The sequence below is a fragment of the Anolis sagrei genome, chromosome 12, assembly GCF_037176765.1.
Source record: "Anolis sagrei isolate rAnoSag1 chromosome 12, rAnoSag1.mat, whole genome shotgun sequence".
Classification (NCBI taxonomy): domain Eukaryota; kingdom Metazoa; phylum Chordata; class Lepidosauria; order Squamata; family Dactyloidae; genus Anolis; species Anolis sagrei.
This window is the reverse complement of record NC_090032.1, coordinates 15,093,185-15,164,436: the sequence shown is the minus strand read 5'-3', so window position 1 is coordinate 15,164,436 and position 71,252 is coordinate 15,093,185. Positions and strand designations below refer to the sequence as shown.

At 47.0% G+C, this 71,252-nt stretch overlaps 1 protein-coding gene across 4 annotated transcripts; it reads left to right on the top strand.

The window, feature by feature from the left end:
• The first annotated feature begins 16,348 nt into the window (after positions 1-16,348).
• Positions 16,349-60,213, top strand: RCOR2 (REST corepressor 2). 4 transcript variants are annotated; one of them, XM_067472474.1, is made up of 13 exons: positions 16,349-16,474; positions 18,860-19,093; positions 35,303-35,359; positions 37,903-37,983; positions 43,014-43,066; positions 45,136-45,297; positions 47,962-48,086; positions 49,497-49,566; positions 51,804-52,019; positions 54,851-54,928; positions 55,089-55,146; positions 57,231-57,472; positions 59,543-60,213. In XM_067472474.1, exons 2-13 carry the CDS (start codon positions 18,976-18,978, stop codon positions 59,906-59,908), a joined length of 1,626 nt encoding a protein of 541 aa, XP_067328575.1. In that variant the 5' UTR covers positions 16,349-16,474; positions 18,860-18,975; the 3' UTR covers positions 59,909-60,213. The 4 variants fall into 4 exon arrangements, with proteins under 4 accessions (XP_067328575.1, XP_067328577.1, XP_067328574.1 ...); XM_067472476.1 differs by lacking the exon at positions 16,349-16,474 and adding an exon at positions 16,997-17,087 and having other exon boundaries at positions 59,549-60,213; XM_067472473.1 differs by lacking the exon at positions 16,349-16,474 and adding an exon at positions 16,997-17,087.
• The last annotated feature ends 11,039 nt before the right edge of the window (positions 60,214-71,252 follow it).

Sequence of the window (71,252 nt, the reverse complement as noted above, 5' to 3'; positions counted from 1 at the left end):
ACCCATACTCAATATGGCCAAATGTGAACACTGGTGGAGTTTGGGGAAAATAAACCTTGACATTTGGGAGTTGTAGTTACTGGGATTTATAGTTCACTTACAATCAGAGCATTCTGAAGCTCACCAACTATAGAATTGGGCCAAACTTCCCACACAGAAACCCCCTGACCAACAGATAATCATAGAATCAAAGAGTTGGAAGAGACCTCATGGACCATCCAGTCCAACCCCATTCTGCCAAGAAGCAGGAATATTGCATTCAAATCACCCCTGACAGATGGCCATCCAGCCTCTGTTTAAAAGCCTCCAAAGAAGGAGCCTCCACCACACCCCGGGGCAGAGAGTTCCACTGCTGAACGGCTCTCACAGTCAGGAAGTTCTTCCTCGTGTTCAGATGGAATCTCCTCTCTTGTAGTTTGGAGCCATTGTTCCATTGCGTCCTAGTCTCCAAGGAAGCAGAAAACAAGCTTTCTCCCTCCTCCCTGTGGCTTCCTCTCACATATTTATACATGGCTATCATATCTCCTCTCAGCCTTCTCTTCTTCAGGCTAAACATGCCCAGCTCCTTAAGCCGCTCCTCATAGGGCTTGTTCTCCAGACCCTTGATCATTTTAGTCGCTCTCCTCTGGACACATTCTAGCTTGTCAATATCTCTCTTGAATTGTGGTGCCCAGAATAATCATGTGTTTTTTGATGGTCTTTGGCCCCTCTGAAACCCCATTGCGACCCCCCAGGGCTCCCAACCTCCAGGTTGAATGGGTGAGCTGGATCGTATGACACGTGCACACCATCCACACACATTTGTGTCTTTCTAGTGAGACAATTCCACAGGGAAATTGGCTTGGATGGGCAGCATGTACTCAAGGCTCCATAGCCTGGGGATATCTCATTCCTCTCCCAGAAAGAGGGAAGGAAGGAAGGAAGGAGGGAGAACTGGCAAGCATTCCGCCTAAATGGCCTCACATGTGGTGAAAGGACTGGGCAGGCCACTTGTTGGTATTGTCTAAATTTAGGAGCCTGATTATAGTTTGGGGTTTTTTGGAACGAGCAGAGGAAAATCCCCACAAAAGAGTAGCGATGGCGCTTTGGAGGAGGAGGGAGTGCGTACATGCTCACTCGAGAGACTGGGAGAAATGCAAGCATGACTGGGAAAGGGACTTGCAGCAACTCCGTCCCCAGAATCATTTTGTCTCTGTCATAATCAGATGTCAAACAGGGATGTGTGATTACCCCAACCGTATTTTCCATCTTCATCGCTATGATACTTCATCTTGTTGATGGGAAGCTTCCCACCGGAGTGGAAATAACAGTAAGTTATTTAATCTCAGCAGACTCAAAGCCAAAACCAAGGTTAGAACAACATCTGTTATAGAACTCCAGTATGCTGATGACAACGTCGTCTGTACACATTCAGAAGACCTACAGGACACTCTAAACACCATCCCAGAAGCATATGAGAAGCTCATATCGAGAAAACCAACGTGCTCTTCCGGCAGTCGCCAGCCATTCCCTCTCCAATGCCAGAAATACAGCTTAATGGTGTAACATTAGAAAATGTCAACAATTTCCGCTTCCTTGGCAGCCATCTCTCCACCAAAGCCAACACCGAAATACAACACCGCCTGAGCTCTGCGAGTGCAGCTTTTCCCCCGAATGAAGGACTAGGACATCCATAGGGAGAACAAGGTGCTTGTTTATAAAGCTATTGTCCTCCCAGCCCTGCTATACGCCTGCGAGACATGGACTGTCTACAGATGTCAACATTGACACTGAAATACAACACTTCCTGAGCTCTGCGAGTGCAGCATTTGTCCGAATAAAGCAGAGAGTGTTTGAGGACCGGGACATCCATAGAGAGACCAAGGGGCTTGTTTTCCTCCCAAACCTGCTATGCGCCTGCAAGACGTGGACTGTCTACAGATGTCAACATTGACACTGAAATACAACACTGCCTGAGGTCTGCGAGTGCAGCTTTTTTCCGATTGTAGCAGAGAGTGCTTGTTTATAAAGCTATTGTCCTCCCAACCCTGCTACACGCCTGCAAGACATGGACTGTCTACAGATGTCAACATTGACACTGACATACAACACCGCCTGAGGTCTGCGAGTGCAGCTTTTTTTCCGAATGAAGCAGAGAGGGTTTGAGGACCGGGACATCCATAGGGAGACCAAGGGGCTTGTTTATAAAGCTATTGTCCTCCCAACCCTGCTATACGCCTGCGAGACATGGACTGTCTACAGATGTCAACATTGACACTGAAGTACAACACTGCCTGAGCTCTGCAAGTGCAGCTTTTTCCCCAAATGAAGCAGAGAGTGTTTGAGGACTGGGACATCTGTAGGGAGACCAAGGTGCTTGTTCATAAAGCTATAAAGCTATTGTCCTCCTAACCCTGCTATACGCTTGCGAGCTGTGGACTGTCTACAGATGTCAACATTGACACTGAAATACAACACTGCCTGAGCTCGGCAAGTGCAGCTTTTTTCCCAACGAAGCAGAGAGTGTTTGAGGACAGGGACATCCATAGGTAGACCAAGGTGCTTGTTTATAAAGCTATTGTCCTCCCAACCCTGCTATATGTCTGCGAAACATGGACTGTCTACAGACATCACATGTAACTCCTGGAACGATTCCATCAGCGCTGCCTCCAGAAAAATCCTGCAAATCTCTTGGGAAGACAAGCAGACAAATGTCAGCATGCTGGAAGAAGCAAAGACCACCAGCATTGAAGCAATGGTCCTCCGCCATCAACTCCGCTGGACCGGCCATGTTGTCTGGATGCCCGACCACCGTCTCCCAAAGCAGTTGCTCTATTCCGAACTCAAGAATGGAAAACGGAATGTTGGTGGAAAAGAGATTGAAAGATGGGCTCAAAACCAACCTTAAAACTGTGGCATAGACACTGAGAACGGGGAAGCCCTGGCCCTTGAGCGCTCCAGCTGGAGGTCTGCTGTGACCAGCAGTGCTGTAGAATTTGAAGAGGGACGAATGGAGGGCGAAAGAGAGAAACATGCCAGGAGATCGAAAGACGGGCTCAAAGCCAACCTTACAAACTCTGGCATAGACACCGAGAACTGGGAAGCCCTGGCCCTTGAGCGCTCCAGCTGGAGGTCAGCTGTGACTAGCAGTGATGTAGAATTTGAAGAGGGACGAATGGAGGGCGAAAGAGAGAAATAAGCCAAGAGGAAGGCGTGTGAAGCCAACCCTGACCGGGACCGCTTTCCACCTGGAAACTGATGTCCTCACTGTGGGAGAAGATGCAGATCAAGAATAGGGCTCCACAGTCACCTACGTATCCACCGCCAGGATACTACACTTGGAGGATCATCATCCTCGGACTGCGAGGGATCACCTAAGTAAGTAAGTTTGCAGCTCCTACTGGGCTTGGCCCCATGTACGCCGTCCCGAGTCCCTTTGGGGAGATGGAGGCGGGGTGGAAAAATAAAGTTCTTCTTCTACTACTACTAGAATCATAGAATCATAGAATCATAGAATCAAAGAGTTGGAAGAGACCTCATGGGCCATCCAGTCCAACCCCCTGCCAAGAAGCAGGAATATTGCATTCAAATCACCCCTGACAAATGGCCATCCAGCCTCTGCTTAAAAGCTTCCAAAGAAGGAGCCTCCACCACACTCCGAGGCAGAGAGTTCCACTGCTGAACGGCTCTCACAGTCAGGAAGTTCTTCCTAATGTTCAGATGGAATCTCCTCTCTTGTAGTTTGGAGCCATTGTTCCGCGTCCTAGTCTCCAAGGAAGCAGAAAACAAGCTTGCTCCCTCCTCCCTGTGGCTTCCTCTCACATATTTATACATGGCTATCATATCTCCTCTCAGCCTTCTCTTCTTCAGGCTAAACATGCCCAGTTCCCTAAGCCGCTCCTCATAGGGCTTGTTCTCCAGACCCTTGATCATTTTAGTTGCCCTCCTCTGGACACATTCCAGCTTGTCAATATCTCTCTTGAATTGCGGTGCCCAGAATTGGACACAATATTCCAGATGTGGTCTAACCAAAGCAGAATAGAGCATGGGGAGCATTACTTCCTTAGATCTAGACACTATGCTCCTATTGATGCAGGCCAAAATCCCATTGGCTTTTTTTTGCTGCCACTACTACTACTACTACTGCTGCTACTGCTGCTACTATTGCTACTACTACCAGAATCCTCATCCCACATTGCTGCTCATCCAAATGTTGAGCACAGAAGGGAACGCTCACTAGCGAGGTGCTTTTCTTCCCTTGCCTTGAGTCATCTCCTCCAAGCAGCCATCTTTACAGGCCTGTTGCCGTGTACGTATCTGTCGGGCGTTAGTCTGCGCACATGTCCACATGCACAGACACGCACAGAAAGAGAAAAGGCAAGCAGGCATGCAAGCGAGCGAGCAGGTGTCTTGGTAAGACAATGCCATGGCTTTGCCCAGCTCCAGCGAGAGGGCAGGAGTGTGGGTGGGACCGAAAAGCAAAATGGGGAAGACGAACCACGTTAAGATGCTGTTCTCTCTCCGGCACGCGGACTTTGGGGGATAATCGCCTGCTCTGGATAGAGAAGGCTTCCCTCTACAACTGGAACTCCTGCAGAGGAGGAAGTAGTGCTGCTACTTTGTGTACATCTGAGAGGAGGGAGGGGATAATTCCATGAATGAACAGGAGAAGAAAAGGATTTCAAACAGTGTTTCTCAACTTTCCGAATGCCGCGACCCCTTAATACACTTCCTTATGTTGTGGTTTTTTTTATCGTGTCATCAGCAACCATACCATTGTATTACATTTCTAACAGAACAAAACAAACAAACAGATAAGAAAACACAGATTTTGCAAACTTGGTAGTTGATTAAATGTCCTTTGACCAGTATCTGGCCACTTGGAGTGCCTCTGGTGTTGCCGCAAGAAGGTCCTCCATTGTGCATGTGGCAGGGCTCAGGGTGCATTGCAGCAGGTGGTCAGTGGTTTGCTCTTCTCCACACTCGCATGTCGTGGATTCCACTTTGTGGCCCCATTTGTTAAGGTTGGCTCTGCATCTCGTGGTGCCAGAGCGCAGTCTGTTCAGCACCTTCCAAGTCGCCCAGTCTTCTGTGTACCCAGGAGGGAGTCTCTCATCTGGTATCACCCACGGATTGAGGTGCTGGGTTTGAGCCTGCCACTTTTGGACTCTCGCTTGCTGAGGTGTTCCAGCAAGTGTCTCTGTAGATCTTAGAAAACTATGTCCTGATTTAAGTTGTTGACGTGCTGGCTGATACCCAAACAAGGGATGAGCTGGAGATAGAATCATAGAATCATAGAATCAAAGAGTTGGAAGAGACCTCATGGGCCATCCAGTCCAACCTCCTGCCAAGAAGCAGGAATATTACATTCAAAGCACCCCTGACAGATGGCCATCCAGCCTCTGCTTAAAAGCTTCCAAAGAAGGAGCCTCCACCACACTCCGGGGCAGAGAGTTCCACTGCTGAACGGCTCTCACAGTCAGGAAGTTCTTCCTAATGTTCAGATGGAATCTCCTCTCTTGTAGTTTGAAGCCATTGTTCCGCGTCCTAGTCTCCAAGGAAGCAGAAAACAAGCTTGCTCCCTCCTCCCTGTGGCTTCCTCTCACATATTTATACATGGCTATCATATCTCCTCTCAGCCTCTCAGATGTCTCTGCCTTGGTCCTTTCACTATTGGCTGCTACTTACCGGCGGATGTCAGGTGGTGCAATACTAGCTAAGCAGTGTGATTTCTCCAGTGGTGTAGGGCGCAGACACCCCATGATAATGCGGCATGTCTCATTAAGAGCCACATCCACTGTTTTAGTGTGGTGAGATGTGTTCCACACTGGGCATGCATACTCAGCAGCAGAGTAGCATAGCGCAAGGGCAAATGTCTTCACTGTGTCTGGTTGTGATCCCCAGGTTGTGCCAGTCAGCTTTCGTATGATATTGTTTCTAGCACCCACCTTTTGCTTGATATTCAGGCAGTGCTTCTTGTAGGTCAGAGCACGGTCCAGAGTGACTCCCAGGTATTTGGGTGCGCTGCAATGCTCCAGCGCAATTCCTTCCCAGGTCATCCTCAGAGCTCGGGATGCTCGGTGAAAGGCGCATGTCTGTGTTTTGGATGGATTAGGGATCAGCTGCTTTTCCCTGTAATAGGTTGTAAGGGCACCTAGAGCTTCGGAGAGCTTCTCTTCGACCATCTCAAAGCCCCTGCTTGAGCGGTGATGGCACGATCATCAGCATAGATGAAGCTCTCTGTCCCTTCTGGCAGTGGCTGGTCATTTGTGTAGATGTTGAACATGGATGGGGCAAGCACGCTCCCCTGAGGTAGGCCGTTCTTCTGTTTCCGCCATCTGCTTCTCTGGCCCTGGAACTCAACCAAAAAGCTCCTGTTTTGTAGCAGGTTTCCTATGAGGCGGGTGAGGTGGTCGTCCTTTGTGATACTATACATTTTTCTCCGGAGGAGGCGGTGGTTCACAGTCTCATAGGCTGCTGACAGGTCTATGAAGACAGCTCCTGTGATCTGCTGCCTTTCAAAGGCAACCATAACATTATTATGACCCCCAACCATAACATTATTTTCATTTCTACTTCATCTATATAAATAAAAGTGTCATGTTCATTTGTGGGATTAACAGAACTCAAAAACCACTGGGTGAGGGTTGTTGTAGATTTTTTCGGGCTATATGGCCATGGTCTAGAGGCATTCTCTCCTGACGTTTCGCCTGCATCTATGGCAAGCATCCTCAGAGGAAGTGAGGTCTGTTTGAACTAGGAAAAAGGGTTTATATATCTGTGGAATGACCAGGGTGGGACAAAGGACTCTTGTCTGCTGGAGCTAGGTGTGAATGTTTTCACTGACCACCTTGATTAGCATATAATGGCCTGGCAGTGCCTGGAGCAAACTTTTGTTGAGAGATGATTAGATGCAATTTTAGAGGTTTTTGAATACTGGTAGCCAGATTTTGTTCATTTTCATGGTTTCCTCCTTTCTGTTGAAATTGTCCACATGCTTGTGGGTTTCAGTGGCTTCTCTGTGTAGCTTGACATGGTGGTTGTGAGAGTGGTCCAGCATTTCTGTGTTCTCAAATAATAGGCTGTGTCCAGGTTGCTCCATCAAAAAGGAGGAAACCATGAAAATGAACAAAATCTGGATACCAGTATTAAAGAACTCTTACATTAGAACAGCAAAACAACAGAGAGGAAACAATCTGGAACATCTAATCACCTCTCAACAAAAGTTTGCTCTAGGCACTGTCAGGCCATTATATGCTAATCAAGGTGGTCAGTTGAAACATTCACACCTAGCTCCAGCAGTCAAAAGTCCTTTGTCCCACCCTGGTCATTCCAGAGATATATAAACCCCTTTTCCTAGTTCCAACAGACCTCACAACCTCTGAGGATGCTTGCCATAGATGCAGGCGAAACGTCAGGAGAGAATGCCTCTAGATCATGGCCATATAGCCCGAAAAAACCTACAACAACCCAGTGATTCCGGCCATGAAAGCCTTCGACAACCACTGGACGAATTGACACCAAATTTGGACACAAGACACCTAACAACCCAATGTATGTCCTTCACTCAAAAAAAATGATTTTGTCATTTAGGAGTTGTAGTTGCTGGGATTTATAGTTCACCTACAATCAAAGAACATTCTGAACCCCACCAATGATGGAATTGAACCAAACTTGGCACAGAGTTGTCCCATGACCAACAGAAAATATTGGAAGGGTTTGGTGTGCAGTGTTCTTTGGTTTTGGAGTTGGAGTTCACCCACATCCAGAGATCACTGTGGACTCAAACAATGATAGATCTGGACCAAACTCTACACGAAGACTCAATATGTCCAAATGTGAACACTGGTGGAGTTTGGGGGGAAAGGAATCTTGACATTTGGGAGTTGTAGTTGCTGGGATTTATAGTTCATCTACAATCACTGAGCATTCTGAACCCCACCAACGATAGAATTGGGCCAAACCTCCCACACAGAACCCACATGTGTGCCACAGCAACGCGTTGCAGGGGACGGCTACTAGAATCATAGAATCCTAGAGTTGGAAGAGACCTCGTGGGCCATCCAGTCCAACCCTGTGCCAAGAAGCAGGAAAATTGCATTCAAAGCACCCCCGACAGATGGCTGTCCAGCTTTTGTTTAAAAACTTCCAAAGAAAGAGCCTCCACCACACTCCAGGGCAGAGAGTTCCACTGCTGAACGGCTCTCACAGTCAGGAAGTTCTTCCTAATGTTCAGATGGAATCTCCTTTCTTGTAGTTTGAAGCCATTGTTCCATGTCCTTGTCTCCAGGGCAGCCAAAAACAAGCTTGCTCCCTCCTCCCTATGACTTCATCTCACGTATTTATACATGGTTACCATGTCTTGTCTCAGGCTTCTCTTTTGTGCCACCGGGGGCTCCTTGCTGTGTACTATTCTTGTTATATATCAAATAATAATAGTAAAGGTGGTCCCAGTGGTGATAGGCACACTGGGTGCAGTGCCTAAAGACCTTGGCCTGGACTTAAAAACAATCAGTCCTAGACACTTGGGAAGTGTCTGATGTGTGATCGAATGCAAAAGCCAGTAGAGTGATCTTGTTTACTTTGCACTAATCTTGTTCTGTATCAAATAGTAATAATCATAAGAATGCATTCCAATATATTTTCCCTCTTTCCATCTTCGTTGCGATGCCTCTTCTATTCTACCCCTGCCTTGTGCCGAAATCCACTTTGCTGCCCCTTTTGATGTCTCCGGCACCACAATTCTGGGCACCACAATTCAAGAGAGATAGTGACAAGCTGGAAAGTGTCCAGAGGAGGGCGACTAAAATGATAAAAGGTCTGGAGAACAAGCCCTATGAGGAGCGGCTTAAGGAGCTGGGCATGTTTAGCCTGAAGAAGAGAAGGCTGAGAGGAGACATGATAGCCATGTATAAATATGTGAGAGGAAGCCACAGGGAGGAGGGAGCAAGCTTGTTTACTGCTTCCTTGGAGACTAGGACAGGGAACAATGGATTCAAACTACAAGAGAGGAGATTCCATCTGAACATGAGGGAGAACTTCCTGACTGTGAGAGCCGTTCAGCAGTGGAACTCTCTGCCCCGGAGTGTGGTGGAGGCTTCTTCTTTGGAAGCTTTTAAACAGAGGCTGGATGGCCATCTGTCGGGGGTACTTTGAATGCAATATTCCTGCTTCTTGGCAGAATGGGGTTGGACTGGATGGCCCATGAGGTCTCTTCCAACTCTTTGATTCTATGATTCTATGACATACTGTGTTTTTGTGTCAATAATAATAATAATAATAATAATAATAGACTGGCACAAACCAGTCAAGAGGGTCCCAGTGGTGATCAGCACACTGGCATATAGATCTTGTGACATACTGTGTTTTTGTGTCAATATGGTCCCAGTGGTGCTCGGCACACTGGCATATAGATCTCATTTGCTGTGGCATACTGTGTTTGTGTAATAATAATAATAATAATAATAATAAAGACTGGCACAAGCCAGTCAAGGTGGTCCCAGTGGTGATTGGCACACTGGCATATAGATCTCGTTTGCTGTGACATACTGTGTTTTTGTGTCAGTATCAAGGTGGTCCCAGTGGTGATCGGCACACTGGCATATAGATCTCGTTTGCTGTGACATACTGTGTTTTTGTGTCAGCATAATAATAATAATAATAATAATAATAATAATAATAATAATAAGACTGGCACAAACCAATCAAGGGGGTCCCAGTGGTGATCAGCACACTGGCATATAGATCTTGTTTGCTGTGTTTTTGTGTCAGCATAATACTAATACTAATAATAATAATAATAATAAAGACTGGCACAAGCCAGTCAAGGTGGTCCCAGTGGTGATCGGCACACTGGCATATAGATCTTGTTTGCTGTGTTTTTGTGTCAGCATAATACTAATACTAATAATAATAATAATAATAATAAAGACTGGCACAAGCCAGTCAAGGGGGTCCCAGTGGTGATCAGCACACTGGCATATAGATCTTGTTTGCTGTGTTTTTGTGTCAGCATAATACTAATACTAATAATAATAATAATAAAGACTGGCACAAGCCAGTCAAGGTGGTCCCAGTGGTGATCAGCACACTGGCATATAGATCTTGTTTGCTGTGTTTTTGTGTCAGCATAATACTAATACTAATAATAATAATAATAAAGACTGGCACAAGCCAGTCAAGGTGGTCCCAGTGGTGATCGGCACACTGGCATGTAGATCTCGTTTGCTGTGACATACTGTGTTTTTGTGTCAGTATAATAATAATAATTATAAATACTGGCACAAGCCAGTCAAGGTGGTCCCAGTGGTGATCGGCACACTGAGTGCAGTGCCTAAAGACCTTGTCCTGCACTTAAAAATAATAACGCATTTCAATATATCTTCCCTCTTTCCGTTTTCTTTGAGATGCTTCTTCTATTCTTTTTGTTGTTCATTCGTTCAGTCGTCTCTGACTCTTCGTGACCTCATGGACCAGCTCATGCCAGAGCTCCCTGTCGGCCGTCACCACCCCCAGCTCCTTCAAGGTCAGTCCAGTCACTTCAAGGATGCCATCCATCCATCTTGCCCTTGGTCGGCCCCTCTTCCTTTTTCCTTCCACTTTCCCCAGCATCATTGTCTTCTCTAGGCTTTGCTGTCTCCTCATGATGTGGCCAAAGGACTTCTATTCACCCCTGCCTTAAAACAACTCTGCCTTGTGCCGAAATCCACTTTGCTGCCCTTTTTGACGTCTCCGATTCTGTTTCATTTTTCTCGCAATAGAATTCACGCCGGGGAGAATGGACCACAGAAGGATGATTCAGGAGAGCTCACACAAAAAGAGATCCGAAACCGCATGGCTTGAGCCGGGGCCGGGTTCGAAACAATGCTCCCTGCGATGGGTGTTGTGCCGGAGGGAGGCAAGGTGACCAAAACATGGCCCGGGAGAAAGGCAGAGGGATTGGAGGGAGAACAATAGCCTCCGGCCTGGCTGGCCTCCTTGCAGGGGGAGGAAGAAGACCTCTCTTTGGGGGATTCAGGCGCTTTGTACAGAGGAGCCCTTTGATGTCCAAGGCGGGAGTGGCGCCCGTCCAGTTCTGCACAGGCAATGGGGCAGAGTGTGTGCAATGCATGTGTGCGCGCGCATGGGGAAGGCTTGCAGGCAGGAAGGGAGGACTCCTGGGGCCGAGGCCATCCGCCCCTCTTTCTCGCTCCCTGGTTGGGGCCTTGTTTGTTCCCTGGTCAATTAGCTGGAATGGAATGCAGGGGTCAGATTTGGTTATCCCAGGCCTTTCTGCAAATGAGGGCAGTTACTCTGGAACCGAGCCCCGGGTCAGGGGCCGGCACATCTCCTTCGGGCTCGGCTGTGACACTTGGTTTTAATTATTCATATTCCTCCTCCACCTCCTCCTCCTCGACCCCCATGTGCCTGGAGGAACAAGAAGCAGCTCCTGCCTGATTGATCCTACTGGAGGGAGATGCAGTCCATCCGCCAGAAAGCAAGCACGGCAGGCACAAAGGAAGGGAGCGAGGAGCAGCTGGGAGAGCCATGGCAGAAAAGAAGAGCAACTTTGGTCTGCTGTTCTTCCCTGTGGGAGGGTCTCCGAAAGAGATCTCCCCCAACCCAGCAATGAAGCTTGCTTTGCCACCCTCTTGCCACACTTTGAACACACTTAGCAACATAAATTAGAATCCAACCAATGTGGTTCTCAACGTTCCTAATGCCGTGACCCCTTAATACAGTTCCTTGTGTTGTGGTGACCCCCAGCCATTACATTATTTTCATTGCTACGTCATAATTGAAATTTTGCTACTGTCATGAATCGTTATGTAAATATAACAGCAGCAGACTGAAAGCCAAAACCAAGGTTACAACAATCTGTTATAGAACTCCAGTATGCTGATGACAATGTCGTCTGTGTGCATTCAGAAGAAGTTTGGCCCATTTCTTTTGTTGGCGGGGTTCAAAATGCTCTTTGATTGTAGGTGAACTATAAATCCCAGCAGCTACAACTCCCTAAGGCCAAGCTCTACTTTCCCCAAACTCCACCAGTGTTCACATTTGGGCATATTGAGTATTCATGCCAAGTTTGGTCCAGATCCATCATTGTTTGAGTCCACAGTATTCTCTGGACATAGGTGAACTACAACTCCAAAACTCAAGGGCAAGATGGAGGGATGGTCCCCTTGAAGGGACTGGTTTGACCTTAAAGGAGCTGGGGGTGGCCACGGCTGACAGGGAGCTCTGGCGTGGAATGGTCCATGAGGTCATGAAGAGTCGGAAGCCACTGAATGAATAAACAACAGTCCTTGACAGATGGGACTGACTTGACCATGAAGGACCTGGGGATGGCCACAGTCAACAGGGAGCTCTGGCCTGGGATGGTTCAGGAGGTCACAAAGAGTCGGAAACTACTGAACGAATAAACAACAACAATCCTTGACAGATGAGACTGACTTGACCTTGAAGGAGCTGGGGGTGGCCATGGTCAACAGGGAGCTCTGGCCTGGGATGATCCAGGAGGTAACAAAGTGTCAGAAGCCACTGAAGGAATAAACAACAACAATCCTTGACAGATAGGACTGACTTGACCTTGAAGGAGCTGGGGGTGGCCACAGTCAACAGGGAGCTCTGGCCTGGGATGGTCCAGGAGGTCACAAAGAGTCGGAAGCCACTGAACAAATAAACAACAACAATCCTTGACAGATGGGTCTGGCTTGACCTTGAAGGCGCTGGGGGTGGCCACGGTCAACAGGGAGCTCTGGCTTGGGATGGTCCAGGAGGTCACAAAGAGTCGGAAGCCGCTGAACGAATAAACGACAACAATCATTGACAGATAGGACTGACTTGACTATGAAGGAGCTGGGGGTGGCCACGGTCAACAGGGAGCTCTGGCTTGGGATGGTCCAGGAGGTCACAAAGAGTCGGAAGCCACTGAAGGAATAAACAACAACAATCCTTGACAGATGGGACTGGCTTGATCTTGAAAGAGCTGGGGTGGCCACGGCCAACAGTGAGCTCTGGCTTGGTATGGTCCTTGAGGCCACTGAACGAATAAACAACAATCCTTGACAGATGGGACTGACTTGACTATGAAGGAGCTGGGGGTGGCCATGGTCAACAGGGAACTCTGGCCTGGGATGATCCAGGAGGTCACGAAGAGTCGGAAGCGACTGAACGAATAAACAGCAACAATCCTTGACAGATGGGACTGACTTGACCATGAAGGAGCTGGGGGTGGCCACGGTCAACAGGACGCTCTGGCCTGGAATGGTCCATGAGGTCATGAATAGTTGGAAGCCACTGAACGAATAAACAACAACAATCCTTGACGTATAGGACTGACTTGACTATGAAGGAGCTGGGGGTGGCCACGGCCAACAGGGAGCTCTGGCCTGGAATGATCCAGGAGGTAACGAAGTGTCAGAAGCCACTGAAGGAATAAACAACAACAATCCTTGACAGATGGGACTGGCTTGATCTTGAAGGAGCTGGGGTTGCCACGGCCAACAGGGAGCTCTGGCTTGGGATGGTCCATGAGGCCACTGAACGAATAAACAACAATCCTTGACAGATGGGACTGACTTGACCATGAAGGACGTGGGGATGGCCACGTTCAACAGGACGCTCTGGCCTGGAATGGTCCATGAGGTCATGAATAGTCGGAAGCCACTGAATGCATGAACAACAACAATCCTTGACAGATGAGACTGGCTTGACCATGAAGTAACTGGGGGTGACCACGGTCAGCAGGGAGCTCTGGCCTGGAATGGTCCATGAGGTCATGAATAGTCGGAAGCCACTGAATGAATGAACAACAACAATCCTTGACAGATGAGACTGGCTTGACCATGAAGTAACTGGGGGTGGCCACAGTCAGCAGGGAGCTCTGGCCTGGGATGGTCCATGAGGTCACGAAGAGTCGAAAGCCACTGAACGAATAACCAACAACAATCCTTGACGTATAGGACTGACTTGACCATGAAGGAGCTGGGGGTGGCCACGGTCAACAGGGAGCTCCAGGAGGTCACGAAAAGTCAGGAGCGACTGAACGAATGAACAACAACAACCAAAGTGGTTCAGCAAAGGGCTTGTTTTGGTTCACCGTGGAGCGGCTTTCCCGGTCCCCAACAATGAAGACTCTGTGCAACAAAAGGACGCCGTGCCCACATTGGTTGGGAGAAGGAGACACATGTCACCGAAACGCTGCTTCCTTCCCAAACTCCAAAAATGAGAGGAAGAGGATGAGAGGAAGAGGAAAGGGAGAGCTTCCTTCCTTCCTTCCTTCCTTCCTTCCTTCCTTCCTTCCTACACGTGCCTGGGAATTGGATCTCAGCCTCTCTCTGGCTGGCTCCATCCTGACTCTGTGCAAGGGAGGAGCATGCTTTTCCGCCTTGACTGGCTTCCAGAGGGGTCTGCGGTGCCCTCTGACCTCTCCCTGGCTGCCCAGCACATCTGGCCTGTGCCCGCCCCTCTCTCTTGCCCTGGTGCCTCCTCTGGCCAGATGTGGAGGCGGCGGAAGGCTCTGAGGGGAGGTGCTGAGGCCGAGGGCTGGAACTACTTTCTCACAGCAGCAGCAGGAGCAGCAGCAGGAGCAGGAGCAAGAGCAGCCACAGGCTCATTGTGTGCGAGAGAGAGAGAGGCAGAGAAAGAGATGGAGGAGGAGAAGGAGGCGGTGGCAGCAAGAAGAGACTGAGGAGGAGGCAGCAAGAGCAGCAGCAGCAGCACACAATCCTCCTCATGCAACTTTTCCTTTGACCGCCTGGCACGCCTGCCTGGCTCTCCTACCCTGCTCCTTCTCTTTTGGGAAGAGGGAGAACACTGCCCATCTGGAAGAAGCGGACACAAGTTAACTCCATCACCGAAGAAGAGAAGAGGACCACCGACTTTGGAAGGCTCCTCTTTGAACTCGCCTTAGGATTGGATGGTGTTGTGCTCGACATCAGGAGACTTGGCTCACTGGAGAAGTTACCTTTAGGAGTCCTCCCTCTTCCTCCTTCATTCCTTCCAGGTGGTAAGAACCTCCTCCTCCTCCTCCTCCTCCTCCTTTAGTGCATCTCCTACGTGGTCAGGAGACCTGGCTCATTGGAGAAGTTACCTTGATGAGTCCCCCCTCTTCCTCCTCCTTTCCAGGTAGACCTGGCTCACTGGAGAAGTTATCATCTCCTTTCCTTTAGTAAGAACCTTCTCTTTGAGTAAGAACCTTCTCCTCCTCCTTTAGTGCATCTCCTACATCGCCAGGGGACCTGGCTCATTGGAGAAGTCACCTTCTCCATTCCTTTCAGGTGGTAAGAACCTTCTCCTCCTCCTCCTCCTCCTCCTTTAGTGCATCTCCTACGTGGTCAGGAGACCTGGCTCATTGCAGAAGTTACCTTGATGAGTCCCCCCTCTTCCTCCTCCTTTCCAGGTAGACCTGGCTCACTGGAGAAGTTATCATCTCCTTTCCTTTAGTAAGAACCTTCTCTTTGAGTAAGAACCTTCTCCTCCTCCTTTAGTGCATCTCCTACATCGCCAGGGGACCTGGCTCATTGGAGAAGTCACCTTCTCCATTCCTTTCAGGTGGTAAGAACCTTCTCCTTCTCCTCCTTTAGTGCATCTCCAACATGGTCAGGAGACCTGGCTGACTGGAGAAGTTACCTTCTCCTTTTCTTTAGTAAGAACCTTCTATTTGAGAAAGAACCTTCTCCTCCTCCTTTAGTGCATCTCCTATGTGGTCAGGAGACCTGGCTCGTTGGAGAAGTTATCGTCTCCTTTTCTTTAGTAAGAACCTTCTCCTTGAGAAAGAACCTTCTCCTCCTCCTTTAATGCATCTCCAACCTGGTCAGGAGACCTGGCTCACTGGAGAAGTTATCGTCTCCTTTTCTTTAGTGAGAACCTTCTTATTTACTAAGAACCTTCTCCTCCTCCTTTGGTAGATCTCCAGGAAACCTTCTCCTTTCCTTCCAGGTGGTAAGAGCCCTTTCCTCTTCCTTTAATGCATCTCCAACATGGTCAGGAGACCTGTTTCATTGGAGAAGTTACCTTTAGGAGTCCTCCCTCTTCCTCCTCCTTTCCTTCCAGGTGGTAAGAACCTTCTCCTCCTCCTCCTTTAGTGCATCTCCAACATGGTCAGGCTCATTGAAGGAGTTACCTTCTCCTTTCCTTTAGTGAGAACCTTCTCCTTTAGTGAGAACCTCCTCCTCCTCCTCCTTTAGTGCATCTCCAACATGGTCAGGAGACCTGACCATGTTGACCAGGAGACATGACCAAGCTCTCTGGAGAAGTTATTTTCTCATTTTCTTTAGTAAGAACCTTCTATTTGAGAAAGAACCTTCTCCTCCTCCTTTAGTGCATCTACTACATGGTCAGAAGACCTGGTTCATTGGAGAAGTTACCTTTTCTTTAGTAAGAACCTTCTCTTTGAGTAAGAACCTTCTCCTCCTCCTTTAGTGCATCTCCTACATGGCCAGGAGACCTGGCTCATTGGAGAAGTTACCTTTAGGAGTCCTCCCTCTTCCTCCTTCATTCCTTCCAGGTGGTAAGAACCTTCTCCTTCTCCTCCTTTAGTGCATCTCCAACATGGTCAGGCTCATTGAAGAAGTTACCTTCTCCTTTCCTTTAGTGAGAACCTTCTCCTTTAGTGAGAGCCTCCTCCTTCTTTAGTGCACCTCCTACATGGTCAGGAGACCTTGCTCATTGGAGAAGTTATCTTCTCCTTTTCTTTAGTAAGAACCTTTTCCTTGAGAAAGACCCTTCTGGTGGTAAGAACCTCCTCCTCCTCCTCCTCCTCCTCCTCCTCCTCCTCCTCCTCCTCCTCCTCCTCCTCCTCCTCCTTTAGTGCATCTCCAACATGGTCAGGAGACCTGGCTCATTGAAGAAGTTACCTTCTCCTTTCATTTAGTGAGAACCTTCTTATTTACTATGAACCTTCTCTTCCTCCTTTGGTAGATCCAGGAAGCCTTCTCCTTTCCTTCCAGGTGGGAAGAGCCCTTCCTTCACCTTTAGTGCATCTCTTACATGGTCAAGAGACCTGGCTCGTTGGGAAACTTGCCTTCTCCTTTAGTGCATCTCCTACATGGTCAGGAGACCTGGCTCATTGGAGAAGTTACCTTTAGGAGTCCTCCCTCTTCCTCCTTCACTCCTTCCAGGTGGTAAGAACCTTCTCCTCCTCCTCCTCCTCCTTTAGTGCATCTCCAACATGGTCAGGAGAGCTGGCTCACTGGAGAAGTTATCTTCTCCTTTTCTTTAGTAAGAACCTTCTCCTTGAGAAAGAACCCCCTCCTCCTCCTTTAGTGCATCTCCTACATGGCCAGGAGACCTGGCTCATTGGAGAAGTTACCTTGATGAGTCCTCCCTCCTCCTCCTCCTTTAGTGCATCTCCAACATGGTCAGGAGAACTGGCTCATTGAAGAAGTTACCTTCTTTCCTTTCGTAAGAACCTTCTCCTTTAGTGAGAACCTCCCCCTCCTCCTCCTTTAGTGCATCTCCTACATGGTCTGGAGACCTGTCTCACTGAAGAAGTTACCTTCTCCTTTAGTGAGAACTATCTCCTTTAGTGAGAACCTCCTCCTCCTTTAGTGCATCTCCTACATGGTCAGGAGACCTGGCTCACTGGAGAAGTTATCTTCTCCTTTTCTTTAGTAAGAACCTTCTCCTTGAGAAAGAACCTTCTCCTCCTCCTTTAGTGCATCTCCTACATGGTCAGGAGACTTGGAGAAGTTACCTTGATGAGTCCTCCTTCTTCCTCCTCCTTTCCTTCCAGGTGGTAAGGACCTTCTCCTCCTTCTTTAGTGCATCTCCAACATGGTTAGGAGACCTGGCTCACTAGAGAAGTTATCTTCTTCTTTTCTTTAGTAGGAACCTTCTCCTGGAGAAAGAACCTTCTCCTCTTTTAGTGCATCTCCAACATGTTCAGGAGCCCTGGCTCATTGGAGATGTTATCTTCTCCTTTTCTTTAGTAGGAACCTTCTCCTGGAGAAAGAACCTTCTCCTCCTCCTTTAGTGCATCTCCTACATGGTCAGGCGACCTGGCTCATTGGAGAAGTTACCTTCTCCTTTCCTTCCAGGTAGTAAGAACACTTTCCTTGACCTTTAATGCATCTCCTACATGGTCAGGAGACCTGGTTCATTGGAGAAGTCACCTTCTCCTTTCCTTCCAGGTGGTAAGAGCCCTTTCGTCCTCCTTTAGTGCATCTCCTATATGGCTCATTGGAGAAGTTACCTTCTCCTTTCGTTCTAGGTGTTAAGAGACATTTCTTCCTCCTTTAGTGCATCTCCTGCATGGTCAGGAGACCTGGCTCATTGGAGAAGTTACTTCCTTTCAGGTGATAAGAGCTCTTTCCTCCACCTTTAGTGCATCTGCTACATGGTCAGGAGACCTGGCTCACTGAAGAAGTTACCTTCCCCTTTTCTTTAGTAAGAACCTTCTCCTTGAGAAAGAACCTTCTCCTCCTGCTTTAGTTCATCTCCTACATGGTCAGGAGACCTGGCTCATTGGAGAAAGTACCATCTCCTTTTCTTCAGTAAGAACCTTCTCCTTGAGAAAGAACCTTCTCCTGCTTTAGCTCATCTCCTACATGGTCAGGCTCATCGAAGAAGTCACCTTCTCCTTTTCTTCAGTAAGAACCTTGGGAAAGAACTTTCTCTTTCTCCTTTTGTTCATCTCCTACATGGTCAGGAGACCTGGCTCATAGGAGAAGTTACCTTCTCCTTTCCTTCTAGGTGGTAAGAGCCTCCTCCTTCTCCTTTAGTGCATCTCCTACACAACTTCATCCCCCAAATACCAATTTCAAGGAATTTTATACTAACTTTGCAAGTGTCAGAATGGGAAAGGAGAACCTCAACTGTTATCACCTGGCTGTTTGTTGACACCTTCCCCTTCCCACCACTGGCATTGATTTCCTCCTCCATTTGGTACTTTCAGGTTCTAGGTAGGGGCAGAAAGGTGGGGAAAGAGCGTGGCTGAGGTTCGTATGTGTACGAAGAGACCACCTCAGCATTTCAGCTTCTTTAGAAAACGGGCCTTCTGGGACTTGGAAGATGCCTTCTGTGATGGAAAAATCGGGGATCCTGTCCAGAAGCCGGGCCAAGTCGACTACCAACGGTGGTGGCAACCAGAACTCGGAAGATGACAGCAGCGAGGAAGAGCACTCCCACGGTAAGCCAAGCGGGGCTGCAGGGCTGTGATATTGTGCGCACATGAAGAGTTTGGAGAAGTGGGTTTTTTTATTGTGCTTGAGGTGATGGAAGGATGTGAACCAATGTATGTGTATCGTTGGAGGGATTCAGAATGCTCTCTGATTGTAGATGAACTATAAATCCCGGCAACTCCAACTCCCAAATGCCAAGGTCTATTTTCCCCAAACTCTATCAGTGCTCACATTTGGGCATATTGAGTATCCGTGCCCAGTTTAGTCCAGATCTATTATTGTTTGAGGAAAATCCCACACTATCTGCTTTGAACCGGGTTATCTGAGTCCACACTCAGATAATGTGGGATTTTCTGTCTTGATATTCTGGGATATAGGGCGGCGTGGAAGGGCCCTGGGTTCACAGTGGATGTAGGTGAACTACAACTCTAAAACTCAGTCAATGCCCACCAAACCCTTGCAGTATTTTCTCTTGGTCATGGGAGTTATGTGTACCAAGACTGGTTCAATTCCATTGTTGGTAGAGTTCAGAATGCTATTTGATTGTAGGTGAACTATAAATCCCAGTAATTCTTTTGTTGGTGGGGTTCAGAATGCTCTTTGATTGTAGGTGAACTATAAATCCCAGCAATTCTTTTGTTGGTGGGGTTCAGAATGCTCTTTGATTGTAGGTGAACTATAAATCCCAGCAATTCTTTTGTTGGTGGGGTTCAGAATACTCTTTGATTGTAGGTGAACTATAAATCCTAGCAATTCTTTTGTTGTTGGGTTCAGAATCCTCTTTGATTGTAGGTGAACTATAAATTCTAGCAATTCTTTTGTTGGTGGGGTTCAGAATGCTCTTTGATTGTAGGTGAACTATAAATCCTAGCAATTCTTTTGTTGGTGGGGTTCAGAATGCTCTTTGATTGTAGGTGAACTATAAATCCCAGCAATTCTTATGTTGGTGGGGTTCAGAATGCTCTTTGATTGTAGGTGAACTATACATCCCAGCAATTCTTTTGTTGGTGGGTTCAGAATGCTCGTTGATTGTAGGAGAACTATAAATCCCAGCAATTCTTTTGTTGGTGGGGTTCAGAATGCTCTTTGATTGTAGGTGAACTATAAATCCCAGCAATTACTTTGTTGGTAGGGTTCAGAATGCTCTTTGATTGTAGGTGAACTATAAATCCCAGCAATTACAATTCCCAAATTTTCCCCAAGTTCCATCAGTGCTTACATTTGGGCATACTGAGTATCTGTGCCAAGTTTGGTCCAGATCCGTCATTGTTTGAGTCCACAGTGCTCTCTGGATGTAGGTGAACTACAACTCCCACACTCAAGGTCAATGCCCACCAAACTCTTCCAGTATTTTCTGTTGATCATGGGAGTTCTGTGTGCCCCTATTGGTTCAATTCCATCATTGGTGGAGTTCAGAATGCTCTTTGATTGTAGGCGAACTATAAATCCCAGCAACTACAACTCCCAAATGCAAAATCAATCCCCTTCCCAACGCCACCAGTATTCAAATTTGGGCGTATCGGGTATTTGTGCCAAATTTTGTCCAGTGAATGAAAATACATTTTGCATATCAGATATTTACATTATGATTCATAACAATAACAACGTTATAGTTATGGAAGTAGCAACGAAAATAATGTTATGGTTGGGGGTCAGCACAACATGAGGAACTGTACGAAGGGGTTGCGGCATTAGGAAGGCTGAGAAACACTGCCTTAGATGACGCTTTCAAAAACAAGGTTGGGAGTTGTGGAACAAAGAGTTTGGCAACAAGGGATCTCTCTGGGTAGAACATGAGGCCAATAGGCTCATGATACCAATGGCCCTCAAAGGCCTGAACTGGGCTCACCTTGCCCTCTGCTGGCCACAGAGTGAGAGCTGGGCAAAGGAGAATCATGGAAGTGTAGAATCCTAGAGTTGGAAGAGATCTCATGGGCCATCCAGTCCAACCCCTTTCTGCCAAGAAGCAGGAAAATTACATTCAAAGCACCCCCATCCAGCCTCTGTTTAAAAGCCTCCAAAGACAGAGCCTCCATCACACTCAGGGGCAGAGAGTTCCACTGTTGAACGGCTCTCAGTCAGGAAGTTCTTTCTAATGTTCAGGTGGAATCTCCTTTCTTAGATGTCCTTTGACCAGTATCTGGCCACTTGGAGTGCCTCTGGTGTTGCCGCAAGAAGGTCCTCCATTGTGCATGTTGCAAGGCTCAGGTTGCATCGAAGCAGGTGGTCTGTAGTTTGCTCTTCTCCATACTCGCATGTCATGGATTCCATTTTGTAGCCCCATTTCTTAAGGTTGCATCTCGTGGTGCCAGAGCGCAGTCTGTTCAGCGCCTTCTAAGTCGCTCAGTCTTCTGTGTGCCCAGTGGGGAGTCTCTCATTTGGTATCAGCCATTGAGTGAGGTGCTGGGTTTGAGCCTGCCACTTTTGGACTCTCGCTTGCTGGGGTGTCCCAGCGAGTGTCTCTGTAGATCTTAGAAAACTATTTCTTGATTTAAGTTGTTGACATGCTGGCTGATACCCAAACAGGGGATGAGCTGGAGATGTCACTGCCTTGGTCCTTTCACTATTGGCTGCTACTTCCCACCGTATTTAGGTGGCGCAATACCGGCTAAGCAGTGTAATTTCTCCAGTGGTGTAGGGCACAGACACCCCATGATAATGCGGCATGTCTCATTTTGAGCCACATCCACTGTTTTAGCGTGGTGAGATGTGTTCCACACTGGGCATACATACTCAGCAGCAGAGTAGCATAGCGCAAGGGCAGATGTCTTCACTGTGTCTGGTTGTGATCCCCAGGTTGTGCCAGTCAGCTTTCGTATGATATTGTTTCTAGCACCCACCTTTTGCTTGATGTTCAGGCAGTGCTTCTTGTATGTCAGAGCACGGTCCAGAGTGACTCCCAGGTATTTGGGTGTGCTGCAATGCTCCAGTGGGATTCCTTCCCAGGTCATCCTCAGAGCTCGGGATGCTTGTCTGTTCTTAAGGTGAAAAGCACATGTCTGTGTTTTAGATGGATTTGGGATCAGCAGGTTTTCCCTGTAATAGGCAGTAAGAGCACCTAGAGCAGTGTTTCTCAACCTGGGGGTCGGGACCCCTGAGGGGGTCGCGAGGGGGTGTCAGAGGGGTCGCCAAAGACCATAAGAAAACACAGTATTTTCTGATGGTCATGGGGATTTCATGTGGGAAGTTTGAGCCAATTCTGTCGCCAGTGTTCAGAATATTCTTTGATTGTAATGAACTGTAAATCCCAGCAACTACAACTCCCAAATGTCAAGATCTATTTTCCCCAGACTCCACCGTTGTTCACATTTGGGCATATTGAGCATTTGTGCCAAGTTTGGTCCAAATCCACCATTGCATGAGTCCACAGTGCTCTCTGGATATAGGTGAACTACAACTCCCAAACTCAAGGTGAATGCCCATCAAACCCTTCCAGTGTTTTCCACTGGTCATGGGAGCCAAGTTTGGTTCAAATCCATCGCAGGTGGAGTTCAGAATGCTCTTTGATTATAAGTGAACTATAAATCCCAGTAACTACAACTCGCAAATTACAAAATCAATCCTCCCCCAACCCCACTAGCATTCACATTTGGGTGTATTGTGTATTTGTGCCCAGTTTGGTCCAGTGAATGAAAATGCATCCGGCATAGCAGATATTTACATTATGATTTATAACAGTAGTAAAATGACTGTTACGAAGTAGCAACGAAAACAATATTATGGTTGGGGGTCATCACAATATGAGGGACTGTATTAAGAGGTCACAGCATTAGGAAGGTTGAGAACCACTGACCTAGAGCTTCGGAGAGCTTCTGTTCAACCATCTCAAAGCTCCCTGCTTGAGCGGTGATGACATGATCATCAGCATAGATGAAACTCTCTGTCCCTTCTGGCAGTGGCTGGTCATATGTGTAGATGTTGAACATGGATGGAGCAAGCGCGCTCCCCTGAGGCAGGCCGTTCTTCTGTTTCCGCCATCTGCTTCTCTGGCCCTGGAACTCAACAAAGAAGCTCCTGTTTTGTAGCAGGTTTCCTATGAGGCGGGTGAGGTGGTTGTCCTTTGTGATATTGTACATTTTTCTCAGGAGGAGGAGGTGGTTTATCATAAGCCGCTGACAGGTCTATGAAGACAGCTCCTGTGATCACAGGAGTCTCCAGGATGGCAGAAAACAAGAAGAGATGGGGATCCTAATGATGGTGATCCTGCACCCAGTAGGGTCACCTACAGGTGATACTGGGGTGCAACTGGCAAAAGAGGCAACGGAGGACAATGATGGATTGAGTTATATGTGGTCCCAACCTTGTGTGGGTGACGATGTGGTCTGAAAAGCACCAGAGCAATAAAACAATGCTGGAGAGCTTGCTTGGTTCACGGAAGGAGATAGTTTCCTCCTTGACTGATATGACACAACAATGTTTCTCATCCTTCCTAATGCCGTGACCCCTTAATACAGTCCATCATGTTGTGGTGACCCCCAACTATAACATTATTTTCATTGCTAACTGTAATTTGGCTACTGTTATGGATCATCATGTAAATATCTGATATGCTGGGTGTATTTTCATTCACTGGACCAAATTTGGCACATATGCCCAATACTCCCAAAATTGAATACTGGTGGGGTTTGGGGGGGGGGGGTTGATTTTGTCATTTGGGAATTGTAGTTGCTGGGATTTACAGTTCGCCTACAATCAAAGAGCATCCTAGAATCATAGAGTTGGAAGAGACCTCATGGGCCATCCAGTCCAACCCCCATTCTGCCAAGAAGCAGGAATATTGCATTCAAAGCACCCCCTTTTATTGTTGTGTCAGGAGCGACCTGGGAAACTGCAGGTTGCTTCTGGTGTGAGAGAATTGGCCGTCTGCAAGGACGTTGCCCAGGGGACGCCTGGATGATTTGATGTTTTATCATTCTTGTGGGAGACTTCTCTCATGTCCCCACTTGAGGAGCTGGAGCTGATAGAGGGAGCTCATCCGCCTCTCCCCGGATTCAAACCTGCGACCTGTCGGTCTTCAGTCCTGCCAGCACAGGGGTTTAACCCACTGCGCCACCGGGGGCTCCTAAAGCACCCCTGACAGATGGCCATCCAGCCTCTATTTAAAAGCTTCCAAAGGAGGAGCCCCCACCACACTCTGGGGCAGAGAGTTCCACTGCTGAACGGCTCTCACAGTCAGGAAGTTCTTCCTCATGTTCAGATGGAATCTCCTCTCTTGTAGTTTGAAGCCATTGCTCCGTTGCATCCTAGTCTCCAGAGAAGCAGAAAACAAGTTCGCTCCCTCCTCCCTATGACTTCCTCTCACATACTTATACATGGCTATCATGTCTCCTCTCAGCCTTCTCTTCTTCAGGCCCAGCTCTTTAAGCCGCTCTTCATAGGGCTTGTTCTCCAGACCCTGGATCATTTGAGTCGCCCTCCTCTGGACACATTCCAGCTTGTCAATATCTCTCTTGAATTGTGGTGCCCAGAATTGGACACAATATTCCAGGTGTGGTCTAACCAAAGCGGAATAGAGCATGGGGAGCATGACTTCCCTGGATCTAGAGACTAGGCTCCTATTGATGCAGGCCAAAATCCCATTGGCTTTTTTTGCCGCCGCATCACATTGTTGGCTCATGTTTAACTTGATCTTTTCACATGTACTGCTCTCGAGCCATGCGTCCCCCATTCTGTACCCCACCAATGATGGAATTGGACCAAACGTGGCACACACGACTCCCATAACCAACAGAAAATACTGAAAGGCTTTGGTGGGCATTGAACTTCAATTTGGGAGAGTTGCGAGGGGGGGGGGGGGGTTCACAGGAGTCGCCAAAGACCATACGAAAACACATATTCCTGATGGTTTTAGGAACCCCTTTGGCAGAGAAGGCTGAAGATCTCTCCACCTGTCTTTCTCTTCATTTTTGGTGTTGGTGAACTACAACTCCCATAATTGAGAATCAGTCCCCCCTCCAACCCCACTAGTATTCAATGTTGGCCATTTAGATAATGTGCCAAGTTTGGTGCAGATCCATTATGAGCTGGGTTCAAAATACTCCTTGATTGTAAGCGAACTATAAATCGCGAACTATAAATCCCAGCAATATGTGTGTGGATGGTGTGCAGATGTCATACAATCCTGCTCACCTATTCAAAAGTCTGTAAATTAGCGTTTCTCAACCTGGGGGTTGGGAGCCCAGGGGAGGGTCACGAGGGGGTGAACTATAAATCCCAGCAACTAAAACTCCCATAGGTCAAGGTCTATCTTCCACATATTCCGTGTTCACATTTGGGCATATTGAGTATTTGTGTCAAATTTAGTCCATATCCATCACAGTGCTCTCTGGAGGTAGGTGAACTACAACTCCAAAACCCAAGGTCAGTGCCCACCAAACGTTTCCAGTATTTTCTGTTGGTCAGGAGAATTCTGTGTGCCAAGTTTGGTTCGATTCCATCATTCATAGAATCATAGAATCAAAGAGTTGGAAGAGATCTCACGGGCCATCCAGTCCAACCCCCTGCCAAGAAGCAGGAATATTGCATTCAAATCGCCCTGAGAGATGGCCATCCAGCCTCTGTTTAGAAGCTTCCAAAGAAGGAGCCTCCACCACACTCCGGGGCAGAGAGTTCCACTGCTGAACGGCTCTCACAGTCAGGAAGTTCTTCCTCGTGTTCAGATGTAATCTCCTCTCTTGTAGTTTGAAGCCATTGTTCCATTGCGTCCTAGTCTCCAAGGAAGCAGAAAACAAGCTTGCTCCCTCCTCCCTGTGGCTTCCTCTCACATATTTATACATGGCTATCATATCTCCTCTCAGCCTTCTCTTCTTCAGGCTAAACATGCCCAGCTCCTTAAGCCGCTCCTCATAGGGCTTGTTCTCCAGAACCTTGATCATTTGAGTCGCCCTCCTCTGGACACATTCCAGCTTGTCAATATCTCTCTTGAATTGTGGTGCCCAGAATTGGACACAATATTCCAGGTGTGGTCTAACCAAAGCAGAATAGAGGGGTAGCATGACTTCCCTAGATCTAGACACTATGCTCCTATTGATGCAGGCCAAAATCCCATTTGCTTTTTTGCCGCCACATCACATTGTTGGCTCATGTTTAACTTGTTGTCCACGAGGACTCCAAGATCTTTTTCACACGTACTGCTCTCGAGCCAGGCATTGTCCCCCATTTTGTATCTTTGCATTTCATTTTTTCTGCCAAAGTGGAGTATCTTGCATTTGTCACTGTTGAACTGCATTTTGTTAATTTTGGCCAATCATCTCTCTAATCTGTCAAGATCGTTTTGAATTCTGCTCCTGTCCTCTGGACTATTGGCTATCCCTCCCAATTTGGTGTCGTCTGCAAACTTGACGATCCTGCCTTCTCGCCCTTCATCTAAGTCATTAATAAAGATGAACAGGACCAGGCCCAGGACGGAACCCTGCGGCACTCCACTCGTCACTTCTTTCCAGGATGAAGAGGAAGCATTAGTGAGCACCCTCTGGGTTTGTTCATTTAACCAATTACAGATCCACCTCACCGTAGTTTTGCCTAGCCCACATTGGACTAGTTTCCTTGCCAGAAGGTCATGGGGGACCTTGTCGAAGGCCTTCCTGACATCCAGGTACGCTACATCCACGGCATTCCCCGCATCTACCCAGCTTGGAACTCTATCGAAAAAAGATATCAGATGAGTCTGGCATGACTTGTTTTTGATAAATCCATGTTGATTATTAGCGATGACCGCATTTGTTTCTAAGTGTTTGCAGACCACTTCCTTAACAATCTTTTCCAGAATCTTGCCTGGTATCGACGTGAGGCTGACCAGACGGTAGTTGTTTGGGTCATCCTTTTTTCCCTTCTTGAAGATTGGGACCACATTGACTTGATCTCTTTTGTCTGTGTCGTCAAGATACAGAAGCACGGGGAGTGATGGGCTTCCCTCTCCCTTTTTTGCTCCTCTTCACCGGGTTAACAAAGGAGTCATTTCAGGCAGAAGGCCAGGAAGTTGGTTTTGGTTTGAGCTCACGGTTTTATTGTTCCCCTGCCATCCCTGTCCTTTCTCCCCTCTGAATTCTGTTAAAGCTTCTCCTACGCTTTGGCTTTGTTGGGCTTTCCATCCCTCTTTCTTCAGTTGTGTGTTTCCTGTTCTCCAGTGGATGTGGCCAAGGACAGAACCTTGAGAGGGCTCTACACTTCCATTACTGCAACTCCATATCTGATCTAGAGCCTCACAATGCAAGTGGATAGTTGCCTGGGATCAAGGGCGGCTGAAGCAATAGGCAAGATACGCATTTGCGTATAGCGCAAATCCCTGAGGGGTGCTCTTGAGACGCCTCCGGTTGGAAGTCACTTTAAAGCAATCCGGTTGGGTTTTTTTCTTTGTGTCAGAAGCGACTTGGTGTGAGAGAATTGGTCGTCTGCAAGGAAGTTACCCAGGGGACGCCCGGATGTTTTACCTAGGGAGATTAGGAAAGCCCCTTCACTGGAAACATTTAAAAAGAACCTCAAAACCTGGCTTTTCCGCTGCGCCTTTGGCGAGTAGGTGCTCAGCATGATATTTTACACCCCCTCAACGTTTTTGGCTAATGGAGTTCGTGCCCTTCAAATAGGATGTTCAGCCCCCAACTCTATGTGTTTTATGAGTTCCATTTAAACTTCATGGAATCATAGAATCATAGAATCAAAGAGTTGGAAGAGACCTCATGGGCCATCCAGTCCAACCCCATTCTGCCAAGAAGCAGTAATATTGCATTCAAATCACCCCTGACAGATGGCCATCCAGCCTCTGTTTAAAAGCTTCCAAAGAAGGAGCCTCCATTACACTCCGGGGCAGAGAGTTCCACTGCTGAACGGCTCTCACAGTCAGGAAGTTCTTCCTCGTGTTCAGATGGAATTTCCTTTCTTGTAGTTTGAAGCCATTGTCCCACGTCCTAGTCTCCAAGGAAGCAGAAAACAAGCTTGCTCCCTCCTCCCTGTGGCTTCCTCTCACATGGCTATCATATCTCCTCTCAGCCTTCTCTTCTTCAGGCTAAACATGCCCAGCTCCTTAAGCCGCTCCTCATAGGGCTTGTTCTCCAGACCCTTTATCATTTTAGTCGCTCTCCTGCTATTTTATCTCATTATAGTCTGTTAATTGTTTTTTTTAAATTCAGAATATGTGGCCCGCCCATTGTCATTTCTATTGTGATTGTGTCTATTGGGATTTTTATTTTATTTTATTATCACTATTATTATTTTATTATTATTTTAATGTCATTTTGATAATGTTGTTGTTGTCTGATGTATAAGCTTTGATTTTATTGCTGTATTATGTTGTCCGAGCTTGGCCCCATATAAGCCCCTCCGAGTCCCCATTGGGGAGATGGTGGCGGGGTAGAAATAAAGTTTATTATTATATTATATAATATAATTATTATTATCCTTGCAGGGGTGGCTAAAGCAATAGGCAAGATATGCATTTGCATATAGCACGAATCCCCGAGGTACATTCTTGGGGCACCCCCGCTTACACTTGAAAATTACCTAGGGCCGGCCCTGCCTGGGATGGGTAGGAGATGCCACCACCTATAGAAAGATGTGGAACCGTGGTTAAACATCTGAAAGAATGTCATAAGGAAGGAGGAGGAGGAGGAATATTTTCTGCTGCCCTGGAGACTCAGGGCAAATTATAAGAAAAGAGATTCCACTTGAACATTAGGAAGGATTTCCTGACCGAAGGAGCTGTTCAAGAGTAGAACACATTGTCTCAGGGTGTGATGGAGGCTTCTTCTTTGGTGGCTGGATGGCCATCTGTTGGGGGTGCTTTGACTGTGCTTTTCCTGCATGGGAGGAGGCTGGACTGGATGACCTTTGGAGTCTCTTCCAATTTTTTGATTTAGAGGCTGAATGGTCATTTTGGGGTGTTTTTGTTGATATGTTGGACAGACCTGCTGAGTTTCCTGACCTTACCTCCCTCCCAAATTTAGCTTCCAAGTTAGAAGAATAGGAGTCCCTGGAATCCCTTATGCAATACATAGTTTCATCTACACTGATGATCGTGCCATCACCGCCCAAGCAGGGAGCTTTGAAATGGTTGAACAGAAGCTCCCTGAAGCATTCGGTGTTTTTACTGCCTATTACAGGGAAAACCGGCTGATTCCTAATCCATCTAAAATGCAGACGTGTGTTTTTCACCTTAAGAACAGACAAACATCTTGAGCTCTGAGGATGACCTGGGAAGGAATCCCACTGGAGCATTCCAGCACACCAAAATACCTGGGAGTCACTCTGGACCGTGCTCTGACCTACAAGAAGCATTGCCTGCATATCAAGCAAAAAGTGGGCGCTAGAAACAATATCATACGAAAGCTGACTGGCACAACCTGGGGATCACAACCAGACACAGTGAAGACATCTGCCCTTGTGCTATCTCACCACATTAAAACAGTGGATGTGGCTCTTAATGAGGCATGCCACATTATCCCAGGATGTCTATAACCTACACCACTGGAGAAATCCGCTTGAGAATGTTAGAATGTTGAGGCTGGCCAATCAGAAACCATAGGCAAATTGTTCCACAGTCGCAACCAATCAGAAAGCTGCCACATACACCATCCTCCCTACCATCCTCCCTCCACATACAAACATTCTGTTTTATTATATACTAGCTTGGGGACCAAAGTCCATCGTCCTTCAAACTACAGCAGGATGTAGAGTGGGTCATGGGGGCTCTGTGTGCTAAGTTTGGTCTTCATCAGTCATTGGTTCAGGGTCGCAGTGGTTTCAGTAAGTGAGTGAAGGTATTGCAAGTCCCATCATCCATGATCCACCCTCCTCCAAACTGAAACAGGATGTAGATAGGGTCATGGGGGCTCTGTGTGCCAAGTTTGGTCTTGATCAGTTATTGGATGAGGGTCCCAGTGGTTTCAGTAAGTGAGTGAAGGTACTGCAAGTCCCATCATCCATGGTCAACCCTCCTCCAAAACTGCAGCAGGATGTAGAGTGGGTCATGGGGGCTCTGTTTGCCAAGTTTGGTCTTGATCAGTCGTTGGATGAGGGTCGCAGTGGTTTCAGTAAGTGAGTGATGGTATTGCAAGTCCCATCATCCATGGTCCATCCCCCTTAGAACTGCATCAGGATGTAGAGTGGGCCATGAGTACTCTGTGTGCTAAGTTTGGGCCTGGTCTGTGATTTGTAGGTGCTACAATGTTCTGTGGGAAGTGAATCAGGTGAAGGTACTGCAAATCCCATCATTCGTGGCCCATCCTGCCCTAAGCTGCACCAGGATTAAAGTGGGCCTTTGTGTGACAAGTTTGGTCCTGATCCGTCATTGGTGTGGGCCACAGTGCTCTAAGGTAGTGAGTTCAAGTACTGAAAGTCCTGTCATCCATGGTCCATAGAATCATAGAATCAAAGAGTGGAAGAGACCTCATGGGCCATCCAGTCCAACCCTATTCTACCAAGAAGCAGGAAAATTGCATTCAAAGCACCCCTGACAGATGGCCATCCAGCCTCTGTTTCAAAGCCCCCAAAGAAGGAGCCTCCACAAAGCTCCATGATGCTTTCTCAAACCTCTTCTCGGCTTGTCTGCGTAACTCTCACCTGAGGCTCTGCTGTTTATGCTGTTTATGTTAAGCAGCCTCCACCACACTCTGGGGCAGAGAGTTCCACTGCTGAATGGTTCTCACAGTCAGGAAGATCTTCCTCATGTTCAGATGGAATCTCCTCTCTTGTAGTCTGAAGCCATTGTTCCGCATCCATTGTTCCTCGCCCAAACTGCACCAGAATGTAGAGTGGGTCTTGTGGGGCGGGGGGGGGGGGGTGTCTGTGTGCCAGGTTTGGTCTTGTTCTGCCATTGTTGGGGGCCGCAAGGTGTTTTGGAGCTGACAGTTTCAGGTCCCTTTCCTATTCCCTCTGCTACCTCGGAATGTTGAGGTTGGCCAATCAGAGACCATATGGGAGGGATAGCCAATAGTCCAGAGGACAGGAGCAGGATTCAAAACGATCTTGACAGATTAGAGAGATGGGCCAAAACTAACAAAATGAAGTTCAACAGTGACAAATGCAAGATACTCCACTTTGGCAGGAAAAACAAAATGCAAAGATACAGAATGGGGGACAATGCCTGGCTCAAGAGCAGTACGTGTGAAAAAGATTTTGGAGTTCTCGTGGACAACAAGTTAAACATGAGCCAACAATGTGATGTGGCGGCAAAAAAAGCCAATGGGATTTTGGCCTGCATCAATAGGAGCATAGTGTCTAGATCTAGGGAAGTCATGCTACCCATGCTCTATTCCGCCTTGGTTAGACCACACCTGGAATATTGTGTCCAATTCTGGGCACCACAATTCAAGAGAGATATTGACAAGCTGGAATGTGTCCAGAGGAGGGCGACTCAAATGATCAAGGGTCTGGAGAACAAGCCCTATGAGGAGCGGCTTAAAGAGTTGGGCATGTTTAGCCTGAGAGGAGATATGATAGCCATGTATAAATATGAGAGGAAGCCACAGGGAGGAGGGAGCAAGCTTGTTTTCTGCTTCCTTGGAGACTAGGACACGAAACAATGGCTTCAAACTACAAGAGAGGAGATTCCATCTGAACACGAGGAAGAACTTCCTGACTGTGAGAGCTGTTCAGCAGTGGAACTCTCTGCCCCGGAGTGTGGTGCAGGCTCCTTCTTTGGAAGCTTTTAAACAGAGACTGGATGGCCATCTGTCAGGGGTGATTTGAATGCAATATTCCTGCTTCTTGGCAGAATGGGGTTGGACTGGATGACCCGTGAGGTCTCTTCCAACTCTTTGATTCTATGATTCTATATGCAAATTGTACCACAGTGGCAGCCAATCAGAATCTTAGAATGTTGAGGCTGGCCAATCAAAGACCTTATGCAAATAGTGCCACAGTGGCAGCCAGTCAGAAAGCTGCCACATACACCTCTCGTCCTCTCTCCACATACAAACACTGACTTTTATTTTATACATCAATAGATATAGATAGATATATAGATTATTATTACTATTATAGATTATTATTACTATTATTACTATTATAGATTATTATTACAATTATTACTATTATAGATATATAGATTATTATTGGCCACAGTGGTCCATGCTCTTGTTACATCCCAAATAGACTACTGCAACGCACTCAACGTGGGGTTGCCCTTGAAGACGGTTCGGAAACTTCCACTGGTTCAGCGAGCGGCTGCCAGGCTGCTCACTGGAGCGACATACAGGGAGCACACCACCCCTCTGGTATGTCAGCTTCACTGGCTGCCGGTGCAGTTCCGAGCCCAATTCAAGGTGCTGGTTTTGACCTACAAAACCCTGTACGGTTCCGGTCCAGCGTATCTGTCCGAACGTATCTCCCTCTACGTCCCACCCCGGAATTTGAGATCATCTGAGGGGGCCCTGCTCTCGACCCCACCGCTTTCCCAAGCGAGGCTGGTGGGGACGAGGAGCAGGGCCTTCTCAGTGGTGGCCCCTCACCTGTGGAACTCACTCCCGGGGGAAATTAGGGCATCAACATCCCTCCTTTCCTTCAGGAGGAAGGTAAAGACGTGGTTGTGGGACCAGGCCTTCGGGCAATCTGCTAACTAGATAAGGACAACCAGACGAATAGGACTGGCAGGAGTGACAATTGTGGAGAGGAGAGGTACTCCCCAAAGATAACAAAAGAGCGCCGGTCTGTTTCTCAGTCTCGCTACCCAGTCCTCTCTTTGCGCCCGTCACCTGCCGAGCCTGGTGTGAATGTTATGCTTTGGAAGTCTTCGAGAGACGCTCAGCCCCCAGCCCAGCATATGTTTCATGGTTCGTGTGCCAGGAAGCGAAAGCTCGGGAGCTCCTTGGCAGGACGTTGGCTAAGTGTTTCCAGAGCTCGCCTGCCGCTCAGCAGCTGTTGGGTAGATTTCCTTCCATTTTTTGAAGGAACGGTAGCTACGGGTGAGGAATGTTGGCCTACCCACACTTCCTACTTCCATGGTGCTTGGGAAGGTTTCTCCCTGGTCTCTAGGCATCTTTCAAGGCTTCAATACTGGTGGAGTGGACATTGATTTTGTCATTTGGGAGTTGTAGTTGCTGGGATTTATAGTTCGCCTACAATCAAAGCGCATTCTGAACTCCACCAATGATGGAGTCTCTCGTTTTCCTCTTGGCACACAGAACTCCCATGACAAACAGAAAATACTGGAAGGGTTTGGTGGGCATTGACCTTGAGTTTGGGAGTTGTAGTTCACCTACATCCAGACAGCACTGTGGACTCAAACAATGATGGATCTGGACCAAACTTGGCATGAATACTCAACATTCCCAAATGTGAACACTGGTGGATTTTGGGGGAAATAGGCCTTAACAATTGGGAGTTGTAGTTGTTGGGATTTATAGTTCACCTACAATCAAAGAGCATTCTGAACTCCACCAATGATGGATCTGAACCAAACTTGGCACACAGAACTCCCATGACCAGCAGAAAATACTGGAAGGGTTTGGTGAGCATTAAACTTGAGTTTGGGAGTTGTAGTTCACCTAGATCTAGAGAGTACTGTGGACTCAACCGATGATGTATCCGGACCAAACTTGGCATGAATACTCAACATTCCCAAATGTGAACACTGGTGGATTTTGGGGAAAATAGACCTTAACATTTGGGAGTTGTAGTTGCTGGGATTTATAGTTCACCTACAATCAAAGAGCCTTCTGAACCTCCTCTTTCTCTTCTTTCCCTTCCTCCTCTTCATTTTCCTCTTCTTGGTGTCTTCTTCCCCTCCCTTTTCTTCTTATTCTTCTGCTTCCCTTCTTCTTCCGCCTCTCGTTTTCCTCCTCCTCTTTGTCATCTTCCCCTCCCTCCTCTTCTTTTCCGCCTCCACCTCCTCCCTCCTCCTCCTCTTTTTCTTCTTTCCCTTCCTCCTCTTTTCCTCCTCATTGTCTTCCTCTTCTTCTTCCTCCTCATTTCATCCTCTTCCTCTTTTTCTTTTCCCCTCCCTATTCTTCTTGCTCTTCTTCTTTTCCTCATCTTCCTTCTTCTTCTCCTTCCTCCGCTCCTCCTCCTTTTCTTTTTCTTCTCCACCTTTTCTCCTCTTCCTCTTTGTCGTCTTCCTCCTCTTCTTTTTTTCCTCTTCCTCCTTCCTCCTCTTTCTTTTTCTTCTCCCCCTTCCTCCTCCTTTTTCTCTGTTTCTTCTTCCCCTTCCTCCTCCTCTTTCCTCCTCCTCCTCTTTTTCTTCCTCTTCCTCCTCCTTTTCTTTTCCTTCTCCACCTTTTCACCTCTTCCTCTTTGTCTTCTTCCTCCTCCTCCTTTTTCTCCTCCTCTTCATTTTTCTTCTTCCCCTTCCTCCTCCTTTTTCTTTCTTCCTCCCTTCCTCTTTTTCTTCTTCTCCTTTCCTCTCCTCCTCCTCTTTTTCTTCTTTTTCCTCTTCCTCCTCCTCTTCCTTCTCCACCTTTTACCTCTTCTTCCCCTTTATCTTTTTACCCTTCCTCTTCTTCCTCCTCCTCCGTCCTCATTTTCTTCTTCCCCTTCCTCTCCTCCTCCTCTTTTTCTTCCTTTTCCTCTTCCTCCTCTTCTTCCTTCTCCACCTTTTTTCCTCTTCTTCCCCTTTATCTTTTTACCCTTCCTCTTCCTCCTCCTCCTCCTTCCTCGTTTTCTTCTTCCCCTTCCTCTCCTCCTCCTCTTTTTCTTCCTTTTCCTCTTCCTCCTCCTCTTCCTTCTCCACCTTTTTTCCTCTTCTTCCCCTTTATCTTTTTACCCTTCCTCTTCCTCCTCCTCCTCCTTCCTCGTTTTCTTCTTCCCCTTCCTCTCCTCCTCTTTTTCTTCCTTTTCCTCTTCCTCTTCCTTCTCCACCTTTTTTCCTCTTCTTCCCCTTTATCTTTTTACCCTTCCTCTTCCTCCTCCTCCTCCTTCCTCGTTTTCTTCTTCCCCTTCCTCTCCTCCTCTTTTTCTTCCTTTTCCTCTTCCTCCTCCTCTTCCTTCTCCACCTTTTTTCCTCTTCTTCCCCTTTATCTTTTTACCCTTCCCTTTCTTCCTCCTCCTTCCTCGTTTTCTTCTTCCCCTTCCTCTCCTCCTCCTCTTCCTCCTCCTTTTCCTTCTCCACCTTTTTTCCTCTTCTTCCCCTTTATCTTTTCCCCCTTCTTCTTCCTCCTCTTCCTCCTCCTCCCTCGTTTTCTTCTTCCCCTTCCTCCTCTTGGGAAGCCAGATTTCCCCCCTCTGGATCCTCCTTCAACTAGAGCAGCAGCAAGTCCTTCAAACCATTCTTTCTTCTCGTTCCTTTGCAGATAGCATGATCCGTGTGGGAGCGGATTATCAAGCTGTGATCCCAGAGTGCAAACCAGGTAAAGGGAGTCTGTTGGGAAGGGCAATGGCTAAGCATGGACAGGACCCAGCAAGATGGCAACAATGCGCCCAGCTTCTCCCAGGGAAGGCTTGTTGCCCTTCCAAATCTATGTCTCCCTCAAGGAGAGCCTGACCACTTTCTCGCCCTACCTTTGGCCCCAGGTGGCTTTTCCGACCCTCTTCCTTGCAACTTGAAGCTCAATATTAGTATTATATATTACCATATAGTAATATACCACTATTCTGCCATATTGTTAGTAGTATTACATGCAATATATAACATCCAATTATTATATTGCATTATTAGTAGTAGTACATTATAATATTATTACCAATATTATATGTACATACAATATACAATATATTATATTATTAGCATAGCACAATAATAGTTGTATATATTACTATATTGTACTATGCCACTATATTGCAATATTATTATATTGTATTATTAGTAATATATTGCATTACAACATTATAGACAATATTATCTGTACATACAATATATTATATTATCTGTACATTACAATATTATAGACAATATTATCTGTGCATACAATATATTATAATATTAGCATAGCACAATAATAGTAATATATACCACTATATTATTAGTAATATTTCATGTAATAAATATAATAATTGAATTATTATCTTGTATTATTAGTAATATATTGCATTACAACATTATAGACAATATTATCTATACATACAATATATTATATCATTAGCATAGCACAATAATAGTAATATATACCACTATATTATTAGTAATATTTCGTGTAATAAATATAATAATTGAATTATTATATTGTATTATTAGTAATATATTGCATTACAATATTATAGTCAATACTACCTGTACATACAATATATTATATTATTAGCATAGCACAATAATAGTAATATATACCACTATATTATTAGTAATATTTCATGTAATAAATATAATCATTGAATTATTACCTTGTATTATTAGTACTATTTTGCATTACAACATTATAGACAATATTATCTGTACATACAATATAGTACATTATTAGCATAGCACAATAATAGTAATATATATTACTATATTGTACTATACCACTATATTATTTCATGTAATAAATATAATCATTGAATTATTATCTTGTATTATTAGTAATATTTTGCATTACAACATTATAGACAATATTATCTGTACATACAATATATTATATTATTAGCATAGCACAATAATAGTAATATATATTACTATATGGTACTGTACAACTATATTATTAGTAATATTTCATGTAATAAATATAATAATTGAATTATTATATTGTATTATTAGTAATATATTGCATTACAATATTATAGACAATATTACCTATACATACAATATATTATATTATTAGCATAGCACAATAATAGTAATATATACCACTATATTATTAGTAATATTTCATGTAATAAATATAATTACTCAATTATTATATTGTATTATTAGTAATATTTTGCATTACAACATTATAGACAATATTATCTGTACATACAATATATTATATTATTAGCATAGCACAATAATAGTAATATATATTACTATATTGTACTGTGCCACTATACTGCAATATTATTTGTAATAGTACATGTAATATATTATATACAATTATTGTATTGTATTACTATTAGTATTACATTGTAGTACATTCTAATATTACCAATATTATATGTACATACAATATATTATATTATTAGCATAGTGTTATATATTACTATATTGTACTATACCACTATATTGCAATATTATTAGTAATATTTCAGGTAATAAATATAATCATTGAATTGTTATATTGTATTATTAGTAATATATTGCATTACAATATTATAGACAATACATACAACGTATTATATTATTAGCATAGCACAATAATAGTAATATATATTACTATATTGTAGTGTACCACTTGTCAATTCTTCCTCACACCTAGCTCCAGCAGACAAGAGTCCTTTGTCCCACCCCGGTCATTCCACATTATTAGTAATATTTCATGTAATAAATATAATAATTGAATTATTATATTGTATTATTAGTAATATATTGCATTACAATATTATAGACAATATTATCTGTACATACAATGTATTATATTATTAGCATAGCACAATAATAGTAATATATATTACTATATTGTGCTGTACCACTTGTCAATTCTTCCTCACACCTAGCTCCAGCAGACAAGAGTCCTTTGTCCCACCCTGGTCATTCCACAGATATATAAACCCTTTTTCGTAGTTCCACCAGACCTCACTACCTCTGAGGATGCTTGCCATAGATACAGGCGAAACGTCAGGAGAGAATGCCTCTAGACCATGGCCATATAGCCCGAAAAAACCTACAACAACCTAGTGATTCCGGCCATGAAAGCCTTCGACTTTACACTATATTTTTATGTATATAGATTATTAGTAATATATTGCATTACAATATTATAGTCCATATTATGTATTGTTAGCCTAGAACAATATGAGTGTTATATATGTGCTGACGACCCGTTCTCTTCTTTGCAATCTACAGAGAGCCCAGCTCGCTACAGCAACAAGGAGTTGAAAGGGATGCTTGTCTGGTCGCCAAATCATTGTGTCTCGGATGCCAAACGTGAGTCTCGAGTCTCTCCTCCCTCGGCAGCGGGTTCGGCTCCCTGTTGCCTCCACCGTGGATACGCCTCCACCCGCCTCTCCCCTTTCCAACCAATTTCTGAACCGGTTCCAGAAGCAGCCAAGACCCAGCCTTGCTCAAAGAGGGGTGGGGGCGGGGAAGGCATGCCGTCTCCCTCGGCTGGAAGCAGAGCCTCTGACTGACAGCTCCCCCGTCCCCCCTCCTGGGACTCCTAGAAGCAATTACCGTGCGGCTGGTGCGCTGCCTCCGGCTCCTGGGTTATTAATCTGGCTGGTGCAGGGAGCTTGGGCTTGGTGCGCATGGAATGGGGGGAGCATAGGTGGGAACAGGGCTGCTTTCTGGGCTGAAGAGGAGAGGCCCAGGGTGATTCCTTGATATTTATCCACTAGCTGTACCTGCCACGCGTTGCTGTGGCCAACCTTCCCTCTTTCCCTTCTTCTTTCCCTTCTTCTTTCCCTCCTTCCCTCCTTCCCCCTTTTTCTTTCTCTTCTGCTTTCTCTTTTCTTCCTTCTCTCTTGTCTTCTTTCCTTCCCTCCCTCTTCCTCTACATCTTCCCCCCTTCCTTTGCTCCCTCTTTTCTTCCTTCCCATCTTTCCTTCTCTTCTTCCTTCCTTCTCTTTCTCCTTCCTTCCTTCCTTCCTTCCTTCCTTCCCTTCTTCCTTCCTTCCTTTCCCCTTTTCTTTCTCTTCTGCTTTCTCTACATCTTCACTCCCTCCTTCCTTCCTTCCTTCCTTCCTTCCTTCCTTTCTTCCTTCCTTCCTGTCTTTCCTTCTCTTCTTCCTTCCTTCTCTATCTCTTTCCTTCCCTCCCTCTTTCTCTACAACTTCCCCCCTTCCTTCACTCCTTCCTTCCTTCCCCCTTTTTCTTTCTCTTCTGCTTTCTTCCTCCTCTCTTTCCTTCCCTCCCTCTTTCTCTACATCTTCCCCCCTTCCTTCACTCCCTCTTTCCTTCCTTCTCTCCTTCCTATCTTCCCATCTTTCCTTCTTTTCTTCCTTCCTTCTCTTTCCTTCCTTCCCCCTTTTTCTTTCTCCTCTGCTTTCTCTCTTTCCTTCCCTCCCTCTTTCTCTACATCTTCCCCCTTCCTTCACTCTTTCCTTCCTTCCCGTCTTTCCTTCTCTTCTTACTTCCTTCTCTTTCCTTCCTTTCTCCTTTTTCTTTCTCTTCTGCTGTCTCTTTTCTTCCTTCTCTCTTTCCTTCTTTCCTTCACTCCCTCTTTCTCTACATCTTCCCCCTTCCTTCACTCCTTCCTTCCTTCCTTCCTTCCTTCCTTCCTTCCTTCCTTCCCCCTTTTTTTCTCTTCTGCTATCTCTCTTGTCTTCCTCCTCTCTTTCCTTTCCATCCCTCTTTTTCTACATCTTCACCCCTTCCTTCGCTCCTTCCTTCCTTCCTTCCTTCCTTCCTTCCTTCCTTCCCTCCCTCCCTCCCTCCCTCCCGTCTTTCCTTCTCTTCTTCTGTCCTTCTCTTTCCTTCCTTTCCCCCTTTTCTTTCTCTTCTGCTTTCTCTTTTCTTCCTTCCCTCTTTCCTTCTTTCCTTCCTTCCCTCTTTCTCTACATCTTCCCCCCATCCTTCACTCCCTCTTTCCTTCCTTCCTTCTCTATCTCTTTCCTTCCTTTCCCCTTTTCTTTCTCTTCTGCTTTCTCTACATCTTCCTTCTCTTTTTCCTTCTTTCCTTCCCGCCCTCTTTCTTTACATCTTCCCCCTTCCTTTACTCCCTCTTTCCTTCCTTCCTTCCTTCCTTCCTTCCTTCCTTCCTTCCTTCCCGTCTTTTCTTCTTTTCTTCCTTCCTTCTCTCTTTCCTTCCTTCCTTCCTTCCCCCTTTTTCTTTCTTTTCTGCTTTCTTTTCTTCCTTCTCTCTTTCCTTCTTTCCTTCCCTCCCTCTTTCTCTACGTCTTCCCCCTTCCTTCACTCCCTATTTCCTTCCTACCTTCCTTATTGTCTTTCCTTCCTTCTCTTTCCTTTCTTTCCCCTTTTTCTTTCTCTTCTGCTGTCTCTCTTTTCTTCCTTCTCTCTTTCCTTCCCTCCCTCTTTCTCTACATCTTCCCCCCTTCCTTCACTCCTTCCTTCCGTCCTTCCCGTCTGACCTTCTCTTCTTCCTTCCTTCTTTATTTCCTTCCTTCCCCTTTTTCTTTCTCTTTTCTTCCTTCTCTTTCCTTCTTTCCTTCCCTCCCTCTTTCCTTCCTTCCTTCCTTCCCGCCTTTCCTTCTCTTCTTTTTTCCTTCCCTATTTCCTTCCTTCACCCTTTTTCTTTCTCTTCTGCTTTCTCTTTTCTTCCTTCTCTCTTTCCTTCTTTCCTTCCCTCCCTCTTTCTCTACAACTTCCCCCTTCCTTCACTCCCTCTTTCCTTCCTTCCTTCCTTCCTTCCTTCCTTCCTTCCTTCCTTCCTGTCTTTCCTTCTCTTCTTCCTTCCTTCTCTCTTTCCTTCCTTCCCCCTCCCTCTTTCTCTACATCTTCCCCTCTTCCTTCGCTCCCTCTTTCCTTCTTTCTTTCCCTTTTTTCTTTCCTTCTTTCCTTTCTTCCTTCTCTAACTTTCCTTCCCTCCTCTTTTTCTTTTCCTCCTTCTTTCTATCGTTTCTTCCTTCTCTACCTCTTTCCTTCCTTCTCCCTTTCCTTCTTTCTTTCCCTCCCTCCTTCCTTCCTTCCTTCCTTTCTTTTTTCTCCCCTTCCCCCCCTCTTTCTTCCTTTTCTCTGTATTGTCATTTAACTTTTCGTCATTCAGCTTTTTGGGGCTTTTTAAGTCCCTTCTGCTGTGTTTTTCAGTGTTTTTATGAGTGAAGGACATACATTGGGTTGTGAGGTGTCTTGTGTCCAAATTTGGTGTCAATTGGTCCAGTGGTTTTTGAGTTCTGTTAATCCCACAAACGAACATTACATTTTTATTTATATAGATATAAATAAAAATGTAATGTTCGTTTGTGGGATTAACAGAACTCAAAAATCACTGGACCAATTGACACCAAATTTGGACAGAATACTCCTAACAACCCAATGAGTTACCATCATTCCAAAACATTGATTTTTTTCATTTGTGTGTTGTAGTTGCTGGGATGTATAGTTCACCTACAATCAAAGAACATTCTGAACCCCACTAACAATGGAATTGAACCAAACTGGGTACACAGAACTCCTATGACCAACAGAAAATACTGGAAGGGTTTGGTGGGCATTGACCGTGAGTTTGGGAGTTGTAGTTCACCTATATCCAGAGAGTACTATGGAGTCAAACAATGATGGATCTGGACCCTACTCAGCACAAATACTCCATATGTTCAAATATGAACACTGGTGGAGTTTGGGGAAAATAGAATCTTTCAACCTCCCTTTCTCTTTCCCTTTCCCTTCTCCCTTCCCTTCCCGGGCTCATAATGAGCCCCTGAGCCATGTGCTGCGAACCTTCCTTCAACCTCCCTTTCTCTTTCCCTTTCCCTTCTCCCTTCCCTTCCCGGGCTCATAATGAGCCTCTGAGCCATATGCTACCAAACTTCCTTCAACCTCCCTTTCTCTTTCCCTTTCCCTTCTCCCTTCCCTTCCCGGGCTCATAATGAGCCTCTGAGCCATGTGCTGCGAACCTTCCTTCAACCTCCCTTTCTCTTTCCCTTTCCCTTCTCCCTTCCCTTCCCGGGCTCATAATGAGCCTCTGAGCCATGTGCTGCCAAACTTCCTTCAACCTCCCTTTCTCTTTCCCTTTCCCTTCCCAGGCTCATAATGAGCCTCTGAGCCATGTGCTGCCAACCTTCCTTCAACCTCCCTTTCTCTTTCTCTTTCCCTTTCCCTTCTCCCTTCCCTTCCCAGGCTCATAATGAGCCTCTGAGCCATGTGCTGCCAACCTTCCTTCAACCTCCCTTTCTCTTTCCCTTTCCCTTCCCTTCCCAGGCTCATAATGAGCCTCTGAGCCATGTGCTGCCAACCTTCCTTCAACCTCCCTTTCTCTTTCCCTTTCCCTTCTCCCTTCCCTTCCCGGGCTCATAATGAGCCTCTGAGCCATGTGCTGCCAACCTTCCTTCAACCTCCCTTTCTCTTTCCCTTTCCCTTCTCCCTTCCCTTCCCGGGCTCATAATGAGCCTCTGAGCCATGTGCTGCCAACCTTCCTTCAACCTCCCTTTCTCTTTCCCTTTCCCTTCTCCCTTCCCTTCCCGGGCTCATAATGAGCCTCTGAGCCATGTGCTTCCAACCTTCCTTCAACCTCCCTTTCTCTTTCCCTTTCCCTTCTCCCTTCCCTTCCCGGGCTCATAATGAGCCATGTGCTGCTCTTTATATAGCGCAATGACTGCTGTGCCAAAATTCCGCCCCTCCCCTCCCAAAAACTTCTCCCCTCATTGGCTGAGAGGCAAGCATCCCAGCATGCACACTGCTTGCCTCCAAACGCTTACTCACTTCTGACTGACTTCCTGAGTCGGAAGAAAAATGGCGAGAGGAGGTTTGGAAGGACAAAGGGACTTCTGGTTTCCTTAAAAACGTCAAAATCGCTTCAAAAATGTAATTTTCCTGACTTCATTCTGAATTACAAATATTCCGACGGTACCTAACCATGCCTACTAAGCACCCCCTGAGGGAAATACAGTATCCAGATACATTAGTGTCTCACTTATCTGACCTTTGCTGATCCGACGTTCCGTCTTATCCGACGCCTCCTTTTTCCTCCGGCATTTCCCCTTCAATTCAACTCTCTCTCTATTCCCAATAAGTGAAAAAGGCAAGACAAGGAGAATGAGGAGGGAGGAAAGAGGGGAAAGAGGCAGGACTGGAAGCATCCTCTGGGATTTCCACACTCCTCTTCCGCATCCAACCCTGAGGCATTGCCTTGCCTTAACCCTTTGAGTCCCTGTTGTTAGTATTCTAGGTGTCTAGTGCTGTGTCGGGTGGGTAACAGTAGGAGACTCCGTATTAGCCGACATTTTCGTCTATCCGACATTCTGCCGGCCTTTTTATGTTGGATAAACGAGACTCTCCTGTATCTACAACTCTTGCTCTTTCTCCAGCAGCGCCTGACGTTTGTCTCTTTCTCCCTCTAGTGGACAAATACATTGCCATGGCCAAGGAGAAGCACGGCTACAACATAGAGCAGGTAAAACGAAAACAATATATGATTCTGCTGTGAAGGTAGAGTCTTACTTCTAAAAGTTTTATTCATTTATTTCATATTAAAAGCATTGCATAAATTAGTATAAAACTGATAAAAATGGAAGGCGCGCTAAATATCTTTGGACCAAAAACGGGCAACAGCAATGGCACTGTCTGTAGCCTCCAACAATTCTTCCTCTGTACACGAGGCAGGGCATAGCAGACAAGCATAGCGGACAAGTTGTCTGTTCTGCTTCACAGTCACACAAGGTGTGGGACTCTTTTAGGCAATGCCTCAAGCAAAAGGTGGGCGCTAGAATCAACATCATACGAAAGTTGACTGGCACAACCTGGGGATCACAACCAGACACAGCGAAGACATCTGCCCTTGCGCTATGCTACTCTGATGCTGAGTATGCATGCCCAGTGTGGAACACATCTCACCACACTAAAACAGTGGATGTGGCTCTTAATGAGACATGCCGCATTATCACAGGGTGTCTGCGCCCTACACCACTGTGGAAATTACACTGCTTAGCCAGTATTGCACCACCTGACATCCGCCGGGAAGTAGCAGCCAATAGTGAAAGGACCAACGCAGAGACATCTCCAGTTCATCTCTTGTTTGGGTATCAGCCAGCATGCCAACGACTTAAATCAAGAAATATTTTTGTAAGATCTACAGAGACACTTGCTGGAACACCCCAGCAAGCGAGAGTGGCAGGCTCAAACTCAACCTAAATCATTAAATGAGAGACAAAAGTTAACTCCATCTCCCAAGAAGAGAAGAGGACCACCGACTTTGGAAGGCTCCTCTTTGAACTCTCCTTAGGATTGGATGGTGTTGTGCTCTCCCTTCTCTTTGCAGAGGGGAGACATCAGGAGACTTGGCTCACTGGAGAAGTTACCTTGATGAGTCCTCCCTCTTCTTCTTTCCTTCCAGGTGGTAAGAACCTTCTCCTCCTCCTCCTTTAGTTCATCTCCAACATGGTTGGGAGATCTGGCTCATTGGAGAAGCTACCTTCTCCTTTCCTTCAGTGAGAACCTTCTTCTTTACTAAGAACCTTCTCCTCCTCCTTTGGTAGATCCAGGAAACCTTCTCCTTTCCTTCCAGGTGGGAAGAGCCCTTCCTCCACCTTTAGTGCATCTCTTACATGGTCAGGAGACCTGGCTCGTTGGGAAACTTGCCTTCTCCTTTCCTTTAGTAGGAACCTTCTCCTTTAGTGCATCTCCTACATGGTCAGGAGACCTGGCTCATTGGAGAAGTTATCTTCTCCTTTTCTTTAGTAAGAACCTTCTCCTTGAGAAAGAACTTTCTCCTCCTCCTTTAGTGCATCTCCAACATGGTCAGGAGACCTGGCTCATTGGAGAAGTTACTTTCTCCTTTCCTTCCAGGTGGTAAGAGCCATTTCCTCCTCCTTTAGTACATCTAAAGGAGTGTGGCGGAGGCTCCTTCTTTGGAAGCTTTTAAACAGAGGCTGGATGGCCATCTGTTAGGGGTGATTGGAATGCAATATTCCTGCTTCTTGGCAGAATGGGGTTGGACTGGATGGCCCATGAGGTCTCTTCCAACTCTTTGATTCTATGATTCTATGAGACTCCCTCCTGGGCACACAGAGGACTGGGCGACTTGGAAGGCGCTGAACAGACTGCGCTCTGGCACCATGAGATGCAGAGCCAACCTTCAGAAATGGGGCCACAAAGTGGAATCCACGACATGCGAGTGCGGAGAAGAGCAAACTACACACCACCTGCTGCAATGCAACCTGAGCCCTGCCACATGAACAATGGAGGACCTTCTTGCGGCAACACCAGAGGCACTCCAAGTGGCTATCATACGAAAGCTGACTGGCACAACCTGAGGATCACAACCAGACACAGTGAAGACATCTGCCCTTGAGCTATGCTACTCTGCTACTGAGTACACATGCCCTGTGTGGAAGGACATTTAATCAACTACCAAGCTTGCAAACTTTGTGTTTTGTCTGTTTGTTTTTGTTCAAAATGTAATACAATAAATAAATGTTCTCCTTCCAAGCTGCTCATTTCCGCGCCTTTGTCCCTTCCCTGCAGGCGCTGGGGATGTTGCTGTGGCACAAACACGACGTGGAGAAGTCCCTGGCCGACTTGGCCAACTTCACGCCGTTCCCGGACGAATGGACCGTGGAGGACAAAGTCCTGTTTGAACAAGCCTTCAGCTTCCATGGCAAGAGCTTTGCTCGGATCCAACAGATGGTATGTAGTCCACTTCCACTGATGTGCTGATGGAACCCACAACAGCCTGGCATTTGGTTGGTGTCTTTTGATATGTGCCAACCCTCCTGCCCCAGTCCTGGCTGACAGATACTCTGGGAATGGGGAGATTTGGACCTACATTTTGTTGGGCACACCATGCTGCCAAGTACATCGATGCTTACTTAGGCAATCCCTTGTTATCCAAGTATGATGGCCTTCCAAGTGCAGTGTCTTGGCGGTGGTCCATAGGTGACCGTGGAGACCTATTCTTGATTGGCACGTTTTTCCACAGTGAGGGCATTATTTCCCAGACAGAAGACGATCCCATGCCTTCCTCTTGACACATTTCTCCCTTTCACCCTCCATTCGTGCCTCTTCAAATTCCACAGCACTGCTGGTCACAGCTGAACTCCAGTTTGAGTGCTCAAGAGCCAGGGCTTCCCAATTCTCTCTTGACGTCTATGCCAGAGTTTTTAAGGTTGGCTTTGAGCCCATCTTTCAATCTCTTTTCCTGTCCACCAATATTTTCTGTTCTTGAGTTGGGAGTAGAGCAACTGGTTTGGGAGACAGTGATCGGGAATTCAGACAATACAGCATTCAGTCCAGCGGAGTTTAATTATTATTATTATTATTATTATCTTTATTTATACCCCATTAGCATCTCCCGAAGGACTCGATGCGGCTTACAAAGGCCAAGGCCTCAAATTTATTCATTTATTTGCAGCTTTTATATTCCACCCTTCTCACCCCGCTGGGGACTCAGGGCGGATTACAGTGTACACATATATGGCAAACATCCAATGCCAATTTTTTGACATACAAACATATACAGACATACACAGAGGCTATTTAACTTTTTTCTGGCCGCCAGGGGAGCTGTCGCTTTCATCGTCCATCTGCGACGCTGATGAAGCACTTCCGCATTCCCCGCATGCTTCCCCGCTGGAATGCTTTGCTGGAGTCTTCTTTACGGCCTCATAAATCAGTTAATTTAGCCTCCCCACACTTTAAGGTGGTACCTAATTTTCCTACTTGAGAGATGCAACTGTCTTTCGGGTTGCAAAGGTCGACAACAGGCTACACACAATTGGTTGGAAACTCACTCCAACCTGGGCTGGCTTCGAACTCATGACCTTTTGGTCAGAGTGATCATAATGCAGCTGACACTCAGCCAGCGGCACCACAATCCCGGTGCCATGATGGTGTAGGAGCGTCACTTCAATGCTGGTGGTCTTTGCTTCTTCCAACATGCTGATATTTTCCCGCCTGCCTTCCCAAGAGATTTGTAAGATTTTGTGGAGGCAACGCTGATGGAATCGTTCCAGGAGTTGAGTGTGACATCTGTAGACAGTCCACGTTTCGCAGGGGTATAACAGGGTTGGGAGGACAATGGCTTTATAAACAAGCACCTACCTCCTCAGTGCGCTATTATGATCCACATAATCTATCTACTCTGCCACGTTGTCCGGATGCCCGACCACTGTCTCCCAAAGCAGTTGCTCTACTCCGAAGTCAGGAATGGTAAACAGAACCTCACTACCTCTGAGGATGGTTGCCATAGATGCAGGCGAAGCATCAGGAGAGAATGCCTCTAGAACATGGCCATATAGCCCGAAAAAACCTACAACAACCCAGTGATTCCGGCCATGAAAGCCTTCGACAATACACGGAAAACAGAATGTTGGTGGGAAGGAAAAGAGATTGAAAGATGGGCTCAAAGCCAACTTTAAAAACTCTGGCAAAGACACTGAGAACTGGGAAGCCCTGGCCCTTGAGGCCTCCAGATGGAGGTCAGCTGTGACCAGCAGTGTTGTAGAATTTGAAGAGGCACGAATGGAGGGCAAAAGAGAGAAATGTGCCAAGAGGAAGGCACATCAAGCCAACCCTGACTGGGATCGCCTTCCACCTATGCCCTCAATGCGGGAGAAGATGCAAGTCAAGAATAAGGCTCCACAGTCACCTACGGACCCATCGCCAGGACAGCCATCTTGGAAGACAATCCTACTCGGACAAGGAGGGATCACCTAAATCGCCTAAGGGCTTTGAGTCGCCTAAGGGCTGAGAAAAGCGGTATATAAATGAAGTAAATAAATAAATAAATAAAATAAGTAAATAAATAAGTAAGTAAGTAAGTCATGCTACCCATGCTCTATTCTGCCTTGGTTAGACCACATCTGGAATACCGTGTCCAAGCTGGAATGTGTCCAGAGGAGGGCAGCTAAAATGATCAAGGGTCTGGAGAACAAGCCCTATGAGGAGCGGCTTAAAGAGCCGGGCATGTTTAGCTTGAAGAAGAGAAGGCTGAGAGGAGATATGATAGCCATGTATAAATATGTGAGAGGAAGCCACAGGGAGGAGGGAGCAAGCTTGTTTTCTGCTTCCTTGGAGACTAGGACGCGGAACAATGGCTTCAAACTACAAGAGAGGAGATTCCACCTGGACATGAGGAAGAACTTCCTGACTGTGAGAGCCGTTCAGCAGTGGAACTCTCTGCCCCGGAGTGTGGTGGAGGTTCCTTCTTTGGAAACTTTTAAACAGAGGCTGGATGGCCATCTGTCGGGGGTGCTTTGAATGCAATTTTCCTGCTTTTTGGCAGAATGGGGTTGGACTGGATGGTCCACGAGGTCTCTCTGACTCTATTTCTCCTCTATGTTTCCTCTGCAGCTTCCTGATAAACTGATCCCAAGCTTGGTGAAGTATTACTATTCCTGGAAGAAGACTCGGACCAGGACCAGTGTGATGGACAGGCAAGCCCGAAAGCTCCTTAGCAAGAAAGAAAAGGACGACAGGTCAGAGACTGAGCCTCAACTGGGATCACTGGGCTTTGGTTTTATGGCAGCAGAACAACACTCGCCGCTGCCCGGGTTATTTGAGAAGAGCATTGTTTGTCTGTGCTCCAAGTTTAGTCTAGTTCCAATGTTGGCTGGGTTCAGTGGGTGCAGGTGAAGTATAGCTCTGTGGTACATCCTTCTCCAAACCGCACCAAAATGTAGAATGGGTCATGGGGGCTCAGGGTGCCAAGTTAGGTTTTGATCATTCGAAGGTGCATGTTGCAATGGTCTTAGGAAGTCAGTGAAACTACTGCAAGTCCCATCATCTATGGTCCATTGGCCCACAAACCCCACCCAGACATAGAGTGGACCATGGGGGCTCTGTGTGCCAATTTTGGTCTTTATCGGTCATTGGATGAGGGTCGCAGTGGTCTCAGGAAGCAAGTGAAGGTACTGCAAGTCCCATCACCCATGGTCCGTCCTCATTCAAACTGCACCCGGATGTAGAGTGGGTCATGGGGGCTCTGTGTGCCAATTTTGGTCTTTATCGGTCATTGGATGAGGGTCGCAGTGGTCTCAGGAAGCAAGTGAAGGTACTGCAAGTCCCATCACCCATGGTCCGTCCTCATTCAAACTGCACCCGGATGTAGAGTGGGTCATGGGGGCTCTGTGTGTCAAGTTTGGTCTTTACTGGTCATTGGATGAGGGTCGCAATGGTCTCAGGAAGCGAGTGAAGGTACTGCAAGTCCCATCACCCATGGTCCGTCCTCATTCAAACTGCACCAGGATGTAGAGTGGCTCATGGGGGCTCTGTGTGTCAAGTTTGGTTGTTATCAGTCATTGGATGAGGGTCGCAGTGATCTCAGGAAGTGAGTGAAGGTACTGCATGTCCCATCATCCATGGTCTGTCCTCCGTCAAACTGCCCCAGAATGTAGAGTGGATCATGGGGGGGGGGGGGTCTGTGTGTCAAGTTTGGTCGTTATCGGTCATTGGATGAGGGTCGCAGTGGTCTCAGAAAGTGAGTGAAGGTACTGCATGTCCCATCATCCATGGTCTGTCCTTCCCTAAACTGCAGCAGGATGTAGAGTGGATCATGGGGGTTCTGTGTGCCAAGTTTGGTCTTGATCTATCATTGGTGGGGGCCACAGTGGTCTGTGGGTGCCCAAGCATTTTAAAGTACTACAAATCCCATATGTCTCTGAAAGCGTACGAGGACATACAGTGGATCATGGGGATTATGTGTGCCAAATTTGGTCCAGGTCCGTCGCTCGTGCAGGTCACAGTGGCCTGTGAAAGTGGCAGAAAGCTGCCACATACACACATACAAACATTCACTTTTATTATATAGATAGATGGTTCTGAAGCTAAAAAAGGGACAAATCCTAGAGTGACTAGAAGCCCTTCTAACGGCTGAATTTCTCCGACAGTAACGATGAACTGGACGAAGGACGGCAGGCTAGTGAAGGCGAATTTGATGCTTTGGATCCCAAGAAGGAGGTACGTGGCTTATTTATTTCGTATCAAAAGCATTGCATAAATTAGTATAAAATTAATAAAATTAGAAAGAGCGCAGGCGGCTAAATATCTTTTGACCAAAAACAGGCAACAGCAATGGCATTGTCTGTAGCCTCCAACAACTCTCCCTCTGTACATGAGTTTATCAACAGGCGTAAGTTTAAGACATCCTGCATGTTTCATTCAGTGAGAGTTTATCAACAGGTGCAGGTTTAAGACATCCTGTGATTATTCTGCATGTTTCATTCAATGAGAGTCTATCAACAGGTGTAGGTTTAAGACATCCTGTGTTTATTCTGCATGTTTCATTCAATGAGAGTTTATCAACAGGTGTAGGTTTAAGACATCCTGTGATTATTCTGCATGTTTCATTCAATGAGAGTTTATCAAAAGGTGTAGGTTTAAGACATCCTGTGATTATTCTGCATGTTTCATTCAATGAGAGTTTATCAAAAGGTGTAGGTTTAAGACATCCTGTGATTATTCTGCATGTTTCATTCAATGAGAGTTTACCAACAGGTGTAGGTTTAAGACATCCTGTGATTATTCTGCATGTTTCATTCAATGAGAGATTATCAAGAGGTGTAGGTTTAAGACATCCTGTGATTATTCTGCATATTTCATTCAATGAGAGATTATCAAGAGGTGTAGGTTTAAGACATCCTGTGTTTATTCTGCATGATTCATTCAATGAGAGATTATCAACAGGTGTAGGTTTAAGACATCCTGTGATTATTCTGCATATTTCATTCAATGAGAGTTTATCAACAGGTGTAGGTTTAAGACATCCTGTGTTTATTCTGCATGTTTCATTCAATGAGAGTTTATCAACAGGTGTAGGTTTAAGACATCCTGTGATTATTCTGCATGTTTCATTCAATGAGAGTTTATCAAAAGGTGTAGGTTTAAGACATCCTGTGATTATTCTGCATGTTTCATTCAATGAGAGTTTATCAAAAGGTGTAGGTTTAAGACATCCTGTGATTATTCTGCATGTTTCATTCAATGAGAGTTTACCAACAGGTGTAGGTTTAAGACATCCTGTGATTATTCTGCATGTTTCATTCAATGAGAGATTATCAACAGGTGTAGGTTTAAGACATCCTGTGATTATTCTGCATATTTCATTCAATGAGAGATTATCAAGAGGTGTAGGTTTAAGACATCCTGTGTTTATTCTGCATGATTCATTCAATGAGAGATTATCAACAGGTGTAGGTTTAAGACATCCTGTGATTATTCTGCATATTTCATTCAATGAGAGTTTATCAACAGGTGTAGGTTTAAGACATCCTGTGATTATTCTGCATGTTTCATTCAATGAGAGTTTATCAAGAGGTGTAGGTTTAAGACATCCTGTGATTATTCTGCATGTCTCATTCAATGAGAGTTTATCAACAGGTGTAGGTTTAAGACATCCTGTGATTATTCTGCATGTTTCATTCAATGAGGGTTTATCAACAGGCGTAGGTTTAAGACATCCTGTGATTATTCTGCATGTTTCATTCAATGAGAGTTTAACAACAGGCGTAGGTTTAAGACATCCTGTGATTATTCTGCATGTTTCATTCAATGAGAGTTTAACAACAGGCGTAGGTTTAAGACATCCTGTGATTATTCTGCATGTTTCATTCAATGAGAGTTTATCAACAGGCGTAGGTTTAAGACATCCTGTGATTATTCTGCATGTTTCATTCAACGAGAATCTATCAACAGGCGTAGGTTTAAGACATCCTGTGACTATTCTGCACAGAAGGGGATGGAATCAGTCTGGTTCCATCATGTTGGAGAAGTCTGAAAATTGATTTCCGATTTCAATTTCATCTTCCTCCATGTACCAACCCGGGCCTTTCGATCTTTGGGAGAGGTCCTCCTTTCACCCCTACCAATCTCACAAGCCCATCTTGTGGGAACAAGGGAGAGAGACTTCTCCTCTGTGGCTCCCCGACTTTGGAACACTTTACCTGGAGAGATCACTAGAAACGTTAAAAAAGGACCTTAAAACCTGGCTCTTCCACTGCACCTTCGGTGATTAGGTGGGCATTTTGCACCCCCCAACATTTTTGCTACTGGTGGGACTGACTTCACTGTCAGCTTAGCGAGTAAAGAATTGCCACAACTGAAGCCATAGCAATGTTTTAGGAGCATGCCAGAACATTCCCAGGGGGATGAGGAGGGGGATGTCTGCCTCAATGTGTTTACTTCTTCTTTATCTGCAGCCTACTTACCAGAAGCCGCTCAACAGCAAACCGGGGCCAGTGAAGAAGGAAGTGCAACTGTCACAGTATCGGCACCACCCGCTCCGCGCCCGCCGGCGGCCTCCCAAGGGCATGTACTTAAGCCAAGAGGACATCACAGGGCTATCTGCCAGCCCAGACATGGCCGCTCTCACCCTGCGGCACTTGGACTCTCAGCTGGTTTCCCTTAAGCGCCAGGTAGGGAAACCCAAGTCCGGCCCTTGTTGGTCCCTGACCAGGGGCGGCTCATCCACTACGCGAAGTAAGCGGTCGCAGAACACTTTTTTTGCCAGGGGCGCAGAGGTGCCTCTGTGAATGCTGGATGGCCATCTGTCGGGGGTGTTTTGAATGCTATTTTCTTGTTTCTTCGCAGGGGGTTGGACTGGATGGCTCACAAGGTCTCTTCCAACTCAGGATTCTTTGTAGTGAATTGATCTTTTCACTCTTGAAGCCTTCTGCCTTCTTACACTTTGTATGTGCTGTGTGTTTTGAGAGCTCTCTCTGTGTGTCAATTACACTTTCGTATGGAGAGTGTGTGCTGTGTGCTTGGAGATCTCTCTCTGCTTGTGTGTCAGGAGAGATGTAGTGATTGAGTTTTTCCCTCTCTTTGAAACCACAGAAGAGATGGGTGTTCGAGTAGCTCAGACCCAGTTCTTGATTGTTAAGAAATGCAGTTATTCCTTATTATCTATGTATATAATAAAAGTCAGTGTTTGTATGCGGAGGGAGGAAGGACGGTGTATGTGGCAGCTTTCAGATTGGCTGCCACTTTCACAGGCCACTGTGACCAGCATGGGTGACGGACCTGGATCAAACTTGGCACACATAACCCCCACGACCCCCTTTACGTCCTGGTGAGGTTTGGGGGAGAATGGACAACGGTTGATGGGATTTATAGTACTTTCAAACCCATCGGTTCCCACAGACCACTGTGGCCCCCAACAAAGACCAATAAAGAACAAGCTTGGCACACAGAGCCTCCATGACCCATTTTACATCCTACTGCAGTTTGGAGGAGGGTGGGCCATGGATGATGGGACTTGAAGTACCTCTACTTCCTTCCCGAGACCGCTGCGACCCTCATCCAATGACCGATCAAGACCACACTTAATAATCCCCATGACCCCCTTTATGTCCTGGTGAGGTGTGGGGGAGGACAGACAATGGGTGATGGGATTTGTAGCACTTTCCCACCCTTTGGTTCCCACAGACTACTGCGGCCCCCAACAAAGACCAATGAAGACCAAACTTGGCACATGACCCACCCTCATGACCCACTATACATCCTGGTGTGGTTTGGAGGAGGATGGACTATGGATGGTGGGACTTGAAGTACCTTCACTAACTTCCTGAGAGCACTGCGAGCCACATAAATGAATGATAAAGACCAACCTTGGCACACAATGCCCTTCTCAAATTACCCGGGCAGCGCCGGGTCCCCAAGCTAGTTGTAAATAAACCTTTTGTGATATTTTAAGATTGGACTCTGCATGTTTGCCTCCTAAACTCTGAATTTTTTACAGCCACATCACACGGCATGTTCACTATTGAGCTGATGCTCAACTTTGATATCTTGTTTGTTTTTGGATGCTCTGCTATATTTAGGGTAGTTTTCCCTAACAAAAAAGGGTTATGGGTCTAGCACCCAAATTGCAATTAAGGCTCTCACCCATTTGTCAATTTCTGTCCACGCTTCATACTCATCATCACCAGCTTGGGGTGGATCCCATTGATAGACCTTGGTTGATAGACCAGCTTGGGGTGGATACCGTTGATAGATCTTGGTTGATAGACCAGCTTGGCGTGGATCTCATTGATAGACCTTGGAGTAGATCTCGTTGATAGACCTTGGTTGATAGACCATCTTGGGGTGGATCTCGTTGATAGACCTTGGTTGATAGACCAGCTTGGGGTGGATCTCGTTGATAGACCTTGGTTGATAGACCAGCTTGGGGTGGATTTCGTTGATAGACCTTAGTTGATAGACCAGCTTGGGGTGGATCTCACTGACAGACCTTGGTTGATAGGCCAGCTTGGGGTGGATCTCATTGACAGACCTTGGAGTAGATCTCATTGATAGACCTTGGTTGATAGACCAGCTTGGGATGGATCTCCTTGCTAGATTTGGTTGATAGACCATATTGGAGTGGATCTCGTTGATAGACCAGCTTGGGGAGGATCTCGTTGATAGACCTTGGTTGATAGACCAGCTTGGGGTAGATCTTGTTGCTAGACCTTGGTTGATAGACCAGCTTTGGATGGATCTTATTGATAGACCTTGGTTGATAGACCAGCTTGGGGAGGATCTCGTTGATAGACCTTGGTTGATAGACCAGCTTGGGGTGGATACCATTGATAGACCTTGGTTGATAGACCAGCTTGGGGTGGATCTCATTGATAGACCTTGGTGGATAGACCATCTTGGCATGGATCTCGTTGATAGACCTTGGTGGATAGACCATCTTGGGGTGGATCTCGTTGATAGACCTTGGTGGATAGACCATCTTGGGGCGGAATTCGTTGATAGACCTTGGTGGATAGACCATCTTGGGGCGGAACTCGTTGATAGACCTTGGTTGATAGACCAGCTTGGGGTGGATCTTGTTGATAGACCTTGGAGTAGATCTCCTTGATAGACCTTGGTTGATAGACCATCTTGGGGTGGATCTTGTTGATAGACCTTGGTTGATAGACCATCTTGAAGTGGATCTCATTGATAGACCTTGGCTGATAGACTAGCTTGGGGTGGATCTCATTGATAGAACTTGGAGTAGATCTCCTTGATAGACCTTGGTTGATAGACCATCTTGGGGCGGATCTCGTTGATAGACCTTGGTTGATAGACCAGCTTGGAGCGGAACTCGTTGATAGACCTTGGTTGATAGACCAGCTTGGAGTGTTCCTCACTGAGCTTGGCTTCCAAACTTTTGACCTTGTTGAATTGTATGCCCAGAACTGGACACAGTATTCCAGGTGATGCCTGACCAAAATGGCCTCCTTCTGATATTTCTACCTCTGGTTAATACTAGGTACAAAGCATCAAGCAGATCAACAGTAGCATGAAGCAAGTGCTGGATGGCGGAATAGACAAATTGCGGCCACCTGAGGTGAGTGTGTATGGAAGTGACCAGGCTTTGCACAACCAGCAACAATTTTTAATGCTTTTGAGAGAGAGCAGTCGGGAGGGCTGTGCATAGTTCTGTCTCTTGTTATGGTCGGCCTTCCAGATTTCTCTGTATTTTGAATACACTCCCTTTTGTCTTGCAGACAAACATAAAGTTTAACTCACGCTGGACAACAGATGAGCAGTTACTGGCTGTGCAAGGTGAGTCTTTAAAGAGATGGATGGGTCATCTGGGAGTTGTAGTTGCTGGGATGTATAGTTCACCTACAATCAAAGTGCATTCTGAACTCCACCAATGAGGGAATTGAACCAAACTTGGCACACAGAACTCCCATGACCAGCAGAAAGTACTGGAAGGATTTGGTGGTCATTGACCTTGAGTTTGGGAGTTGTAATTCACCAAGCTCTAGTAAGCACTGTGGACTCAACCGATGATAGATCTGGACCAAACTTAGCACGACAACTCATCATTCCCAAATGTAAACACTGGTGGATTTTGGGGAAAATAGACCTTGACATTTGGATGTTGTAGTTGCTGGGGTTTATAGTTCACCTACAATCACAGAGCCTTTTGAACTTCCTCTTCCTTTTATCGCTTCCTCCTCTTTTTTTCCTCCTCCTCCTCCTTCTTTCTCCTCTTCCTCTGTTTCTTCTTTCCCTTCCTCCTCCTCCTTTTTCTTCTTCACCTTCCTCCTCTTCTTATTCTTCTGCTTCCCCTTCCTCCTGGTTTTCCTCCTTCTCTTTCCTCATTTTATCATCTTGCCCTTCCTCCTCTTCTTTTCTTCCTCCTCCTTCTTTCTCTTCTTCCTGTTTCTTCTTTCCCTTCCTCCTCCTCATCTTCACCTTCCTCCTCCTCTTTTTCTTCACCTCCCACCTTTTCTTATTCTTCTGCTTCCCCTTCCTCCTCATTTTCCTTCTCCTTCTTTCTCTTCCTGTTTCTTCTTTCCCTTCCTCCTCCTCCTTTTCCTTCTTCACCTTCCTCCGCCTCCTTTTTTCTTCTCCTCCTCCCTCCTCTTCTTATTCTTCTGCTTCCCCTTCCTCCTCATTTTCCTTCTCCTTCTTTCTCTTCCTGTTTCTTCTTTCCCTTCCTCCTCCTCCTTTTCCTTCTTCACCTTCCTCCGCCTCCTTTTTTCTTCTCCTCCTCCCTCCTCTTCTTATTCTTCTGCTTCCCCTTCCTCCTCGTTTTCCTCCTCATCATCATCTTTGTCATCTTCCCCTTCCTCCTCTTCTTTTCCTCCTCCTCCTCCTCCTCTTCTTCTTCCCTTTCCTTCTCTTTTCCTCTTCTTTTTCTTCCTCCAAGGGTTTGGTGGGCATTGACCTTGAGTTTAGGAGTTGTAGTTCACCAACATCCAGGAAGCACTGTGGACTCAAACAGTGATGGATCTGGACCAAACTTGATGGATCTTGGACCAATTTGACCAAATGTGAACTCTGGTGGAGTTTAGGGAAAACAGACCTTGACATTTGGGAGTTGTAGTTACTGGGGTTTATAGTTTACCTACAACCAAAGAGCATTCTGAACTCCACCAAGAATGGAATTGAACCAAACTTGGCACACAGGACTCCCATGACCAACAGCAAACACTGGAAAGATTTGGCCTTGAATTTTGGAGTTGTAGTTCACCTCCATCCAGAGAGCACTGTGGACTCAAACAATGATGGTTCTAGACCAAAATTGGCACAAATACTCAATATGCCCAAATGTGAACACTGGTGGAGTTTGGGGAAAACAGACCTTGACATTTGGGAGTTGTAGTTACTGGGGTTTATAGTTCACCTACAACCAAAGAGCATTCTGAACCACAGCAATGCTAGAATTGGGCCAAACTTCCCACACAGAATCCCAATACCTTGAACGGACTCGCTGGTGCGAGCCTCCTTCCAGCCTCTCACACTCTCCTTTGCTCGCACATGCGCACTACAATGCCATTCACCGAACACACCTGCTCTCCCCTCCTCACTTGGAGTCTCAGAAACAGCCCTCCCCTTTGCTGCGAGCCTGGCTAATTGCAGCAAAGGAGGTCCTTTGTTGGGAGGATTTGCCCTCTGTGTCCAAAAAGGAAGAGAAGGAGAGATCAGGTGAGGAAAGGAGATTCCATCTCAACTTTAGGAAGAACTTCCTGACTGTGAGAGCTGTTCAGCAGTGGAACTCTCTGCCGCAGAGTATGGTGGAGGCACCTTCTTAGGTGGCTTTTAAACAGAGGCTGGATGGCCATCTGTCAGGGGTGCTTTGAATGCAAGTTGGATGGCACACAAAAATAATAACTTTTTGTTTTCCTGTTCAGCCATCCGTAAATACGGGAAAGACTTCCAGGCCATCGCAGAGGTGATCAGTAATAAAACGGTGGCCCAAGTGAAGACGTTCTTTGTCAGCTACCGGCGCCGTTTCAACCTGGAAGAGGTGCTGCAGGAATGGGAGGCCGAGCAGGAAGGAGGGGGGCTGGCTGCACCCACGCAGGGGAGCTCCCCTCCCCAGGAACACAAGAGCTCCAGCGCATCGCTTGCAAGCAGCGAGGAAGACGACGAGGTGAGTGAGGCCACCTCCATGTGCTTCCCTCTTGCTCCCTTTGCTCCCGAGCTCCTATTAGTGCAGGCGCTCAGCTGCCTGGCAAGCATGTGCGTGTGGGCACTGCGCTTCTTCTCTTCCTTCCTCCTTGGAGAGTGTGGCAGGTGGCAGGGCATGTGTGTGTGGTGGGGTGTGTGACTGTGCAGGCATTCGGCACTGAAAGGCACGCATAAGCTTTCCAGGCCTGCCTGCACACTCCATGCCACACACACTCTCCTTGGAAAGTGTGTGTGTGTGTGGTGGGGTGCAGGCAGGCATGGAAAGTGCATGTGCGCCTGTCAGTGCCTGCACACCCCAACGACACATACTCTACCTGGAAAAAATGTGTGTGTATGTGGTGGGGTGCCGGCAGGCTTGGAAAAAGTGCATGAGTACCTGTCAGTGTCTGCATGCCTCACACCACACACACACTCTCCCTGGAAAAAGAGTGTATGTGTGGCGGGGTGCAGGCAGACCTGGAAAGAGTGCATGCACACCTGACGGTGTCTGCACGCCTCACACCACACACGCGCTCTCCCTGGAAAAAGAGTGTATGCGTGGCAGGGTGCAGGCAGACCTGGAAAGCGCACGTGCATGCCTGTAAGTGACTGCACACCCCACAAAAGATTGTGGGGTGGTGCAGGTAGACCTGGAAAGTGCGCACACACGCCTTTCAGTGACTGCACACCATATGCTACAGACGCAATTCCCTCTGGAAAAGAGTGTGTGTGGTGAGTTGCAGGCAGACCTGGAAAGAGTGCATGCACACCTGTCAGTGTCTGCACACCTCAGACCACACACACGCTCTCCCTGGAGAAGGAGGGTATGTGTGGCGGGGTGCAGGCAGACCTGGAAAGAGTGCATGCATACCTGTTACTGTCTGCACGCCTCACACCACACACACGCTCTCCCTGGAAAAAGAGTGTATGGTGGGTTGCAGGCAGGCCTGGAAAGTGCATGCGCACGCCTTTCAGTGACTGCACACCCTATGCTACACACACACTCTCCCTGGAAAAAGAGAGTGCATGTGGCCTGGAAAAAAGTGTGTGCATGTGTCAGTGTCTGCACGTCTCACACCACACACATGCCTACTCCCTGGAAAAAGAGTGTGTGTGGCGAGATGCATGCAGACCTGGAAAGAGTGCATGCACACCCGTCAGTATTTGCACACCCCACGCTACACATATACTCTCCCTGGAAAAAGAGTGTGTGTGGGGTAGGGTGAAGGCAGGCCTGGAAAGTGCATGTGCACGCCTGTCAGTGGCTGAACATCCTATGCCACCTACACACTTTCCCTGGAGAAAGAGTATGTGTGTGGCAGGGTGCAGGCAGGCCTGAAAAGTGCGTGCGTACCTTTCAGTGCTTGCCTGCACACTTTCCCTGGAGAAAGAGTATGTGTGTGGCAGGGCGCAGGCAGGCCTGAAAAGTGCGTGCGTACCTTTCAGTGCTTGCCTGCACACTTTCCCTGGAGAAAGAGTATGTGTGTGGCAGGGCGCAGGAAGGCCTGAAAAGTGCGTGCGTACCTTTCAGTGCTTGCCTGCACACTTTCCCTGGAGAAAGAGTATGTGTGTGGCAGGGCGCAGGCAGGCCTGAAAAGTGCGTGCGTACCTTTCAGTGCTTGCCTGCACACTTTCCCTGGAGAAAGAGTGTGTGTGTGGCAGGGCGCAGGAAGGCCTGAAAAGTGCGTGCGTACCTTTCAGTGCTTGCCTGCACACTTTCCCTGGAGAAAGAGTGTGTGTGTGGCAGGGCGCAAGAAGGCCTGAAAAGTGCGTGTGTCCCTTTCAGTGCTTGCCTGCACACTTTCCCTGGAGAAAGAGTATGTGTGTGGCAGGGCGCAGGCAGGCCTGAAAAGTGCGTGCGTACCTTTCAGTGCTTGCCTGCACACTTTCCCTGGAGAAAGAGTATGTGTGGCAGGGCGCAGGCAGGCCTGAAAAGTGCAGATTTTCGTGTGGGAAGTGGGCTTCCCGTTATAAACGAAAGACACGAAAGAAACTGTAAGAATAAATTTCGCACATGTCGTACTGCCAGTGGCTCCTTCTTGTATCCTCGCAGGTGCAGATCACCGCGGTGTCCCGTTCCTCGCAGCAGCAGCAGCACCAGCAGCAGCTTCCACCCCCGCCTCTGCCACCCCCGCTGCCGCTCCCAGCCTCCCCCCGGCCCCCCGTGGCCGCTCTCTCCCAGCCGCCTCCGCTCCTGAGGCCCACTCTCCCCACGGCCCCCACGCTGCACCGCCAACCCCCGCCCCTGCAGCAAGGGCGATTCCTCCAGCCCAGACTCTCGCTCAACCAACCGCCGCCGCCACTCATCCGGCCGGCCACCTCGCGACCGCCGCCGCCGTCCCGCGGAGGCCAGCAGCACCCCCCTTCGCTCCTCGGCGGGACAGGGGAGCACCCTCCGCCCCCCGCCAGCACCCTCTGAGAAGGGGTTCCCGTCTGCTTCTCGGCCATCTGTGAGTCTCGCTGCTGCGCGTCAGTTGTCAGCTGTGGTTGTTATGCCCCCTCCTGTGATGGTGGTGGGGAGGAGGAAGAAGAGAACGGACACTCCCAGGGGTCTGACCCCAGGTTATGTAGCACTGAACCCCAGTCCTTATGTACACTGGGGGGAGGTTTTCTTTTCCTTTTTTCGGGGATGGGGGAGGGATGCTATAGGGCTAGTAGTGTGGGGCGGTGATGAATTATGTTTACACTTCAGCAGGATTGAATTGCATCAGTGCCTGTATGGAAAATGGGAGGGAGGGGAGGGGGAAACAAGGGTGGTGGGTGTGTTGTCGAAGGCTTTCAAGGCCAGAATCATTGGGTTGCTGTGAGTTTTCCGAGCTGTCTGGCCATGTTCCAGAAGCATTCTCTCCTGACGATTCGCTCACATCTTAGAATCATAGAATCAAAGAGTTGGAAGAGACCTCATGGGCCATCCAGTCCAACCCCATTCTGCCAAGAAGCAGGAATATTGCATTCAAATCACCCCTGACAGATGGCCATCCAGCCTCTGCGGCAGAGAGTTCCACTGCTGAACGGCTCCCACAGTCAGGAAGTTCTATGGCAGAAGTTGCCAGGTCTGTTGGAAACTAGGCAGACCCACTAAGAAAACCCAACAGATGATATGATCAGCAAAGGACAAGAGAGATCCTTCAATTTCTGCAGGAGTCTCCTGTATCCCTTGCAGCTGTGGACAAGTCGACATAGGGACCCCCAAACACAATCCAAGGAATATGATAGGCCAGGTATGAGCAAACCCAGGTCCGGGGCCAGATGCGGCCCCTTGAGCTCTTTTCTCAGGCCCTCTTCTTTCTCACCATCCTATCCTTCCTTCTCTTTCCTTCCTCCTTCCCTCCCTCCCACCCTCCCCTCCTTCCTTCCCTTCCCTTCCATCCTTCCTTCCCTCTTTCCTCCTTCCTTCCTTTTTTCTCTTTCCACCCTCCCTCCTTCCTTCCCACTTTCTCCTTCCTTCCTTCCTTCCTTCCTTCTTTCCTTCCTTCCTTCCTTCCTTCCTTCCTTGCCTCGTTCCACCCTCTCTCCTTCCCTTTCTCTTTCCTTCATTCTTTCCTGTCTTTCCTTCTTTCTCTTTCCTCCCTCCCTCCCTCCTTCCTCTCTTTCCACCCTCCCTCCTTCCTTCCCTCTTTCTCCTTCCTTCCTTCCTTCCTTCCTTCCTTCCTTCCTTCCTTCCTTCCTTCTCTCGATCCACCCTCCCTCCCTCCTTCCCTTTCTCCCTCCTTCTTTCCTGTCTTTCCTTCTTTCTCTCCACCCTCCCTCCCTCCCTCCTTCCCTTCTCCTTCCTTCCTTTCTCTTTCCACCCTCCCTCCTTCTCTTTCCACCCTCCCTCCTTCTTTCTCCCTTTCCACCCTCCCTCCTTCCTTCCCTCTTTCTCCTTCCTTCCTTCCTTCCTTCCTTCATTCATTCATTCATTCCACCCTCCCTCCCTCCCTTTCTCCTTCCTTCATTCTTTCCTGTCTTTCCTTCTTTCTCTTTCCACCCTCCCTCCCTCCCTTTCTCCTTCCTTGCTTCCTTTCTCTCTTTCCACCCTCCCTCCTTCTTTCTCCCTTTCCACCCTCCCACCCTCCCTCCCTCTTTCTCCTTCCTTCCTTCCTTCCTTCCTTCCTTCCTTCCTTCCTTCCTTCCTTCCCTTTCCACCCTCCCTGACTCCCTTCCCTTTCTTCTTCCTTCCTTCCTTACTTCCCACCCTCCCTCCTTCCCTTTCTCCTTCCGTCCGTCCATCCGTCTTTCCTTCTTTCTCTTTCTACCTTCTCTCCCTTTCTCCTCCTCTCTTCCTTCCTTTTTTCTTTCCACCCTTCCTCCTTCTTTTCTTCCTTCCTTCCCACTTTCCACCCTCCCCCCTCCTTCCTACCCTTTTTCCTTCCTTCCTTCCTTCCTTCCTTCTCTCGTTCCACCCTCCCTCCCTCCTTCCCTTTCTCCTTCCTTCTTTCTCTCTTTCCACCCTCCCTCCCTCCTTCCTTCCTTCTTTCTTTCCACATTCCCTCCATTCCTTCCCACGCTTCCTTCCACCCATCCTTCTCTTCCTCCCTTCTCTTTTTTCTTTCCTCCTGGGGGATATTTCGCTGGGAGAAGAGAAGGTTGAGATGGAGCATGAGAACCATCTTTCAAGATCTGGAAGGGTGTCCCATTGAGGAGGAGGAGGGGGAAATCTGACTTCCTGCTGCTCTAGAGACCAGGGCACAAGGGAGCAAAGGGTTCCAATGGCAGGGAAAGAGATTCAACTGAAAAGATTAGGAAGAACTTCCTGGGAGAAAGAACTGCCGGAGAGTGGCCTAGGCTGCCTGGGAGTGTGGTGGAGTCTCCTTTTCTGGAGGCTTTTTGGCAGAGGCTGTCTATTGGGAGTGCTTTAATTGTGCCTTGCTGCATGGCAGGGGGTTGAACTAGATGGTCCTTGGGGGTCTCTTACAGCTCTACGATTCTAGGATTATATATAAATAGGCAATATCCTGGAGACTAGTACGCCATGGTACAAGAAAGGAAATTCTATCTGAACATGAGGAAGAACTTCCTGACTGTGAGAGCCGTTCAGCAGTGGAACTCTCTGCCCCGGAGTGTGGTAGAGGCTCCTTCTTTGGAAGCTTTTAAACAGAGGCTGGATGGCCATCTGTTGGAGGTGGTTTGAATGCAATTTTCCTGCTTCTTGGCAGAATGGGGTTGGACTGGATGGTCCATGAGGTCTCTTCCAACTCTATGATTCTATGAGAGTTGGGGCGCGCTCCTTGAATTGAAGAGGAAATAATGGAGGAAAAAGGGGACGTTGGATAAGAATGTCGGATAAGATGGAATGTCGGATAAGCGAAGGTTGGATAAGCAAGTCTCTACTGTATAAACTTGCTTTGTCTAGTTTCCAATACACCTCACAACCTCTGAGGATGCCTACCCAACAAAGGATTCCCCCAGGCAGGAAGCAACCAGACTTTGAAGCTGCAAGGCCATTCAATGCTAATCAAGCTGGCCAACTGTAACATTCACACTCGTCTCCAACAGACAGAGTTCTTTCTCTCACCCTGGACATTATTCCACACGTATATAAGCTTAGTTTCCAACAGACCTCACAACCTCTGAGGATGCCTGACATAGATGTGGGAGAAACGTCAGGAGAGAATGCTTCTGGAACATATACAGCCCGGACATTCCATAGATCTATAAACCTCACTTGCCTAGTTTCCAACAGACCTCACAACCTCTGAGGATGCCTGACATAGATGTGTGCGAAACGTCAGGAGAGAATGCTTCTGGAACATAGTTATACAGCCTGGACATTCCATAGATCTATAAACCTCACTTGCCTAGTTTCCAACAGACCTCACAACCTCTGAGGATGCCCAACATAGATGTGGGCGAAACATCAGGAGAGAATGCTTCTGGAACAGAGTTATACAGCCTGGACATTCCATAGATCTATAAACCTCACTTGCCTTGTTTCCAACGGACCTCGCAACCTCTGAGGATGCCTGACATAGATGTGGGAGAAACTTCAGGAGAGAATGCTTCTGGAACATAGTTATACAGCGCAGACATTCCATAGATCTATAAACCTCACTTGCCTAGTTTCCAACAGACCTCACAACCTCTGAGGGTGTCCAACATAGATGTGGGAGAAATGTCAGGAGAGAATGCTTCTGGAACATGGCCTCACAGCCTGGAAAACTCACAGCAATCCAAGGGTGGTTGAGTTGGGTGGAATTAGAGGGGGGAGGGCAGTAGAGAGAGAAAGGGAGGAACGTGCTCCTGATCCGACTGGGCTGGGAGGAAGTCCGAATAGCAGGGAACCCCCCGTTCAGGAAGAGAAGGAGCCAATAAGGGTTACACAGAGATTTTGACGAGATGGAGTAGTGGGAAATGAGGCACAGAGGGGCAGGGGGTCTGGGGGGCAGCACAGGTTGGGGGCCAGCCTCTGCTATTGGGCTCCATGAAGGGAAACAAAGGGCTGTCCTACATCTACGTTTCCTTCAAACAACCCTCTGAATCTGGCAGGGTTGCTTTTTTTAAGGGGTCCGGAAGGCATTTTGGAGGGGTCGGGTGGGGGGTGGGGGTCTTCATGGAACATTTTCAATAAAGGTATTTTGGTACAAACGGCTGACTTTTCTGACTCTTGCGCATACGGAGAGGTGACAGAGTGAATAAAAGAAGCCAAGATTAAGTCGTGTTCCAAAACTTGTCCTGCCTCAGAAGGTTCCCCCTGTGAAAAACAGGCCCGGCGCTCACACTTTAGCATCTTTGGCTTTAATAAGAACAGAAGGAGAGAGGAAAGCAGGCTGCTTGGTGACACCAGAAGGTGAGTTCCTGAAATAAACTGGAGGGAGGAAGGCTCAAGGGGAAGAGGCAAGGAGATTCTTACTCATAAAGTCATGGAGAAAGCACCTGAGTCTCAGGCTTCGCCCACAATAGTATTCTCTCAGACCCACATTGGTCTGCCCACCCCGGTCTATTCCTCCTGCTTTGAAGGGAAGGATGGGTAAGTTCCTGGAATAGACTGGAAGGGGCAAGGAAGGCTCAAGGGGAAGAGGCAAGGAGATTCTTACTCATAACGTCATGGAGAAAGCACCTGAGTCTCAGGCTTCGCCCACAATAGTATTCTCTCAGACCCACATTGGTCTGCCCACCCCGGTCTAGCCTATGGCAATTCCTCCTACTTTGAAGGGAAGAATGGGTGAGTACCTGGAATAGACTGGAAGGGGCAAGGAAGGCTCCAGGGGAAGAGGCAAGGAGATTCTTACTCATAAAGTCATGGAGAAAGCACCTGAGTCTCAGGCTTCGCATCCTCTTCCCGTTCCATCAGAGGACAGGAGGCATCACTGCTATGGAGACTAAGGAGAGAGTAAGGCGGGCTGCTTGGTGACACCTGGAAAGGGAAACCGATTCACGTCTGCCAGGAAGTGATAGCTTTCGCCCACTACAAATCCTAACAACGGGAGAAAGGCGAGAAGGAACAGCACCCACTGTAGTATTCTCTCAGATCCACATTCGTCTGCCCACCCTGGTCTATTCCTCCTGCTTTGAAGGGAAGGATGGGTGAGTTCCTGGAATAGACTGGAAGGGGCAAGGAAGGCTCAAGGGGAAGAGGCAAGGAGATTCTTACTCATAAAGTCATGGAGAAAGCACCCGAGTCTCAGGCTTTGCATACTCTTCCCGTTCCATCAGAGGACAGGAGGCATCACTGCTATGGAGACTAAGGAGAGAGTAAGGTGGGCTGCTTGGTGACACCAGGAAAGGGAAAGCGATTCCCCTCTGCCAGGAAGTGATAACTTTCGCCCACTACAAATCCTGACAACCGGAGAGATGCAAGAAGGAACAGCACCCACAATAGTATTCTCTCAGGCCCACATTGGTCTGTCCACCCCGGTCTATTCCTCCTACTTTGAAGGGAAGGATGGGTAAGTTCCTGGAATAGACTGGAAGGGGCAAGGAAGGCTCAAGGGGAAGAGGCAAGGAGATTCTTATTCATAAAGTCATGGAGAAAGCACCTGAGTCTGGCTTCACATCCTCTTCCCGTTCCATCAGAGGACAGGAGGCATCACTGCTATGGAGACTAAGGAGAGAGTAAGGCAGGCTGCTTGGTGACACCAGGAAAGGGAAAGCCATTCCCCTCTGTCAGGAAGTGACAACTTTAGTCCACTACAAATCCTGACAACTGGAGAAAGGCGAGAAGGAACAGCATCCACAATAGTATTCTCTCAGGCCCGCCCCGGTCTAGCCTATGGCAATTCCTCCTGCTTTGAAGGGAAGGATGGGTAAGTTCCTGGAATAGACTGGAAGGGGCATGGGGAAGAGGCAAGGAGATTCTTACTCATAACGTCATGGAGAAAGCACCTGAGTCTCAAGCTTCACATCCTCTTCCCGCTCCATCAGAGGACAAGAGGCATCACTGCTATGGAGACTAAGGAGAGAGTAAGGCAAGCTGCTTGTTGACACCAGGAAAGGGAAAGCCATTTCCTTCTGTCAGGAAGTGACAACTTTCGCCCACTACAAATCCTAACAACGGGAGAAAGGCGAGAAGGAACAGCACCCACAATAGTATTCTCTCAGACCCGCCCCGGTCTAGCCTATGGCAATTCCTCCTACTTTGAAGGGAAGGATGGGTGAGTTCCTGAAATAGACTAGAGGGGGCAAGGAAGGCTCAAGGGGAAGAGGCAAGGAGATTCTTACTCATAAAGTCATGGAGAAAGCACCTGAGTCTCAGGCTTCGCATCCTCTTCCCGTTTCATCACTGCTATGGAGACTAGGGATCTGGATGCCAGTCGCCTTCTGAGCTAAATACAAAGTGTTGGTTGTTTCCTATAAAGCCCTAAACCAGTGGTTCTCAAACTTCCGAATGCCACGACCCCTTAATACCGTTCCTCATGTTGTGGTGACCCCCAACCATAAAAATATTTTCGTTGCTACTTTTGGAGGAACAGCGCTCACAATAGTATTCTCTCATACCCACACTGATATGCCCGATGCGCCCAAATTAGAATACTGGTGGGGATGATTTTGTGATTTGGGAGTTGTAGTTGCTGGGATTTATAGTTCACCTCCAATCAAAGAGAATTCTGAACTCCACCAAGGAGGGAATTGAACCAAACTTGGCACAGTTCTTTTCCTCGTCCTCCCTCTTCCTTTTTTCTTCTTCCCTTTCCTCCCTCCCCTTTTCCTCCTCCTCCTCTTTTTCTTCTTCCTCCAAGGGTTTGGTGGGCATTGACCTTGAGTTTTGGAGTTGTAGTTCACCTGTGTTCACAGTGTTCTCTGAACAATGATGGATCTGGACCAAACTTGGCAGGAATACTCAATATGCCTGAATATGAACACTGGTGGAGTTTGGGGGAAACAGACCTTGACATTTGAGTGTTGTAGCTGCTGGGATTTATAATTCACCTACAATCAAAGAGCATTCTGAACCCCACCAACAAAAGAATTGGGCCAAACTTCCCACACAGGACCTCCATCACCAACAGAAAATACTGTTTCCTGATGGTCTTGGGACAAATACTCAATATGCCCAAATGTGAACACTGGTGGAGTTTGGGGGAAATATACCTTGACATTTGGGAGTTGTAGTTGCTAGGATTTATAGTTCGCCTAAAATCAAAGAGCATACCGAACTCCACCAATGATGGAATTGAACCAAACCTGGCACACGGAACTACCATAACCAACAGAAAATACTGGAAGTATTTGGTGGTCATTGACCTCGAGTTTGGGAGTTGTAGTTCCCATACGTCCAGAGAACACTATGGACTTGAACAATGATGGATCTGGACCAAACTTGGCACGAACACTCAATATGCCCAAATGTGAACACTGGTGGAGTTTGAGGAAAATAGAGCTTGGTATTACGGAGTTGTCGCTGCTGGGATTTATAGTTCACCTACAATCAAAGAGCATTTTGAACCCCACCAACAAAAGAATTGGGCCAAACTTCCCACACGGGACCTCCATCACCAACAGAAAATACTGTGTTTCCTGATGGTCTTGGCACAAATACTCAATATGTCTAAATGTGAACACTGGTGGAGTTTGGGGGAAATATACCTTGACATTTGGGAGTTGTAATTGCTAGGATTTATAGTTCACTTACAACCAAAAAGCATGTTGAACTCCACCAATGATGGAATTGAACAAATCTGGCACACAGAACTCCCATTACCAACAGAAAATACTGGAAGGATTTGGTGGGCATTGACCTTGAGTTTGGGAGTTGTAGTTCACCTGCATCCAGAGAGCACTGTGGACTCAAACAATGATGGATCTGGTCCAAAACCTGGCATGAATACTCAATATGCCCAAATGTGAACACTGGTGGAGTTTGGGTAAAATAGAGCTTGGCATTAGGGAATAGTCGTCGTTGGGATTTATAGTTCACCTACAATCAAAGAGCATTCCGAACACCACCAATAAGGGATTTGAACCAAACTTGGCACATAGAACTCCCATGACAAACAGAAAATACTGGAAGGGTTTGGTGGACACTTGACTTTGAGTTTGGGAGATGTAGTTCACCTACATCCAGAAAGCACTATAGGCTCAAACAATGATGGAACTGGACCAAACTTGGCACAAATACTCAATATGCCCAAATGTGAACACTGGTGGAGTTTGGGTAAAATAGAGCTTGGCATTAGGAAGTTGTAGCTGTTGGGATTTATAGTTCACCTACAAACGAAAAAAATTCTGAATCCCACCAACAATAGAATTGGCCTAAACTTCTTTGGAAACTTCCTGGATGGCCGTCTGTCAGGGGTGCTTTGAATACAACTTTCCTGCTTCTTGGCAGAATGGGATTGGACTGGATGGCCAATGACTTTGAGAACTGTTCAGCAGTGGAACTCTCTGTCCAGGGGTATGGTGGAGGCTCCTTCTTTGGAAGCTTTTAAACAGAGGCTGGATGGCCATCTTTCGAGGGTGCTTTGAATGCAATTTTCCTGAAGGAAATAAGTTAAAAACCTCTCTAGTGGAAAGAACAGTCCTCTTAAGAGTTGTTTTATGGAAGATTATAAATGTAACCATTAAAGGAACATACCTCTAGGAGTTAAGAAACATTGAAACCATTAAGCTTCTATACTTCAATAAACTATTACAGTTTCTCTAAATCCAAGTCCAGAATGGGGTTGGACTGGATGGCCCATGAGGTCTCTTCCAACTCTATATTTCTTTGATTCTATGACTCTAGGCACTAGAATCCTATTATATTAAAAGAAGACAAGTGGGGTCACCTTTCCTTACTGAAGGGGAGCAGGCAGGCTTTGGCGCTGCCGCAACGACTCCTCTCTTTACATTGTCACCGCAAAGACCGCCGCTTTTTGCTCTCTTTGGAGGGCGAGACCTCACCCCAGTTGGCCCCGTGCGGGCAAGGGCAAAACAAAAACAGGAAACCAAGGTCAGGAAATAAGTTTAAAACCTCTCTAATGGAAAGAACAGTCCTCTTAAGAGTTGTTTTATGGAAGGTTATAAATGTAACCACTAAAAGAATATACCTCTAGGAGTTAAGAAACATTGAAACCATTAAGCTTCTATACTTCAATAAACTCTTACAGTTTCTCTTAAATCCAAGTCCAGAATGGGGTTGGACTGGATGGCTCATGAGGTCTCTTCCAACTCTATCTTTCTTTGATTCTATGACTCTAGGCACTAGAATCCTATTATATTAAAAGAAGACAAGTGGGGTCACCTTTCCTTACTGAAGGGGAGCAGGCAGGCTTTGGCGCTGCCGCAACGACACCTCTCTTTACATTGTCACCGCAAAGACCGCAGCTTTTCGCTCTCTCGGGAGGGCGAGGCCTCACCCCGGTTGGCCCCATGGGGGCAAGGGCAAAACAAAAACAGGAAAACAAGGTCAGGAAATAAGTTTAAAACCTCTCTAATGGAAAGAACAGTCCTCTTAAGAGTTGTTTTATGGAAGGTTATAAATGTAACCACTAAAAGAATATACCTCTAGGAGTTAAGAAACATTGAAACCATTAAGCTTCTATACTTCATTAAGGTTCTATACTTCAATAAACTATTGGCCCCACGGGGGCAAGGGCAAAACAAAAACAGGAAACCAAGGCCAGCCAGGTGCTTTCTGGAAAGTTTTAATCTAGAACCTGTAAAACTACATCAAACGGCTGCATCCCTAGAGGGAAGGAAGGGGAACGAACCAAAAATAAAATAAAAAGGGGGGGGGAGGGAGAGGGGAGGGACATGATTTTTTTTCTCTTTTAAAAAAGGCATTTTGTGATCAGAAGTAAAACAAAAAAAATTAAACCACTCACAAAACCGAGGTATCAGTACAGTTATATACAAACCGTGTGTGTCTGTGTGTGTATGTGTATAAAATGGTGGCAGGGTGGAAGGAGCTCAGCAGACACCGACCGGGGAGGAAGGAGGGCAATCACCCAGAAAATGGCTGAAAATACATTCTCGAGTGGCGATATGGCAATGGAAGAAACCCAGCCTTGGGGAGAAGGGGAAGGGAATGAGAGGGGCAGGGAATCGGAAAGGGAATTGCAGCGCCAGGGTCCCATGTTCCTCTTGTGCTTCGGAAGGAGTGGGGAAGGGGCACGCCACGCCGTTCTGCTTTTGGAGAGCAGGGGAGAAGAAGGCATCTCCTCTTGGATGGAGGCCAGAAAGCTATAAATCCCTGTATCTTATGTCAGGGCCAATCCCAACGGGGTGCCAGTTATGATCAGAGACCTCTCCAACCTGGACCTAAGCGTCAACACAGCTTGTAGGCGTAGATCTTGTTATAATGGCATCTTCTAGCTATGGTCCTTGAGGAGCTCGCTCTTGTAGCTATGGTCTTCCAAGCTCTTGTAGCTATGGTTCTCCAAGCTCTTCTAGCTATGGCCCTCCAAACTCTTCCAGCTATGGTTCTCCAAGCTCTTGTAGCTATGGTCTTCCAAGCTCTTGTAGCTATGGTCTTCCAAGCTCTTGTAGCTATGGTTCTCCAAGCTCTTCTAGCTATGGCCCTCCAAACTCTTCCAGCTATGGTTCTCCAAGCTCTTCTAGCTATGGCCCTCCAAGCTCTTGTAGCTATGGCCCTCCAAGCTCTTCTAGATATGGCCCTCCAAGCTCTTCTAGCTATGGCCCTCCAAGCTCTTCTAGCTATGGCCCGCCAAGCTCTTCTAGCTATGGCCCACCAAGCTCTTCTAGCTATGGTCCTCCAAGCTCTTCTAGCTATGGCCCTCCAAGCTCTTCTAGCTATGGCCCTCCAAGCTCTTCTAGCTATGGCCCTCCAAGCTCTTCTAGATATGGCCCTCCAAGCTCTTCTAGCTATGGGCCGCCAAGCTCTTCTAGCTATGGCCCTCCAAGCTCTTCTAGATATGGCCCCCCAAGCTCTTCTAGCTATGGCCCTCCAAGCTCTTCTAGCTATGGTCCTCCAAGCTCTTCTAGATATGGTCCTCCAAGCTCTTCTAGATATGGTCCTCCAAGCTCTTCTAGCTATGGCCCTCCAAGCTCTTCTAGCTATGGCCCTCCAAGCTCTTCTAGCTATGGTCCTCCAAGCTCTTCTAGCTATGGTCCTCCAAGCTCTTCTAGCTATGGCCCTCCATGCTCTTCTAGATATGGCCCTCCGAGCTCTTCTAGATATGGCCCTCCAAGCTCTTCTAGCTATGGCCCTCCAAGCTCTTCTAGCTATGGCCCTCCAAGCTCTTTTAGATATGGCCCTCCAAGCTCTTCTAGATATGGCCCTCCAAGCTCTTCTAGATATGGCCCTCCAAGTTCTTCTAGATATGGCCCTCCAAGCTCTTCTAGATATGGCCCTCCAAGCTCTTTTAGCTATGGTCCTCCAAGCTCTTCTAGCTATGGTCCTC

Coding starts and splice junctions, on each gene's coding strand:
- RCOR2 (XM_067472474.1), top strand. CDS start 18,976: ATGCCTTCTGTGATGGAAAAATCGGGGATCCTGTCCAGAAGCCGGGCC. Junction 48,087..49,496: donor AAGAAAGAAAAGGACGACAG/GTCAGAGACTGA, acceptor TTTCTCCGACAG/TAACGATGAACTGGACGAAG. Junction 57,473..59,542: donor GCAGCGAGGAAGACGACGAG/GTGAGTGAGGCC, acceptor GTATCCTCGCAG/GTGCAGATCACCGCGGTGTC.